The sequence below is a fragment of the Amblyraja radiata genome, chromosome 21, assembly GCF_010909765.2.
Source record: "Amblyraja radiata isolate CabotCenter1 chromosome 21, sAmbRad1.1.pri, whole genome shotgun sequence".
Lineage (NCBI taxonomy): Eukaryota > Metazoa > Chordata > Chondrichthyes > Rajiformes > Rajidae > Amblyraja > Amblyraja radiata.
In genome coordinates, this window is record NC_045976.1 from 22,435,032 (window position 1) to 22,507,120 (window position 72,089).

The following is a 72,089-nucleotide window of genomic DNA, read 5'->3' on the forward strand; positions in this document are numbered from 1 at the left end:
CCGTAGCCCCTTATCCCCTTGGCAGCTAAAAAACCATCTATTTTAGTCTTAAATATATTTAAAGTTTCTGCTTCCACTGCTCCCTGGGGCAGTGAATTCCATAAATTAACCACCCTCTGGGTGAAGAAGTTCTTCCTCATCTCAGTTTTAAAAGAGCCCCCCCTTATTCTGCAACTATGTCCCCTAGTTCTAGTTTCCCCGATCATTGGGAACATCCTCGGTGCATCCACCCGATCAAGGCCCCTCACGATCTTATATGTTTCAATGAGATCGCCTCTCATTCTTCTAAACTCCAAAGAGTAGAGTTCCAGCCTACTTAACCTTTCCTCATATGTCAATCCCCTCATTGCAGGAATTAATCTTGTAAACCTTCGCTGCACTGCCTCCAGGGCTAGTACATCCTTTCTTAAGTATGGACCCCAGAACTGTACACAGTATTCCAAATGTGGTCTCACTAATACTGTGTACAGCTGCAGCAAGACCTCCGTGTTTTTATACTCAATCCCCCTAGCAATAAAGGCCAAAACTCCATTGGCCTTCCTGATTGCTTGCTGCACCTGCATACTAACTTTTAGTGATTCATGTACTAATACCCCTAGATCCCTTTGCGTTGCATTACAACGCAGCTCCTCCTCATTTAGAAAATAACTTGCCCTATCATTTTTTTTCCCAAAGTGAATGACTTCACATTTATTAGTATTAAATTTCATCTGCCAAGTTGTTGCCCACTCACCTAGCTTATCTATATCCTTTTGCAGACTCTTCCTATCCTCCTCATCCCCTACTTTTCCTCCCATTTTTGTATCGTCCGCAAATTTTGATATATTACACTTGGTTCCCTCCTCCAAATCATTTATATAAATTGTGAACAACTGGGGTCCCAGCACCGACCCTTGCGGAACCCCGCTAGTTACCGGTTGCCATCCCGAGTATGAACCATTTATCCCCACTCTCTGCTTCCTATTTGTTAGCCAATCCTCTACCCATGCTAATATATTACCCCCAATCCCATAATTTTTTATTTTTAGCAATAGTCTCTTATGTGGCACCTTGTCAAAAGCCTTTTGGAAGTCCAAGTATACCACATCCACCGGTTCCCCTTTATCCACCCGGGTTGTTACTTCCTCAAAGAATTCGAGCAGATTCGTTAAACAGGACTTCCCCTTCACAAAACCATGCTGGTTCTGTCCGATGAAGTCATGTTTATCCAAGTGCCCCGTTAGTGTTTCTTTAATAATTGTCTCTAACATTTTACCCACCACCGATGTTAGACTAACCGGTCTATAGTTACCCGCCTTCTGTTTACTTCCTTTTTTAAATATAGGTGTTACATTGGCCATTTTCCAATCCACTGGGACCGTTCCTGCCTCCAGGGAGTTTTGGAAAATTATCACCAATGCATCCACAATCCCCACCGCTATCTCCCTCAAGACCCTTGGATGTAATCCATCAGGCCCAGGGGATTTATCCTCCTTCAGTCTCATTAATTTCCCTAATACCACCTCCTTGGTGATCTTAATAGTATTTAGCTCCTCCATTCCTACCGCCCCCTGTTTATCCAGCGTTGGAATATTTTTTGTGTCTTCTATGGTGAAGACTGATACAAAATACTCGTTTAATGCCTTTGCCATTTCCATGTTCCCCACCAACAACTCTCCAGTCTCACCCTCCAATGGACCAACGTTCACCTTAGCCACCCTTTTTCTTTTTATATAGCTATAAAAACTCTTACTATTAGTTTTTATGTTGTTCGCTAAATTCCTTTCATAGTCTATTTTCCCCGTCTTAATTAATCTCTTAGTTATTTTTTGCTGACCTTTAAATGCTTCCCAATCCTCTACCCTCCCACTATCTCTGGCTACCTTATATGCCCTTGCCTTCAGCCGAATACTATCCTTTATAGTTTTACTGAGCCATGGCTGACTGTTCTTACCCTTACCCCTTTTTTTCTTCATAGGAATAAATTTTTCTTGAAGGTTATACAGTATACCCTTAAACGTACACCACTGCTCATGTACCGTCTTATTCTTGAGTCTGCTATCCCAGTCAACTTTGATCAGCTCAGTCCTCATACCTTCATAATCCCCCTTATTTAGACTAAGCACCCTAGCCTGAGTTTCAACCTGCTCCCCTTCTATTTGAATATGGAATTCGACCATATTGTGGTCACTTGTTCCCAACGAGTCCCTAACTATGACATTTTTAATTAATCCTGCTTCATTACACAGGACCAGATCCAAGATTGCCTCCCCCCTTGTCGGTTCGGTGACATACTGTTCTAGGAACCCGTCTCTAATACATTCTATAAACTCTTCCTCTAGTCTACCCTGCCCAGTTTGGTTTGCCCAATTAATATGAAAATTGAAGTCCCCCATGATTACAGCAGTTCCCTTTTTACATGCGTCAACTATTTGCAGATTTATGTTCTGACTAACAGCGTCACAGCTATTTGGAGGTCTATAAATTACACCCACTAGTGTTTTTTTCCCCTTATTATTCTCTATCTGTACCCAAGCTGTTTCACTATCCTGATCCTTCAACGCAATATCCTTCCTCTCTATTGCCGTTATTCCCTCCCTTATTAAAAGGGCCACCCCTCCTCCCTTTCTTTCCTGTCTATCTTTCCTAATTGTCGAGTACCCCTCTATATTTAACTCCCAGTCCTGATCTCCTTGCAGCCATGTCTCCGTAATGGCCACGATATCATAACTATATATACTTAATTGCACCGTTAATTCATTTATCTTATTACGAATACTCCGTGCATTTAGATAAAGCACTTTCAGATGATTTTTACTACCCTTCCTTTCCGTTTTTGCCCCTTTTACATCTAGATCTTTATCTTCACAAATTCTGTCTCCTGTCACATTTTGAATTTCCGCTTCCCCACTGATACCCTGCTCTATTTCCTCTACCCCTGCCGTTATTACCCCCCTTGATACCTCCCCCCCGCTACTTAGTTTAAAGACCTCTCTACTGCCCTAGTTATATGATTTGCCAGGACCCCAGTCCCAGCACCGTTCAGGTGAAGTCCGTCCTTACAGAACAGATCCCCCCTGTCCCAGTACTGGTGCCAGTGGCCCAAGAAACCAAACCCATTATTCCCACACCAGTCTTTGAGCCACGCATTTAGCTTTTTAATTTTACGTACCCTCGCCGATTTGGCCCGTGGCTCAGGTAGCAATCCGGAGATCAGTACCCTCGAGGTTCTGCTTTTTAATTTATTCCCTAACTGCTCAAACTCCTTCAGCAGATCCTCCTTCCTCGTCCTTCCTATGTCATTGGTCCCCACATGGACCACGACCACTGGATCCTCCCCCTCCCTCTGCAAATTTCTCTCCAGCATCGCAGAGATATCCTTAACCCTAGCACCGGGTAGGCAACACAGCCTTCGGGACATGTTCTGCTGGCCGCAGAGAACCTTATCTACCCCCCGAATAATACTATCCCCTATCACTACGGCATTTCTTCTAACTCCCCCCTCTTGAATGGCCTCCTGATCCACGGTGCTGCAGCCAGGTTGCTCATCCCTCCCACAGCCCCTGATCCCGTCCTTACATTGAGTAAGAGCCTCGGTCATGCTCGTCAGGGACAAGGGCTGTGGCTCCTGCCGCATCTCCTCCTGGTTCCCCCTACCTGCCTCGCTTATGGCCACACCTTCCTTTCCTTGCTCACTGCCTACTGAATTAGTTAAACTGGTCGGTGTGACCATCCCCTGGCACAAAACATCCAGGTAATACTCCCCCTCCCTGATGTACCGCAGCGTATGAAGTTGGGTCTCCAGCTCATCAATGCGGAGCTGGAGTTCCTCTAGCCTCAAACACTTACTGCAGCTGTAGGGATCTTCTACATCAATGGTGTCGACAAATTCCCACATCTCGCAGTATTGGTACAGGGAGATGTACAGGGACAGGGACAAGAATGGCATGCTTGCCATCCACTGCCCCTGCTTCCTCTTCACCCTTGCTCTTCCCCTTCTGCCTTTCTTAAAAGGCTGCTGAAGCAAAAGGGCTACTGCAAACAGCAGTAGTTGTATTTTTACTAACATCCTCCAAACTAGTTCCTTCCTTGCTTGCATGGTTCAGAATGATTTAAAAAAACCTGGGTGGCATTTTTTAGTGAGAAAAAAATGCAACATGTCATCATTTTATCAGGTAATCATTTGAGTTGTAGACACTTGTCACTGGTCGTTGTTGGTATTCGGTGTGGTCCTCTGAGGTGGAAGGGGGTCGTGCTCATTCACGGACCAATTTGCCAGAGACCATCCTCGAGTAAAACGCACATGGTTGAAGCTAGTCTTCAACATAGTCGAAGGAGGTCGAAGGAGGACTTCTTCATTGTCGAGGGAGGTCTTCAACATAGTCCTAGGAGGTCGTACACATAGTCGTGAAATGTCGTAGGAAGTCGTAGGTCACCGTGACCTTGATTTTAAAAAAAAAGTCGCTTAAGGTCACCAGAGGTCGTGGTGGAGGTCTCCTAAGTGGGACGTTAACTAAACAGACGAGTGAGCCTTTTCCTGCTCTACTTGTCAGATCCTTGAACCTGTTTCCCTTGTAACAGGGTGATCCAACATTTCCAGTTGCCTTTTCCTTTAATTTATCGTTCTATTCCCATTTGGCCTCTCCGGCCTTGATCTCCCACATTGTTTCAATGAAGTTGAGAGGAAGTTCAAGGAACAGCAACGTCCCACTACTGGACAAATCTTCCATATTCAACAACAAATGCTCCGATTCCAGATAATCAGCAATTCCAAACCTGACATTGTGGCTATGCCTGATGAATATCTTTGATGTTTAATGGGGTGTTCAAAGAGGCAGCCAGGAGAATGTCAATTAATGTCATTAATCTGTATTTTTAAGAGATTTGAATAAGAGATTTGAATAAGAGGACTCATAAGATCAAGTTTAGGTCAAGAAATTAATGGTCAGTTACTTCTGAGAGTGTGGGGGACAGAGACCATCGATGTCCCAGAGGATTCTGTGTTGGGCCCTCACTTATTCACTGTACTTATTGATAGCCCAAATTATATGACATTTTCCCAAGTTTGCTATTGGCAGTGCAGATAGAAGTATAAAATTACAGAGAGATATCAATAGATTTTCCCCTCAGCTCCAGACACCAGCGTTTGATTAGGGTGAATATTACAGAGGTACTTGGAGAGGATATTCCTGGGGATCATCCACTGAGGCTACATGAGAGCAATTGTGAAATAAGAAGTGGCGATCACTTTGATGAGATTATACTAGAGGTCCCCCAATAGTCAGTGGGAGTTAGAGGAGGAAAAATGGAGGGAGATCACAGATAGCTGAAAGAATACTAAAACTGTATTAATGAGGTATTTTAACTTCCCAAATATTGACGGGCAGTGCCAGTGTGCGAGGGGTTGGATGGGATGGAATTTTTTAAGTGTGTTTAGGAAATCTTTCTCAATCACTATGTAGGTAGACACATTTGAAGTACTGTGTTCAGTTCTGGTTGTCCTACTATAGAAAGGATGTCATTAGACTGGAAAAGGTGCAAGCAATATTCATGATGATATTACCAGATACAGAGTGATTGAGGTATGTGGAAAGGCTGATAGGTTAGGTCTTTTTTTCCTGCAGTGTAGAAAGCTGTGGGGTGACCTTATAGAGATGTATAAACCCATGAGGGACATATATAAGAAGACAAGCCAGTCTTTTCTCCAAGAGAGGAAATCAAAAACTAGTGGGGATCAATTTAAATTGAGAGGTGAAAGATTCAGATACAACCTGAGGGGCAACATTTCTTACAGAGACTACAGAGACTGGAGTATATATGGAATGATCTGCAAAATGAAGTGGTAGAGGCAGATACAATTCAGCATTTAAAAGACACTTGAACAGGTACATGGTTAGGAAAGGTTTGGAGGGATATAGGCCAGGTACAGGCAGGCGGGACTAGTTTGGTTAAGCCAATTCACCAACATGGATGTGGTGGACCAAATAGCCTGTTTCCATGCTCTATGACTAAATGACCACAGGTTAGGAAAAAACAACTGTTCATAGAAGGAGAGGAGAAAACATTTATTGGAACAATGTCTGGTCTGAAAGAGATAAAATATGTGATACCTACACTGGAATATAGAAATTTAAGTGGTGATTTGATCAAAACGTTTGAGATATTAAAGGACACAATTTGAGATTGCTATAGACCTATATTGCTATAAACCTGCTGAGAACTCTTAGCTAAGTAAAAGGCTATACAGGAGAATGTTGGAAATCTCTTCTGGGTCAATTGATCTGGGCCATTTGTTACTTTAAAACAAAAGTTGATACATTTTTTGTTAATTGAAAATATTTAGTCATGTTTTGTTTTGTCCAATATTGTCTGCAACGTTGTGCAATTGTGCTTGAAAGCTACATTTTTCAACTCCTACCCACAGTGATCCTCGATGAGTGCTTTGAATCTTATTAAAGAGAAAAAAACAGGAGTAATTTTTTAAGTTGAGAAAACATTTGTTCACCTGATGCTAAATAATTGAAAAACAAAGTAAACAATTGATTTTGAATAACTTTTAACAAACTGAACATCCAATCCAGCATGGCTTTCTGTGTGTTGAAAATTCAAATTTTACAAATCATTTTGTTATGGTTTAGTGGGTTTGCTTATTTAATTCTTAAATATTGTAATTATTTGCTATGATAAGATATTTTAATTAAAATTGTATGCATATTAATGGAGTTCATTTTTATAAGGAGAAGGGTTGAAATTAAAATGTTATGCATTGTTTAAATAGATATATTTTATATCTGAAATGTCTATTTGCTTCAATTTAAAAGCAATGTTTTTTTTAACAATGGTTTATTTAGCTAGAGCTGCTTTGCATAGAATTACAAAGAATTTACAGTACAGGAACATAAGGCATGAATATTCTTACTTGTCATTCAATAATGTTTAAATTATAATATCTTGGTGTTGGAGCAAATAAAAAACTACAGATGCTTGGAACCAAGACAAAACAGAAAATGCTGGAAGCACGCAACAGGACAAGCAGCACTCATGTTGAGGGAAACAGAGTTAAAACCTGATGAATGGTCCTGATATGTTGGATTCTTTCTCCACACAGATACGGTTTATTCTGCTGACTGCTCTCACCATTTCCATTCTTCTGTTTTTTGGTGTTGTGCCTGGAGTACATTTTCATGTTCATAGATATGCACACTAATCACTTGCAGAACTTGCAAGTAAAATGACAGCACGTGAGTTGCTATTGTGGTATGGACATATTAAACGAGAACACTAAAATCAAGTTCACAATATAATCATGGAACCAGTTCAATGTATTGTGTGTCGTTAAACAGTAAGAGTGCTAAGAATACTATAATTTCATGTGATACTTTAATTTTATAATATTCATCATTTTCCCCTCAGCCCATACACCAGAGTTCGATTCTGACCTCAGGTGCTGTCTGTGAGAGTGTGCACGTTCTCCCTGTGACCATGTGGGTTTCCTCTGGGTGTTTCAGTTTCTTCCCACACTCCAAAGACATGAGGGTCTGTAACTTAATTGGCTCCTGTACATTGTCCTAGTGTGAAAATGGGACAACATAGAAGTAGTGTGAACGGGTGATTGAAAGTCAGTGTGGACAATGGGGCAAAGGGCTTGCTTCCATGCTACATCTCTAAAACCAAATTGATTGATTTATCAAAAGGACAAATATGCAAAACAAAGACTTTTTCTGAGTAAAGCTCGCTGTCTCTAAGGTGCATAGAGAATTGTATCTCCTCATGGTGTCATGTGCAAACTGAAAATAAAATGTGCAAAATCTTGACCTGAATGGCAGTATTAAAACTTAAAATGCATTTTCACAAATTTGGAAGAATTTACGCTTTCTATGTAAAATAATTCCTGATTCTGCAAAGGATTCAGCGAAGATCTCACATAACTAACCCTATTTTAAATAGTCACAGCTGACATTTCTAAGGCTGAGCATAAGCAAGTCTTTCATTTAATTAGGACACTAAAGTCAGAGCTATTCTTTTATCAGCGAAATTGATCTTTAGACTTTTTTTGCCAGCTTCCAAATTGCAATCTAAGCACACATTTGTTCACGTTTACTGTGCAGACAAATAAAGCAGAGACAAATGCAAAAGGTTGTACTTCATTTATCATGTGGGAAGAGGTCATTGTTTGCAAATTTCCATACACATAACTGAGCTGCTCCCAATAAGTCTCCATGAATCTTACAATGACAGTATACTTCAGTAAGGGAAAATGGGACTCCAGGAATCTAAGCATCTGACAGAAGCAATGGGGAAATTAAACAGAAAATGAAATATAGCAAAGCCTGCACGTCAGTAAACTTCATTGCAAACCTAATTTTCTGTTGATATTGTTAAGAACGCAAGCTAAGGGCCTTGTTAAAATTAAATTAATAACATTAAAGAAAAAACATTTGTGAAATTTAAAGATATTAGTCTGGCTAAAGGTAAAATAACATGAAAGTTAAAGAGTAGACACGAGGAAGTGCAGATGCTGGTTTACAAAAAAAAGACAGAAAGTATTGATGTAACTCAGTGGGTCAGGCAGCATCTTTGGAGTACAAAATAAAACACAAATTTCTAATACAAAAAATATCACAAAGGGCTGAAGAAGGGCTGAAGGCTCCTGACCCGACACGTCACCTATCCATGTTCCTCAGAGATGCTGACTGACCTGCTGAGCTACTCCAGCACTTTGTGTCTTTTTAATGAAAGTTAAAGATGCATGCAGTTAATTGTAATTAAAAATAATTAAAAACAAATAGGAATGTTATTGTGCAGTTTACCAGTATGGGCAGCAGTAAAACATGATATTTGGTTTAGAGCATATGTAACAAATGTAGTTTCAAAAATAATTTAATTGATGGTGCAAATCAACCAACTTTATTTTCACTGCAGCATTTCAAATGGGCTGTTCTGTTCACTTCAGTCTGCTCCATGTTTCCATGGCCTGAAACATATTCCCAATCTCTTAGCATCTTTCAATGCAAGCGATTGCCCATTTTCATTCCCTACTTCTCACCATGCAGGGACCCAATGACTCCTGCCAGGTAGAAAAAGCAAGTCGAAGGAACATCTTCCAACCTTGTATACTGTATTCATTGCTCACAATATCATCTCTGCAAGGAAAGATCACACGTGGATTGAGTGATCACTTTGTTAAATACCTCCATTCATTGCACGTGTGACTCTGTGCTTCCAGCCTTTGTAGCTTTATTATACTCTTGTCTCTTGTCTGTGATCTTTTGCACCATTCCACTGAAGCTCAATACAAGTGTAATAAATACTACTTCATCTCTTGATGAGGGACTTTATAAACTTCTGACTTCAAACTGAGTTTCACAATTTCCAATAATAACCACTGCTCCTTTTGTGTTAGGGAGCATTTGCTGATAATGGTCCTATTGTTGCCGGCTTCACCTCCTCTGAACCCACAGTTGTTGCTATATTGCTCTATTAGTGGCCACCCCACAACTGCCCCCTCTTTTCCTTTGAATCGTAATTTAGTTTGCAAGTTATTCATTCTTCTGTTTCATTGAAACTGAACTTCTCTTTTTCTTCATTCTTCAACACTCTACTCACACTATAGATCCTCGTCTCTTAACTTACCATTATTTTGTTAAATCTGCAATATCTTTCAGCTCAAATGAAAGGCCATCGAACTGAAACAATAACTTATTTTACCTTTACAGAAGATACTGCAAAATGTTCCCAGAAGTTATTTTTTCTGTTTGGTCCGGAAATCTCAATGTGAATTATTTAAGGATTAGTGTGAAATAGGAATGCATGACTTGATATACGAATAGCATGATATTCTGGAATTATGGACAAATACGTCTGGAGATTAATCTAACACTATCCACCTCAACAAAGTGGTCGTGAAAAAACATGTTTGGCTGCAAAATTGACCTGCAAGCAAGCAAAAATAGTTGAAGTGCAGAGCTTGGACAAATAGGAGCCTTGTGTATTAATATAGAGACTGATACAGCATGGAAATAGGACCTTCGGCACACCAAGTCCATGCAAACCATCGATCACCTATTCATCGTTCTATGTTATTCCACTTTCATAACCATGCTCTACATAACCAGTGCATAATCTCATCGACGGAGGTCAATTTAAAAACAAATCTAGCTACCTTAGGTGGCTTTTTTGTAATTTATCGCTTTTTTGATAAATTACATTCACTTTTTTTGTTTATTCACAATTATGTGTTGTACGACTTAACAATTTTTATGTACACTTTATTTTATGTTTTTCTCTTTCCCTTAATTATGTTTAATAGTGTCAGGAGATGTAGAACTACTGTAGAAACTATGAAGGACAACTCTCGATTCGGGATTCCGAGGTACTTGGCTGCATCACATGAATCATACAGTCTGGTAATAATAGCCAATGCAAGATAATAGTCGAATAAATATCGGAGGTCTCACCTTCTGTAGTTGGAACATCAGAGGTGAGAATGAGCCAATTAAGAGGGGTAAAATTCTGGCACAATTAAAATCATTAAATATGGATATTGCTTTCCTACAAGAGACACATCTGAAACAACAAACTCAGATCAGATTAAGGGCAAATTGGATAGGTCAAACCTATTACTCCTCATTCACCTCTAAAGCAAGAGGCACGGCTATTATAATTCGGAAGGGTATACCTTTTAAATTAAAGAAATCTATATCTGATAAAGAGGGAAGATATGTTATAGTCACGGGAGAAATTTACAATACACCATTAACTATGATAAATATTTACGCGCCTAATTTTGATAACCCACAATTTTTTAGGAAAATAATAGATTTAATCGCAGAGCATAATTATCAAAATATAATAATGGGGGGAGATTTTAACTGTGTTATAGATCCATACTTAGATAAATCAATAAAGCTAGGGAAGCGTCTTGTTAAAACTAAGACCTGTGAATTTTTAAATACTTATATAAAAAATAATAAAATAGCTGATATTTGGAGAATAGCAAATCCAAACGGTAGGGAATACTCAATTTATTCATCAGTTCACAAAACTTATTCGCGAATTTACTATTTTTTATTGGACACAAAATTAATCCCGTATACGAATAAACCATCATATCATAATAGTATTATTTCTGATCATTCACCATTGACTTTTATACTTAAAATTGAGGGAATGCCGAGTATAAAACCTTTTTGGAGATTCAATGTACATATATTAAATAACCCGCAGGGTTATGAGTATATAAAAGAACAAATAAAACGTTTTTTTCGAAATAAATGACACGCCGGGATATTTCTGCACCGCTATTATGGGAAACCTTCAAGGCATATATTCGCGGCGTCATAATTTCTTACCAAAGTTTTCAAAATAAGGAAAATAAAAGAGAACTTCAGCGGATAGAACAGAAAATAAAACTACTAGAACTGGACAATGCAACTGACCCAACCATAAATAAACATAATAAGATAACTTTATTGAAATATAAAGTTAATAGAATACTATCGGCTAGAGTAATAAGATTATTCCAAATTACAAAACAAGCACACTTCGAATTTGGGGATAAGCCACATAAACTACTTGCGAGGCAACTGAAGCAACGAGAAAAGGAAAAAACTATTACTAAAATTAAATCGAATAAGGGTGAGTTTTTAACACTGCCTAATGATATTAATAAGAGGTTTGCCCAATTTTATCACAATTTATATACATCTAAAATAAATACAGATGTAAGTAAAATTACAATTTTTTTAGATAATTGCAAGCTCCCAAAATTGGATAGTTTAGAACAAGAGCAATTAGGAGCACGGATTACTAGTGAAGAAATAAAACAAATAATAAACTCACTGAAAAATGGGAAGACCCCAGGACCAGACGGTTTTAGTAATGAATTTTATAAAAGATTTCAGGAGTCAATTATACCAAGATTATTCAATTTATACACGCAGGCTTATACCGAAAATAAACTACCAGAAACCCTAGCAGAAGCAACAATAACACTTATACCAAAAAAAGATAAAGATTTAGATGAACCGGGTTCTTATAGAGCTATTTCACTACTAAATACGGATCAGAAAGTTTTAGCAAAGATTCTAGCTAGAAGGCTAAATAATTATATTAACAATTTAATAAATACGGATCAAACGGGATTTATACCCAAAAGACAATCATTTAATAATTTGAGAAGGCTTTTCAATATAATGTACTCTCATAATGAGGACAATGAAGATATTTCAGTTGTCACGCTGGATGCAGAGAAGGCATTTGATCAAGTAGAATGGCAGTATTTATACAAGGTACTCCAAAAATTCAATATGGGAGAGAATTTTATTAGATGGGTTAAACTACTTTACGATAGACCTACGGCAAGAATATTAACTAACAATACGCTATCTCCAAAATTTTACTTATCAAGGGGTAATAGGCAAGGGTGTGCCTTATCACCATTGCTATTTGCCCTTATGATAGAACCGTTGGCCGAAAGGATTAGAAATCACCCGAATATTCACGGATATAACACTAAGGATTCAAAGAATAAAATTTCACTATATGCTGATGATATTCTTTTATATATTACTAATACACAAACGAGTATACCCACCTTATTAACACTAATTGAGGAATTCGGCTCTTTTTCAGGATATAGAATAAATTGGAATAAAAGCGAAATTATGTCTTTAAAACCACAGGATTCGAGACATTTACCAAAATTCCCCTTCAAAATTGCAACAGAAAAATTCAAGTATCTGGGTATTCAAATTACGAGAAGACACAAATCATTATTTAGTGCCAATTTTATACCACTATTAAATAAACTGAATGATATGATTAAATTTTGGAAAACACTTCCGCTCTCATTGATAGGTAGAATTAACGCTATAAAAATGACTTTCTTACCACAATTAATATATTTGTTTCAAGCGATCCCAATATATATTCCAAAATATTTTTTCAAAAAACTAGATTCCACTATCACTAATTTTAGATGGGATTACAGAACACATAGAATTCAACGAAAGCATTTGTGCAAATCTAAAGAAGTTGGGGGTTTATCATTACCTAACTTTATGTATTACTACTGGGCAGTGCATATTAAGAACATAATGTACTGGCTGGATAGTTCCACTCAGCAGTTGGAGTGGATAAGAATGGAGAAAGAGGAGTGCTATCCGCTCGATATAGGAACGATCCTGCTCTCACCGATAAAATTGAATAGTATAATATATAAGAAGAACCCAATTATTCACAATATAATAAGAATTTGAAAACAAATAAAAGAATCCTTGAAATTAAATAATTTATCAGTACTAACCCCACTATTGAACAACCCCGCATTCAAACCTTCTCTCATCGACAACACATATCAACAATGGGATAGACTGGGGATTAGGAAAGTAGGGGATATGTATGAATTGGGTAAACTGTTATCATTTCAACAATTAAAATTTAAATTTAAATTGAAGGATAATCAATATTTTAAATATATACAGGTATGTGACTTTATGAAGAAATATACACATAGATTTCAAACTATATTTTTAGACCCTTTAGAAGAAGCAATGAATATTAAGGCTGATTCACAAAAATTAATATCATACTTTTATAATAATATATTATATAGAGAATCACCCTCAACAGAAGCACTAAGGGAAGATTGGGAACATGAGCTAATGATAAAGATCTCGAAGGATAGATGGGAAAAGTATTTGATGAATACACATAACTGTTCTATTAATACAAGACATAATTTAATTCAATTCAAATTATTACATAGACTATATTATTCAAAAACGAGGTTGAATAAATTTTATCCAAACGTCTCTCCCAGATGCGATAAATGTTTGTTTCAAAACGCTAATATAACACATTCATTTGTAGGATGTACAAAGTTGAATACATTTTGGAGTGATATATTTGATATATTTACAAAGCTCTTCAAGTCAAGAATAGAACCCAAAATGGAATGGATTATATTTGGAATAATAGGAGAAGATACCAATTTAAATAAAGACCAAAATGTTTTTTTTTAATTATGGGTTAATAATTGGAAAGAAATTGATACTTAAATTTTGGGAAAAAAAAGCCATACCAACTGTTAAAATGTGGATTAGGAATATGATGGACATAGCACGCCTTGAAGAAATGAGACTCCGACTAATAGATAAATATGACCAATTCTTAAGGAGTTGGTCTCCTTTCATCGACTTTTTGGAATCATGTGATGCAGCGGTACCATAAGGATTGCTGATTTCAGTTCATGACGTGGATAGATCTACATCTCCGAATATAGATTTGAAAAATTCTCTTTTAGGGGCCTTCTCTTCTATTTCTACTTTCCACCTTTTATTTTTTATTTTATTTTTTTATTTTTATTTTTTATATACACACTTCACATTTTTCTACTTTCTACCATCTATTTTTCCACTCTTTCCCCTTTCTATTGTTTTCTTTTTCTTGTCTTGCTTACTTCCTTCTCATAACATAAAACTAGAGGTTGTACATAGAATGGATTATGGTATGACATAGTTGGCACCTAAAATTAGGTGCCACTGTATTGTTTTGTATTGTATTAACTTCTAATAAAATAAACAAATTAAAAAAAAAAAAAATTTAAAAAAAATAATAACATGCTCTACACGTTAGGGATAATTTACAGTGGCCAATTAACCTACAAACCCGCACGTCTTTGGGATGTGGGAGGAACCGGGAGGACCTGGAGGAACCCACATGGTCGTAGGAAACACATGCAAACTCCACACATAGAAACATAGAAACATAGAAAATAGGTGCAGGAGTAGGCCATTCGGCCCTTCGAGCCTGCACCGCCATTCAATATGATCATGGCTGATCATCCAACTCAGTATCCTGTACCTGCCTTCTCTCCATACCCCGATCCCTTTAGCCACAAGGGCCACATCTAACTCCCTCTTAAATATAGCCAATGAACTGGCCTCAACTACCTTCTGTGGCAGAGAATTCCAGAGACTCACCACTCACTATGTGAAAAAAAAAATTCTCATCTCGGTCCTAAAAGATTTCCCCCTTATCCTTAAACTGTGACCCCTTGTTCTGGACTTCCCCAACATCGGGAATAATCTTCCTGCATCTAGCCTGTCCAACCCCTTAAGAATTTTGTAAGTTTCTATAAGATCCCCCCCTCAATCTTCTAAATTCTAGCGAGTACTAGCCGAGTCTATCCAGTCTTTCTTCATATGAAAGTCCTGACATCCCAGGAAGGAATCAGTCTGGTGAACCTTCTCTGTACTCCCTCTATGGCAAGAATGTCTTTCCTCAGATTAGGAGACCAAAACTGTATGCAATACTCCAGGTGTGGTCTCACCAAGACCCTGTACAACTGCAGTAGAACCTCCCTGCTCCTATACTCAAATCCTTTTGCTATGAATGCTAACATACCATTCGCTTTCTTTACAGTGCTTGAGGTCAGGATTGAAGCCAGGTCTCTGGCACAGTGAGGCAGCAGTGCTCCAGTTGCACCACTGTGAACCAGGACTTGAATGATGGGGTGAAGCAGATGCAACTGGCCTCAAGAGGACATAGATTATCCTAAAACTTTCCTTGGACAATCAAAGCAACCCTTGTCTGAAATCCTTATTCTTTTATCATTAATCATTTCATAGGGTGATGGAAATGCCAGTATGGATTTCCCATTCTCATTGGTAATGTCTTCTTGAATCACATCAGTCATCGAGGTGAGGCCATAAGACACATGGGCAGAATTAGGTCATTCCATCTCAATCATAAAGAAAACCCATCAGTGCCTCTCTCTCCTGAGAACATTGAGGAGATGCGGTTTGTCAAAAAAGATGCTTGAATATGTAGAGGTGTAAGGTAGAGAGCATATTGACTTGTTACATCATAGTAACCTAGAAGCGAAGGAGATTCTAAAAAGTGGTGAACACGGCCCAATCCATCACGGGTACTGAACTCCCCACCTTTGAAGGGATCTACAGGAGGTGCTGCCTCAAAATTGCACAATACGTTTTTTAACATCTTGCTGTTTATTATGGTCCCTACCTTGGAAGTGCTGAGTCTGACCCATCTGTGTTACGTCAATATGTTGTGTAATGCCATGCTGCCATGCAGAGTCCTGCCACTGAGAGTGGTGCGATGGTTACTAACAAATCAATATGGGTGATTGGCAAATTATAACTCTTTACTTCATCCACAAATAATAAATTCTAGTCATCTGGCCATCTCATGTAGAGATTTACTTGAAATGACCATGAACATTTTCCTTTGTGTTAAGTCCATATAACTGCATGCAGTAGCGAGTTATCCATTTGAGCCCCAATGACTACCTTTACCAGTGCTCTACAATGTCATCCTTTTTTATGCCAAGCGCAGCCACTCTCTCTTAATCTCAGGATCTCAGCTCTTTTGTTCACGTTTGAACCATGGGTGTGATAAGGTCTGGAGTTAAAACAATGTCGAATCCAAGCTGGTGAGAAGATTAGTGATTAGAGATTAGAGAACACTGCTCGATCCCATCCATCACAAAGCTGCTGGTTGAGAGTAGATCAACCTGGTGATAATTCACCATCAAGGATTTGTCCTACGTTATGTGGACAGGACACACCCAGACACATTGCTACATGTTTGGATAGATGTCAGCACTGCACATCTACTGGGGCAGCTTGGCCAGAGGCACAGTTGATTCTCGAGTGCACACATTCAGCGCACCAGTCAGGATGTGCTCTTGTCCCAAAGCTTTTGCAATTTTCAATGTGTTTCGCTGTTTCTCAGCATACATGATGTGAATCGAACTGGCTGAATACTTTTTAAAATGTTTCAAGACTTGAGTTATAAATGCCAATGTTAACCCCCTTTGGTCTGTCATAATGTGGGTTTACTGTATGCATCCCTACCGGTCCCTGGCACCAATCTCCCAAGGAAGCAGTGGACGACGCTGAATAGATTCAGGACTGGACATGGCCCCTGCTTGGCCAGCCTTCACAAATGGGGCAGCAGCCCAACCCCACGGTGTGCTTGTGGAGAGCAGCAAACAATGCAACACATCATTGAAGCATGCCCTCAACAAAGACTCAAAGGAGGACGTCACCCTTCATACAGCAGATCAAGAGGCAACTGCTTGGCTAAAGGACTTTGCATTCGCTAAATAAATAAAATCCTATGACGCATCGGAGTTGACTATTTTCAGTGACTTTAAAACTATATTAACTCCAAATCATTAGCCTAATTTTTGTATTATTTGAAGTTCACATCTATTAAAGCAAAGCAGAGATGATGCCAATGCAAAGCGATCAAGTTGAAATATCAACTCTGCTTTCTCCACAGATATTATCTGATCCGTGGGGTGTTTCCTACATTTTCTTTATTTCAGCCATGATTCACGATTCATGAGCAAGAAAAAAAAACACACCTACAATAATAAATGTCAAACCACTATAACTGGACAATTTTAATAACTTCCATTTATCACTGGAACATCCATCTGAACAAATCCGTTTTATCACAGGTTCGGCGACTTGAGGTAATGATGAGCTCGGCTGTGCTCTTGTTAAATGCCAGAGCAGGCTCCAGGGGCTGAGTGCCCAGTAACATATGTACATAATGTGTCAGATATAATTACCATGGGTTTCATTGACCAGCGATATAAAAATGTACCTATCTAAAAGAATAAGTGATGCCCAGTGTTATCGACAGCCAAATTAACAGCTAGTAGCATGAATTAAATATAAGCTGTCATGGAGATGAGGGGTTGTCTCCTCGAAACTTTGAAATCCAACAGAGAGAGAGAAAAAAGAAAAGCAGAAAGTGAAAATGATGTGATAATGGTTGGGCCATTTGAAAACACCAAAATGGGACTTTGGAGAATTAAAAGAAGATAAATTCTTTGTATGTACCTTAAGGATTTAAAAGGCCCAGATATAAGGAGTTAGTCGAAGCTTACGTTTGAACATTTTTTATGATATTTAATAAAATAAACAGCAGGTTGAATAGATCTTAATGCAATATCTCAGTAGAATCATAAAATTGACAGCTGGCCTATTCGGAGGAATATAAAGATGACCAGAATAATATTTCAAGCTAACTTGAACAGACATTCGATATCAGACACAAGTTTGAAGCTGGATTGCCTGCGGTAATCCAAATGTAGATAGTTTTTGTTAATATTCATTTTATAAGTTGCTTCATCCTTGTATAGTCACACTTAACTAGGAGCTTTTATTGATCTAATAACAATATTGGCAGCAGAAGAATAAAAATGAACAAAATACATTGTATTTGTTTAATATAATTGATCCATTTTCAATAAATCTGACTTTGCATTTTGCAATAGATAGAGAAACATGGTTTGCTGTGGAAAGAGCTAGTATCCAACAACATGGTTCAGGCAAATAGTAAAGGAGAGTTTGGATAAGTAACAACAGTCAATGAGATTCCTAAACTCAGAATTGTGAGCAACAAAAGCTTTATTTTGGGGATTTTGGTTGTCCTTGATATGTGCGTTAAATCAGTTGATTAGTGTCTGAGCATATTTATTATTATTGTTGCATTTCATCTTTTTAAGAAGTAACTCATTGCTTCTTTGATTTCCTGTCACACACTGAGAGACCTAGCCATTTGTACGCCTCATAATTCCAGCCATATCACCTCCAGCCTATCACCTCAACCAAGAACCAGAGATCAATAAAGCAGATAGTTTCTGATCTGCATCCCACACCCAAAACAGCATTCTCTCTGGAGTTATCAACCATCAAGACTTGGTCTTGCTGAGACCTCATGAGATATATGGAGGGCCTGACATTGGAAACATGGAGCTTTGGGTCCTGTACCATTAAGCTACAGGATAATGAAAAAAGCAGCAAGGCAAGTCGTGTCTGAAAGCAAGGCAGAGGAAGGACAGTGTTTAATTCTTGAAGCACTTCTTTCCTCAAGGCTATTCAGCTGCCTTTTAAATTTGCTGACAATCTCGCCTTTCTTCCCAGTCTATTCAGCAGTTGTGTGACCATACTAGACCATACATCGCTCTACTGAGCGGGTGGTTAGTGCTCCTTGCTTACAGAATTTGTGCTAATGTTATATATTTACAATGATGGGATTTTCAAGGACAAAGGTCGTCTTCTTTATGATTGTAAACATTAGCTGCTGTAAACTGAGTGAGTCTGAGTTTTACAGCATTACATTCTTAATGATCATTTCCTTCGGAAGATAAGTAATTCAGGGAATGGGATCATACCACCAGTTCCCAGCCGTTATCAACTATGTTGAGACACTTGCCTGATAGGCTTGGTTTTCAAAGACAAAAAATATTGCAGTTAAAGTAATAACAGTGAATTTCAGAAAGAAATATCATGACAGGACAACACAGATTTTTTTTTCAAAAAGCAAGTATATTTACTCAAGGAACATAACGGAGAAAGATTAGAGGCAGAAACATTTAGACATGATAATAGAAGACTAATTAATACAAGTAGTAAACAAGAGGCCAGGATTCAGCGAAGGCAGTGGGCTTAAAGAAGGTGCGGAAATAATGTACAAGTTGGGAAAGATTTGGGGTTAGAATATTGATGGGACGAGGCCATAGAGGGATCAGAGAATAAACAAAATAAGGATTTTAAAGTCTTCCTTGCAGAGGTTGCCAATCCAGTTAGGTGAGCACAATAGTAATAAGTGAACAAAATTTGATGTAAAGTCAAGATATATTTAGTAAAGTTTTGGATGAGGCCAAATGTGTATGGGGCGGAAGTCATAATCATTTGAATAGTCCCACCTAGCGATAACCAAAGCTCAAAGGGTTTCAGACAAAAGCTATAAACTGTAGGAGTAACTTAGTGTGTCGGGCAGTGTGGAGAACATAGATAGGCAACATTTCAGGTCGGGATCTTTCTTTAGACTGACTGTAGTTGGGGGGGGGGAGTGGGTAGGGGGGGAAAAAGCTGGAATAGGGGTGGGGACGGGACAATGCATGGCAAGTGATAGGTGAATACAGGTGAGTGTGGTTTTGGTTGGCAGATGGTTGGACAAAGGCCAGAGATGAAAAGAAAAAAGGTGATGAGATAAGTAGATAAGGAGACAAGAGGCATGAAATTTGAAGGCAGATAAAGGAATATAGGTGAAAGGGGATGGAAGGAAGGGGAAAGGGAGAAATTGGTGCACATCCAGGTAGAGCACAAGGAAGAGAGGTGGAGAAAGGAGGGGGGAGACGTTGTTCGTAGATTAGTTACCTAAAATTGGAGAATTCAATGTTCATACCACTGGGTGGTAAACTACCCAAGATCTGAAAGATAGCTACAAAAAAAAAGCTGGAGTTACTCAGGTGGTCAAGCAGCATTTCAGGAGAAAATGGTAGGTGATGTTTCGGGTCAAGACCCTTCTTCAGACTGATTGCAGTGGGGCAGGGAGGAAGAAACTGGAAGCGAGAAAAAAAAAACAGGGCAAATCAGGGTCGGCAACAGATGACCTCAGGCCAGGAGGTTCCCTGTTACGCTGAATGTTGGCTAGATGATGTGATCCCAAGAGGGATACATCGCTGCAAATTGAAACGCTGTTCATAATATTATGTGTGACCAGTTGAAGATGAAATTAGGGCATCTTCATAATGCAGCAGAAATACTGTGTAGAATACAAATATAAATATTGCAATACAAAATAAAGCTTGCCGGAAAATGTAAGACATGTAAGAAATGTAAGGTCAATGGGGGTGGCATGGTGGTGCAGCGGTAGAGTTGCTGCCTTAAGGGCCTGTCCCACTTGGGCGACCTTATCCATGAGTCCAGAAGAGTGCCTTCGACCTTCAAGCTCGAGGGCACTCTCCTGGAAAGCCTCGAGCTGGATCGCCGGCCGCGTTGAAACTGCGAGCTGGATCGACCGAACCGCGAGCTGCATCAACCGACCGCGCACACACACACAAAAACATCGCGAAGGTGGGGGCCAGGGACAGCAGAGGAGCGCTGTCTGCGGGATGAAGAGGAAGGTAAACGGCTGCCACAGAGTACCGTTAAATCCTTTAGAGAGTAGGGGGGTGGGGGAGAAAAGGAGGGAGAAGGGGAGAGAGGGAGACAGAAGGGAGACAGAAGGGGAGGAGAAGGGGGAGAGAAGGTGGGGGGGGAGAAGGAGTGGAGACACTTTTAAGAAGTTTAATAAAGTTAGCAGACAGTTTACCTACCGGTAGGTCTTCCTAGGTCGTGACACTCCAATGAGCCAATCAAAATGGCCAGTCAACGAAGGAGATTGCCTACGTCTGCCCTCGAGTGCCTGTAAGTAAATAGCGACCCCACTCCACTGCACTACGAGTGAAAAAGACCCATGCCGACCAAATTTTACTAGCGGAAAATTTTTCAATATGCTGAAAAATTTTTTGCGACCTAGCTGAGGCAGGAACCTCTCGAGCATGAAGGAGAGTTCCAGCCACCTCATACGACCTGCTAGGACCTCGTGTCGACCATGCTGTGAGTTTGAGTCCAGGGCAAACTCTTCTAAACTTGCAGCTTAGGTCGCCCAAGTGGGACAGCCCCTTTGCAGCGCCAGAGAACCGGGTTTGATCCTGATCATGGGTGATTGTACGCCATTTGTATGGTCTCCCTGTGATCTGCGTGGATTTTCTCCAAGGTCGTCGGTTTCCTCCCACATTTCAAAGACGTACAGGTTTGTAGGTTGATTGGCTTGGTATAAGTGTAAAATTGACCCCAGTATGTGTGTAGGGTAGTGATAATGTGCGGGGATTGCTGGTCGGTGCTGACACGGTGGACCGAAGGGCCTGTTTCCATGCTGTTTCAATAAACTAAACTAAATAAATCAGACAGTGTGACAAATGTGAGATAATGGAGCAGTTTAGTGAGGTGGTGGTGGAGGGGAAGAGCTGAATGTCACAAATCTTCTTGGAGAACCTGATGTTTTTGTCTTCAAATGTCTTTGCCAATGTGCAGTGTGCAGAGGGGAAATAGGATGGTGTGGAATTCTCTGCCACAGTGGAATTCGCTGCCACAGAAGGCATGGAATCCAATTCACTGGGTGTTTTCAAGGGAGAGTTAGATTTAGTTCTTTGGGCTAAAGGAATCAAAGGATATGGGGAAAAAAGCAGGAACATGGTTCTGATTTTAGATGATCAGCCATGATCGTATTGAATAGCGATGCTGGCTCGAAGGGCTGAATGGCACACTCCTGCGCCTATTTCTTTTTCTATGGATGATGCATCCATGGGGATGCAGAGCTAATGGAACTTGATTGAGGGGAGATGATTTTGCCAATGATTACCTGGCTATGATTCAACAAATAAGAATGCAACCAATCAAAGGGAATGGATGATGGACACTTGAGGGGAATGAAGTGAGTATATTGGTTGAGGAGTGTGTAAAAGTATAATTGATTACAATCAAAGTTGCAAAGTAATGTGCTTTGACATTTATAAGAATCTGTGTTGGGATTGTAAACAAGATCGAATGGACTAAAATACAGGCCAAATAATGTTGGTATGACCCACAGTTTGCACTGGTGCTGCTCACCAGCATGCCTTATTACTGGATGCTGAGGCATTAATGACTTTCTCATTTGTGCCCTGTGATGTGGAGAGGCACCAAGGTTTGAATAAGCCTCAGGAGATATAAATATAGGCCTCGGCTCTAGGAGGCCTCGTAACCTTGGACAGCTCACCATCGTAATTGGCTCTGGATCCAGCTATAAATGTCTCTAATGATCAGGGAGACTGCTTCGCCATTCTATTTTCATGTGATGTCACTCTCTGGGAACTATGTACCTGTACGCCTAGATCCCTCTGCTCTGCAGCATTCCTCAGGGCTCTGCCATTCACTGTGAAGGCCCTGCCCTTGTTCTCCCCAAAATGAAACTTCTCACACATTATGAATTAAATTCCATTTGTAATTCTTCGGTCCACTTGCTCAGCTGATCAACATCGCACAATTTTTCCCCCCAGAATAGGGGAGTCTCAAACTGGAGGGCACATGTTTAAGGTGAGAAGGCACATATTAAAAGAGACCCGAGGGACAATTTTCGCAGGCAGAGGGGTGCATTAATGGAATAAAACTACCAGATTTATTCGGTGGGGGCATTGCGAGCTGGCTGTCCTGCAAGCAGCGTGTTCGCTATTTCGACTTTTTTGTTTTTTTTGGTGTGTCTAATGTTAGTTTAGGTGTCTCTTGATGTGTCTTGTGTGGGGGGTGGTGGGGAGGGGAAAGGGGGAAATCGTTTTTGGTCGCCTCCCTCGTGGCCTAACACCATGGATTGGAGCAGCCTTTCCCGGAGTGGGGCCCGGAGCATCTGCAGCAGGCGCAGCGTGGACTTTCCATCGTGGAGCGGGTGAACCCTTGCCGGGGGTTGCCAAAGAGGAGTGCTCCGATCGCTGGCCTGGTGACTTTGGCACCGTGGGGGCTGTGGTCTGCGGAGCTTCTAGCCGCGGGTGGGTCGTGGACTTACCATCCGGAGCCTGAGATCCCTCATCGGGGAATAAGCTCCGACCGCCAGCCCACGGCGTATAACGGTCTATAACATCCTGAAGCCGTGGGCTCCGGTAGGAAAGTGGCGATTCGGGACCTCCAAGCCGCGGAGTGTTTGACCGTCCCGACGTCAGAGTTTTGATCATCCCGTCGAGAGGGGCTGTACATCGGGCCATCCATAGCAGCAACTATGGAGGGTTTATAGCCCCGACCACGGGTGAACAAAGGAGGAGGACTGGCTGGACTTTGTTGCCATCCACCACAGTGAAGAATGCTGTGGTGAATGTTTGTGTTAAATTTTATTGTTTGTTGTGTGTTCTTTTTAAGTGTAGCGCTGCTGGCAAATTCATTTCACTGCACCTTCGGGTGCATGTGACAAATAAAATTGACTTTGACTTTGACTTTGACTTTGACTTTGAGATGATATGGTCGAGGCGGGCACAATTGTGACATTTAAAGGTCACTTGGATGGGTATGTTGATAATAAAGGTTTGAAGGGATATGGGCCAGCTGCAGGTGATTTAGACTGGCTCGATTAGGCAACTTGATTGGCTTGCCGATGTTGAGCCATTGGGCCTGTTTACAAGCTGGACAGCTCTATGACTCTAAACCTGCGCCAACCTAGGGGCAACAACCTCATACCTCATACAAAGTTGATCCAAATTAATTTGGAAGTTGAGAACATCCCCGGCGATGCTTCAATCTATTGCTCACCCTGATTGCCTGTGAACTGAGCACCTTGGTGGAGAGGGATGATAAATGGTAAAGCTCTTTCATGGATTTCACAGTTGACAACCGTATAGAAGTAAAAAAAAACTGAAGACAAATGATAAATCTATGTTCCTGCTCCCTGGAGCTGAGAGTATGAGGACCTCCAAACTATATAATGATGTAACTAAATATACTTGACACACACCTTACAGTTATGTTGACAGCATCAACAATGAATAGATATATTATCTCCATTGTATGAAGTTACAATATTCTTAACTACCCAGCAATATGTCATATCTTTCTTCTTTGTTAGGCCCTACAACCCGGCTCCAGAAGTGGGCTCATTGTGGATGATAATTACTCTGAGAAGCTGCCTTTGTAAGAACACCTAATACAACTAACTCCATGCACTTAACACAGAAAGGATTAAATCAACAATCTTTAAATTCAATGCCTTCTTTCCACAATGTACCGCTGTGCATGTTTATCCTAATTAGTTTGATTCTTTGCATGCCAGATTTTAAACAGTCAGTCTCTAAATTATGTCAATAAAATAGGAAGTATCAGCATCTTACAAATGAAGATTATTTTAACACTGAAAGTGTCCAACGCCTAACATCAGTACTGCAATCTTACTTTAGAGAATAAATGGTACAATTATATCTATAGACTTTCTGTTTGTGAAGAGAAATAACCGAGATAGAGCTTTCAACAGAACAATCTTAATTGATGGCGGTAAACTCTCAACTAATAGTAGTGTCCAGTGAAACAATGCATCACACGTCATACCACAAGACACACACAAGGGCCTATCCCAGTTGGGCGTCATTTGCGCGAAGATTTTGTGAATCCCAAAATCCTGGGGCGCCGCACACAACCGCGCGTCACTGCCTACGCCACCACGACTCACCACGCGCCAAGCACGCGTAATGCACGCCATGCGTGCATCACGTGCACTTAACATAGGAAGGATTAAATCAACAATCTTTAAATTCAATGCCTTCTTTCCACAATGTACAGCTGTGCATGTTTGTCCTAATTAGTTTGATTCTTTGCATGCCAGATTTTAAACATAAACACGTAAATTATGTCGCATAAATGACGCACAAATTACGTCCAAGTGGGACAGACCCTTTATTTCTTAAAGGTGCACCTACCATGACCTTCTGCTTCTAATAAAACAAGTAAGGATCCACACTAACCATCAACTGTTTACATGAAGATATTAATGCAATTGGTTAACTATTTGCATGAATAGACATCTGTAAATTCAACCAACTCTAAATACATTCAATCTCTTCATCTTTTCGTTCATTGCAATCTTCACTCCCAAATGTTTTTGTCTCTGGGCTATTCACACCAGCTGCTAGTAATTCCAATGGATTACATCACCAGGCAGAGATGCTACCTGGTCCCCTGAGTTACTCCAACACTTTGTGTCTATCACCAGGTGGATCTGTTGCAATTGTTACTTAAGCATAATTGCCTTGAGAATTCCTGATATTAGCTGTTTATACTAGACTGTCCACTTAAAATTTTAACAAAGGGATGAAAATATCTTATATACGTTGTGTTTTGGTGCATGAAGACACAATGAATTGCAGATGCTGGAATCTTGAGCAAAACACAAAGTGCTGGAGAAACTCAGCGGGACAGGCAGCATCTTTGGTGGGAATGGATAAGTGACATTTCGGCATGCAAATAATCAAACTAATTAGAATTTCTTTGTGAAAAAATAAACGCAGAATGAACCTCAGAACTGTTTGAGATGACTACAGGCGTTTTTCTTTTGCATACTTCTCATTCATAACTGCCTCAAAATCATCTATTCACCAGTTCAAATTTAGATCAAATTGTAAAGATAATATCAAGAATCAAGAGTGTTTTATTGTCATTTGTCCCAGCTAGAACAATGACATTCTTATTTGCAGCAGCACAACAGAATATGTAAACATAGTGCACTGTAAGCAATATGATAAATGAGAAAAAAAGTTCAGTGTGTATATAGACACATACCCACAAATATATACACATATAAATATATACATAAGCATACATATGATCCAAGCAAGTGGCTTGGATTATATTTCTGCTGAACATCTTAAGTATGCGAGTATGAGGATAGCTACTCTCCTTGCTATTTGTTTTACTGGCTTTATGATTCATGGCTTGTTACCAGACCCAATGTTGTCTGTCCTGTTAGTGCCAGTCATTAAGGACAAAGCTGGTAAAGTAGGCATCCTAAATAATTACAGGCCCATAGCTTTAGCCAGAATATTGTCAAAAGTCCTATAAAGAATTCTGCTGGATAGATTAAATGAGTTTGTTAACTCCACAGATAACCAGTTTGGTTTTAAAGCTAAACATGGCACTGACTTATGTATACATGCCCTAAAGGAGATTGTAAACTAATATAGAGGTAAAAACTCATCAATTCTTATGTGCTTCATGGATGCTTCCAAAGCCTTTGATCATGTTAATCATAGAAAGCTGTTTGTTAAATTGAGTCAAAGAGGGGTGCCTAAATACATTGTGAGAATTCTGGCTTACTGGTATGCCCACCGGACTATGCAAGTAAAATGGGGCAATAGGGTCTCAGCCCCATTTGGGGTTAGCAATGGTGTTAGACAAGGGAGAATTTTGTCCCCAGTCTTTTTTTAATCTTTGTATTGATGATCTGTCCAAGCAATTGAAAGCCTGTAACACTGGGTGCATGATTGATAATATTTTAGTGAACCATATTATGTATGCAGATGATCTTGTGGTCTTTAGTCCATCTAGCACTCGTCTCCAGCAGCTCCTTATTATATGTTCTGTGTATGGTGTAGAATATAATGCTGGTAAGAGTACTGTTATGATCTGTAGAACCAAAGAGGATAAATGTCTAAAATGTCCTGATTGTAAATTGTCTGACAATAATCTTAGTGTCTGAAATAAGGTAAAATATCTTGGACATTTTATTACAGAACAAATGACAGATGATGAGGATATTTATAGGCAACGATGTATGCTGTTTGTACCGGCGAATATTCTCTCACGTAGGTTTGGTGCATGTACAGATGTGGTGAAGTTGTCGCTGTTTAGAGTATACTGCACACCACTCTATACTGCACACCTGTGGTCAAACTACGAAAATACAAGTTTACAGAGACTAAAGGTGGCTTATAATGATGCCATGAGAACACTGCTAAGGAAACCTAGATGGTGTAGTGCTAGTGAAATTTGTGGCTGCAGGAGTCAGTACTTTAGAAGCTATTCTAAGAAATCATATGTATAAATTCATTTGCAGGATTAATGACTCTGAAAATGTAATTTTACTTCGGAGTCACGTGAGTGACTACGTGAAGGACCCCGCAAGGACGCATGCGTGTCATATCGCTACACGCATTGCAACAAGTCACAGCAAGGGGGAACGACGTTCCCCTAGCGGCAAAATTTGAAAGCCAGGAACAGCAGGTAAGGAGACTCTGCGTTCCAGAATTTGAAAGTCGGGAACAGCAGGTAAGAAGACTCTGCGTTCCTTCCACTTACCTTTTAGGTGGAGACATGGACCGGATCCATGAAGGCTGCGGGAGAGCTGGCGGGGGAGAACCGCGGAGTTGCGGGCAGCCGGCAGCAGCAGCCAAAGGCACGCTAATCTCCCGTAATGGGAACAGCTGTGCCCGACTTTCGCTCCCGACTCACTCCCGCACCGGGCCGGGCGGGAGAGGGAAGCAAAACTAATGTTCCCGCGCTGGTTTTTTCACAGGAGGGGAAGCTGGACAAAGTAGTGTCCACAAGTGATGCTAGGTGAAGCTGGCTGGGGAGGACCGCGGTGTTGCGGGCAGCCGGCAGCAGCAGCCAAAGGCACGCTAATCTCCGGTAATGGGAACAGCTGTGCCCGACTTCGCTCCCGCTACGGCAAAATCCACTTCTCGGCCGGGCGGGAAAGCGAAGAGAAAGACCCCACAAATGCCGGACTCAGATGAGTCGGACTTTGAGGAGCCGCGAGCGGCCAGTGCCCGTGAGCACCGGGGCCGGTTCGAGCGGACGGGGCAGTACGAGCAGCCGGGAGCGGCTAGTGCCCGAGAGCACTGGAGCCAGTTTGACCGGCTGCATGACGAGGAGCAGCCGCGAGCGGCCAGTGCCCGTGAGCACGGGGGCCGGTTATAGCGGTTGCTCCAGGAGATCCTCCAAAGTGGCAGACTCCGGGAGAGGGAGGCTAGCCACAGTGGGCACCCAATAAGCCCCACAGCGGTACCCCTTGCGGGGCTGCATAGTGTCTCCTCCTCGTCAGAGGAGAACACGGAGGATCTGTTCTGGGTAGACTCTGAACGGGTCACAGAACCACATACCCCCAGTAGCCCTGAGGTGAAATAAAGCATGCTGGATATGATGAACCAATTCTTCCAGCCAGACCTAACCGGGGAAGACCTGGAGCCCAAAATTGCACGTCAATAACGGCAGCAGACGGGGTGGAACGACGTTCACCCGTAGCAACAATTTTAACCTGGACCTGCAGGTAAGAGCTGCGGTCTTTTTATGTTTTTACCATGCTGATTGCAGGTGGAGAAACCAATGGGCTGCGACAGAGCTGGTGGGCTAGATGGGATCAGCTGTGCCCGATGTCGCCTCCACACCGGCCATATCCACTCCACGGGAGGGGCACTCGGATCACCGATAGTGGGATCTGCTGTGCCCGATGTCGCCTCCGCACCGGCCAGATCCACGCGGCCGGGCGGAAAGGCTAGACACAAAACAAACAAGGTCGTGGACTCAGAGGAGTCCGACTTTGAACAACCGCGGGCGGCCAGTGCCCGAGAGCGCTGGAGCCGGATGGAGCGGTGTATGGAGCTTTGCTCCAACGTGACAGACTCCGGGAGATGGAGTCGGGTCACTGTGGGCCCTATGATAAACCCACAGCAGTACCTCTTGAAGGGCTGCACAGTGCTTCTACCTCATCAGAGGGGAGCACTGCGGGTCAGTTCTGGGCTGACCTGGAAGAGGGGTCCGCAGAAGCAAAGACAAGTGTGCAGGGGGTGCAGGAACAAGAGAACCTGCGGGGACCTCCAATGCCAACCAAACCGAAAATCCAGACCTAGCGCGACAACAGCAGCGAAGAACCTACAAAAAGTAAACCTGCCACTGGTAACTATGGAGGTAGGTGGGTCTGGTTCCCTACAATATACAGGGAGCACGGAGATTGGGTGGAGATTACACTCTTTTCTGAATGCATGGAGCATGATAACAACCGATACTTACATCTAAAGCAGTATCCAGGGATATACAATAGAGTTTATACACAAGTACAGCCCTCCAGTTCAACATATACTGAACCGAATGTTCGTGCCTTCTGATAAAGGAAAATCAAAAGCGCAAGCTGAACTGAAGCGGCTTTACATAAAAGGTGTAATTGAGAAAACTCAACACGAACCATTAGAATTCGTGTCCAATATATTTATCAAAAACAAAAAAGATGATGGTTATCGCATCATCATAGATCTGACAAAATAGATACCTTTGTTACTGCTTAACAATTAATTTCCAAATGTTACTTCAATGGCCAGCATCGATTTAAAAGATGTTTACAATTCAGTGCCTATACGAGGTGACCACAGATGTTACTTAAAATTCAACTGGATGGGACAACTCTGACAGTATAAAGCACTGCCAAATGGGTTCTCATCAGCCCCAGGCTGTTTCACAAAAATGTTGAAACCAGCCCTAGCGTTTCTACGGAAACTGTACACACATGGTCATGGCATATTTAGATGACATACTCATTGTGGGCAAAACTTTGGAATTGGCCAAACAAACTGTCACAGCCACAAAAAAGTTATTTGGAAAACTGGATTCATTTTTCATCCAGTTAAATCTAAACTAACGCCTTCCACTACTATGGACTATCTGGGGTTTCACCATTGACTCAGTTCACATGTCAGTGACTCTGCCTAAGGGAAAGGCTAGATATTTAATAGAGGCTTGCAATAACCTCACTGACATCAACAAACCATCCATCAGGTTGGTAGCAAAAGTAATTGGCATAATGATGGCTGCCTTTCCAGCCACACAATTTGGACCTCTACATTACCAAAACTTACAGAGAGCAAAATACAAGCACTCTAAATTATGCAGGTCACTTTGTGAAACTACCAATCAAGCAAAAATGGAACTAAAATGGTGGATAGATAACATCTGGCTTTGTTCCAATCCAATCATTGTCAGTAACCCTTCCATGGTACTACAAACTGATGCCAGTGCACTTGGGTGGGGAGCCACCAATACCAATACCACCGTGGTAGCATACATTGACCACAGGGTGGAAACAAATCGACATCATGTGACAATCTGGCTATACAATTTGGCAATGGTGTATCCAGAGAGATATTTGGATATCAGCCACTTACCTACCAGGAAGACTAAATTCAGTGGCAGACACCAGGTCACGCAAATTTAATGAAAACACCAAATGGATGTTGAATAAAATAGTATTTGCTGATATCACAGCAAATATGGAACACCAGATATCGATTTCTTCGCATCCAGACTTAACCACCAGTTATCAAATTATGTTTCATGGGAACCAGACCCTGGGGCAGCGGCGACAGATGCATTTTCGCTGCATTGGGGTGGGGGGGAATTGTTTATTTACGCATTCCCTCCTTTTCCTGCCTCATCAGTCAGGTATTAAGGAAATACAACAAGACTCTGCATCTGGTATTGGTAGTACCCGATTGGCCTACACAACCATGGTTCCCAGTGGTATCAAACATGGTATCAGAGACATGAACATCCCGTCTGTTCTGGAATATCTGGCAGGCCTCCACTATGATGAGGGGCTCAGTTACAGTGCCATCAACTGCGCCAGAAGTGCCCTATCGACTTACCTATGGCAGGGGACAGAGCATTACACAGTTGGGACTCACCCACTGGTACAAAACTTATGAGGGGAATTTTTAATACTATCCCCAAGAACCAGATACTACCAAATATGGGATGTAAGAATAATCCTGAAGATGCTCAGGAATTGGTCTCCAGCAACAGTTCTGTCCCTACACAGACTGATATTAAAACAGTCATGCTAATGGTATTGGTCACGGCACAGAGGATACAGTCACTGCAAAAACTAGACTGGACAACATGACTTCCTCAACAGAAAATATTACGTTTCATATTTATGAGTTAGTAAGCAGAACAGAAAGGGATCAGCAGGCCTCAATATACATTTAGGTCATACCCAACAGATGACCGTCTGTGTATAGTAAGACATCTGTCGTTATACATGGAGAAAACGAATATCCTAAGAGGCAATGAAAAGGCACATTTTGGTCAGCAACTAGCAACCACACAAAGAGTGACGGTCCAGACCATCTCAAGATGGCTGAAACAGGTGCTAACACAGGCTGGGGTGGATACTAATATTTTAAAATCTCTTTCCACCAGGGCTGCAGCTACATCGGCAGCAATACAGTTGGATGTACCAATGGACCAAATCCTCAAGGCAGCAGGATGGTCTGGAGGGGAAAACATTCCAATTATTTTATAATAAACCAGTAATGAAACCTGGAACGTTTGCAGAAACAATTTTAAGTTCTGTAAATTAATTTAAACCCATGAAAAGGGGTTATAAATTTGTGTTAACAAATTTTATGATTTCAATGTCAAATTCATGTCCAAATTATGTTAACACAATTCCTCCCACAGTCAAGGCAGACGTGATGCATGGACTTGTTTCCACGGCATGAAATCACAGAGCTTTAAAATCTTCACGTAGTCACTCACGTGACTCCGAAGTAAAATAGTAAGATTAAACGAGAACTTACCAGTTTGAAGTTTGATCTTTATTTTATGAGGAGGAACGTTGAGGGAATACGTGCCCTCCGCTCCGACCCTTGATCATAGTCTGAACTGGTATCTGTTGTCTAATCTTACTATGTTTAGTCATTACAGTTATCTGTGATTTCACACCGCTGCTTTGAAGAATGACACGCATGCGTCCTGGCGGGGTTCTTCACATATTCCCTCAACGTTCCTTCCTCATAAAATAAAGATCAAACTTCAAACTGGTAAGTTCTCGTTTAATCTTACTATTATTGTGGTCTTATCAAACATAAGGTTTAGCACCTCCTGCTACCAATCCCAGTTGTGGAGACATTGGTATCGCTGTCTCGTTGTAGGACACTGATGTTTCTTTTTATTCTGGATTTTAAATCACGTATTGTGTTTTTGTAAATAATTTATGATGCTCTTATAAGTAATTTACTAAGGGGAAGGGGGAAACTACCTTTCAGGGTCCCTACCTGGTCGGAGAGGCAGCTTTTCTCCAGGCTGCAGCTTCGACCTGTCCTCGCGGCCTACCAGCGGGCCTGGAGCGGCGTTTCCTGTCGGGGGACCGCCCAGAACCTCGGCTTCGGCGGCGGCACAGCGCTGGAGCGCTATCGCGGAGCGGAGCGGGCGATGCCTTGCCCGGGTCGCCGCGCTGGAGCTCCGATGAGCTGAAGATCGCTGAGGAAAACATCATGGAGCTGCGGGACTGTGGAGCGACCAGATGCGGGCTGCGGCACTGACTTTACACCGGGAGCCTGGGATCTCTAGATGAGATCGCCAGTTGTGGAGCTCCAACCGGCGCGGCCTTGTTGGCTTTGGAAGCCGTGGCCTCCAGTACGGAAGCGGCCATTCCAGGGTTCCCAAGCCGCTGAGAGGACTCTCCCGACGCCGGAGCAACATCACCCGGCGAGAACGGCCTGGAACATCGGGCCTCCGTAGAGGCAACTGTGGAGGCCTCAATGGGCCCGACTATGGGTGAACTGAGGTTGGGGAATGGACTTTGTGCCTTCCCTCATAATGGGAACCATTGTGGGGGGATGTTCTTTATGTTTAAAACTCTTATTAATGTTATGTCTGTATTCCTTCTTTATGGGCTGCAAAATGGCAAGAAGCATTTCACTTCACTACACCTAGGTGTATGTGAATGTGACCAATAAAATACCTTTGATACCTTTGAAGCTTTTATATGTATTTTACGGTGTTTTTATATGCAATGTATTTTATGTAATGTTGTCTCTTGTCTGGACTTTGAGTCTGAATTAAAGTTTAATAATAATAATAATAATAATAATATATATGCATACACACACATATATATATATACACATGCACATACAGTGGCTTGCAAAAGTTTTCATACCCCTTGAACATTTCCACATTTTGTCACGTTACAACCACAAACGTAAATGTATTTCATTGGGATTTTATGTGATAGACCAACACAAGGTGATGCATAATTGTGATGTGGAAGGAAAATGATACATGGTTTTCACATTTTTTTACAAATAAAAAACTGAAAAGTGTGGCGTGCAAAAGTATTCAGCCCCCCTGAGTCAATACTTTGTAGAACCACCTTTCGCTGCAATTACAGCTGCAAGTCTTTTGGGGTATGTCTCTACCAGCTTTGCACATCTAGAGACTGACATTTTTGCCCATTCTTCTTTGTAAAATAGCTCAAGCTCAGTCAGATTGGATGGAGAGCGTCTGTGAACAGCAATTTTCAAGTCTTGCCAGAGATTCTCAATTGGATTTAGGTCTGGACTTTGACTGGGCCATTCTAACACATGAATATGCTTTGATCTAAACCATTCCATTGTAGCTCTGGCTGTATGTTTAGGGTCGTTGTCCTGCTGGAAGGTGAACCTCCACCCCAGTCTCAAGTCTTTTGCAGACTCTAACAGGTTTTCTTCCAAGATTGCCCTGTATTTGGCTCCATCCATCTTCCCATCAACTCTGACCAGCTTCCCTGTCCCTGCTGAAGAAAAGCATCCCCACAGCATGATGCTGCCACCACCATGTTTCACAGTGGGGATGGTGTGTTCAGGGTGATGTGCAGTGTTAGTTTTCCGCCACACATAGCGTTTTGCATTTAGGCCAAAACCTTCAATTTTGGTCTCATCTGACCAGAGCACCATTCCTCCACATGTTTGCTGTGTCCCCCACATGGCTTGTGGCAAACTGCAAACGGGACTTCTTATGGCTTTTTTTTCAACAATGGCTTTCTTCTTGCCACTCTTCCATAAAGGCCCGATTTGTGGAGTGCACGACTAATAGTTGTCCTGTGGACAGATTCTCCCACCTGAGCTGTGGATCTCTGCAGCTCCTCCAGAGTTACCATGGGCCTCTTGGCTGCTTCTCTGATCAATGCTCTCCTTGCCCGGCCTGTCAGTTTAGGTGGACGGCCATGTTTTTGTAGGTTTGCAGTTGTGCCATACTCTTTCCATTTTCGGATGATGGATTGAACAGTGCTCCGTGAGATGTTCAAAGCTTGGGATATTTTTTTTTTTTTTTTTAATATTTTTATTAGAAGTACGGTAAGTTACAATAATACACAACACATATGTCTTAATACATTTTTTTGTACCGCTTCATTTTTTAAGCTTTAAGAAAAAGATAGAAGTAAAGAAAGTAAGGAAAGTGCGCAAGAGTCGTGAAGGTGCAAGAGAGTGTTGAGAAAAGAAAGCCCCTTAGAAAAGAAGTTAGAGAAGGAAGTAAAGAAAGAAAGAAAGTAGACCCTAGAAAAGATGGAAAAAGAAAGGAGAAACAATCGCTCTATTATAACATTAAACTCCGCAGAAAGGGAACTACCAACCAAGTCTGTTTTTGTTGTTTTACCCCCCGTTGCCAGATCCTGGCACCATTTATTTATTTATTTATTTTTAAAATTACTATTGCACCTCATGCTTGTAATTGTTCCAAAAACGTACACCACGACTTTTGGAATTGGTCTGCTTTGCCTGCTAAGAGGAATCTCATCTCTTCCAGATGTAGTGTTTCAAACGTATCTGATATCCACATTTTTATTGTTGGTGTTGGTGCATTTTTCCAGAATTTAAGTATAAGCTTTTTTCCCATTATTAGCCCATAATTGAGTAAATTCTTCTGAAACACGTCTGAAACCTTCCGATATTCCAAAAATAATCCATTCTGGTTTTGGTAGCAGTTTTATTTTAATTAATTTTGTAAAGATGTCAAATATTTCATTCCAGAATTTTTGTATTTTTGTACAAAAAACGAAAGAATGCGCTATGGTAGCTTCTTGACACAGACATTTATCACAGATGGGTGAGACATTAGGGAAGAATTTATTTATTTTAGTTTTTGAATAATATAGTCTATATAATGTTTTGAATTGGATGAGAGTATGTCGTACGTTGATCGAACATTTATGCACCTGTAGTAAATGATTATCCCAGCTCTCTTTTGAAATTTTTATAGCTAATTCTTGTTCCCAGTCTCTTCTAATTCCATCAGTTGTGGGTATTTCTATGTTTAAGATGATGTTATATAAGTACGATATTAGATTCGCTGATTCCGCCTTTGTCGTCATTGCTTCATCCAGTAAGTCTGTAGGCATATTATGATAGTCTTTTGTGTATTTTTTCAGATAATCACGAATTTGAAGATATTTAAAATATTGATTATTTTTCAAATTATATTTCAGTTGTAGTTGTTGAAATGATAGTAATTTTCCCACTTCATACAGATCTCCGAGCGTTTTGATTCCCATTCTTTCCCATTGTATGAATGATTTGTCTATAATTGATGGTTTAAACGATGGATTATTAACTATTGGTATTAAAAGAGATAGGTTTCTTAATTTTAGGTTCTGTTTTATTTGTTTCCATGTTCTAATTGTGCTATGTATAATTGGATTTTTATTATAATTTTTGTTACTCAGATGTATTGGTGAGAGGAGAGTCGCTCCTATATTACACGGAGAGCAGTCCTCTCTTTCCATTACAATCCAGTCCACCTGCTGGGCAGAATTGTCCAGCAGGTGAATCATATTTTTAATATTTACTGCCCAATTATAATACATAGAGTTGGGGAGCGCTAGACCACCCAGCTCTTTTCGTTTATGAAGGTGTGCTCTTTGTATTCTATGGGATTTATAATCCCATATAAAATTTGTAATGTCTGAATCCAATTTTTTGAAAAACTTTTTTGGAGATATATAGGTATTGAGGGAGTTAGATGTGGCCCTTGTGGCTAAGGGGATCAGAGGGTATGGAGAGAAGGCAGGCACGGGATACTGAGTTGGATGATCAGCCATGATCATATTGAATGGCGGTGCAGGCTCGAAGGGCCGAATGGCCTACTCCTGCACCTAATTTCTATGTTTCTATGTTTCTATGATTGAAATAGGTATAGGATTTGTGGTAGAAAGATCATTTTTATAGCGTTTATTCTGCCTATTAGGGACATCGGAAGTGTTTTCCAGAATTTAATCAAATTATTTTGTTTCTTAAGTAAGGGATTATAATTGGCTTTAAACATATCATGGTAGTTTCTAGTAATTTCAATTCCCAAATATTTGAATTTTTCTGTGGCTATTTTAAAGGGGAATTTCCGGAGGTGTGTTGAGTCTTTTGGTTTTATCGACATAATTTCACTTTTGTTCCAGTTTATTCTATATCCTGAGAAGGATCCAAAGTCCTCAATTAAATGTAATATGTTTGGTATACTAATTTGTGGTTTTGTGATGTACAATAGTACATCATCGGCGTATAAAGATATTATGTTATTTGAGTGTTTTGTATTATAACCATAAATATCCGGGTGTGTTCTTATTTTTTCAGCAAGGGGTTCAATTACCAAAGCAAATAACAGCGGTGATAATGAACATCCTTGTCTATTACCCCTTGATAATTCAAATTTCGTGGATAGTATATTATTAGTTAGTATTCTAGCCGTGGGTTTGTTATATAATAATTTTATCCATGCGATGAAGTTGTCTCCCATTTGGAATTTTTGCAATACTTTAATCATATAATCCCATTCTACTTGATCAAACGCTTTTTCTGCGTCCAGTGAAATGATAGATAACTCTTGGTCATGTTAAGCAAGCGTCTCAAATTATTGAATGAGTGTCTCTTAGGTATAAATCCTGTTTGATCCTCATTTATTAATCTACTAACATACCTGCTTAGTCTTCTAGCTAGTGTTTTCGCTATTATTCTTTGATCCGTATTTAACAGGGCAATAGATCTATATGATCCTGGTTCTTCTATATTTTATCTTTTTTAAGTATTAGTGTGATCGTTGATTCTGCTAATGTTTCAGGTAATCTTTGCTCTTTAAAAGCATATGTATACATTTTCTGTAGGCGTGGAGTAACTATGTTACTATGTAACTGGCGCCGACCTGTAGGGGGTATGGCTGCCTAGCCTGCAGCTGTCTGTTTTTCATTTCTTTTTTCTTATTTTTAGTTAGTTTAGTGTTTTGTTTTTAAGGAGTTCTAGCTTTTTTATGTGTGGGGAAAGGGGGGTGAAGGGGGAAACTAACTTTCAGGGTCCCTACCTGGTCGGAGATGCAGCTTTTCTCCGGGCTGCACTTTCGACCCGTCCTCGCGGCCTACCAGCGGGCCTGGAGCGGCATTTCCTGAGGGGACCGCCCGGAGCCTCGGCATCGGCATCGGCGGCGGCTGCGGAGCTGCGGGTCCGAGGAGCGACGGGGCCGTCCGGAGCCTCGGCATCGGCGGCGGCATCGGCGGTGGCGGCCGCGGCATTGGCGGCGGCGGCGGCGGCATCGGCGGCGGAGCTGCGGGTCTGAGGAAAGGCGGTGCAGCGCTGGAGCGCCATTGCGGGGCGGGCGGTACCTTGCCTGGGTCGCCGCGCTGGAACTCCGGTGAGCTGGGACTGTTAAAAACATCGCGGAGCTGCGGGCGGCGGCGCTGAAACTTTACATCGGGAGCCTGGGATCTCGCGACGAGATCGCCAGTTGAGCTCCATTCGGCGCGGCCTTGTCGGCTCCGGAAGCCACGGTCTCGAGTAGGGAGGCGGCCGTTCCAGGGTTCCCAGGCCGCTGGGAGGACTCTCCCGACGCCGGAACATCATCATCCGGCGAGAACGGCCTGGAACATCGGGCCTCCGTAGAGGCAACTGTGGAGGCCTCAATAGGCCCGACTATGGATGGACATTGGGGATGGGACTGGACTTTGTGCCTTCCCCCATAATGGGAACCATTGTGGGGGGATGTTTTTTATGTTAAAGCTATTTATTATTGTTATGTTTGTATCCCTTTTTTAATGTGCTGCATTGGCAAAAAGAATTTCACTACATCTAGGTGTATGTGACAATAAATCAACCTTTGAACCTTTGAACCTTTGATGTCGTAAAAGGATTTATAGAATTTGTTACTGAATCCGTCTGGTCCTGGTGTTTTTCTATTCTTAAGTGTGTTTATTGTATCTTCTATCTCCTTAGAAGTAATTTGTGCTCCCAGTTCCTCTTGTTCCCTCAGTTCTAATTGAGGGAGATTACAATTATCCAGAAATTCTGAGACTTTATTATTGTCTATTGACGTTTTAGATGTATATAGATTCTGGTAAAATTGAGCGAATCTTTTATTGATATCCTTGGGTAGTGTTAATAATTCCCCTCTATCTGATTTAATCTTTAGTATTGCATTCTCTTTTTACCGTTTTTTCAATTGGCGTGCTAAAAGTTTGTGGGGTTTGTCCCCGAATTCAAAATGTTCTTGTTTAGTAATTTGAAATAGTGTTATAACTTTCTCTGACAACAATTTGTTTAGCTTGAATTTCAATAGTAGAATTTTATTATGTTTAACCATAGTTGGATCTTTAGCATTATCTGTATCTAATTGTTTCATTTGTTCTTCTAAATGTCTTTGTTCATTCTTATTCTTTTTATTTTGAAAAGCTTGAAATGAAATAATGACTCCTCTAATAAATGCTTTGAAGGATTCCCATAATAGCGTGGGGGATATATCTGGTGTATCATTTATCTCAAAAAATAGGTCCATCTGTTTTTTTAGATATATACTCCCTTGTGGGTCTTTTAAAATTTGCGAGTTAAACCCCCAGAACGATTTATTCATAAACATTCCTTCTAATTTTAAAACAAAAGTTAACGGAGAGTGGTCTGAGATCACATTGATGTGGTATTTAGGGTTCATAGTATGTGGAATTAATTTTGTATCCACTAGGAAATAGTCTATACGTGAGTATGTTTTATGTACCGTTGAATAAAACGAATAATCCCTTCCCGTCGGGTTTGCAATCCTCCAAACGTCTGCTATATTTGGGTTTTTTATATATGTATGTAAGAGTTCACTGGTTTTAGATTTCATGTTACCTCTTTGTTTTTGCATCGATTTATCTAGATACGGGTCTAAAACACAGTTGAAGTCTCCTCCAATTATAACATTTTGATAATTAAATTCTGCAATTATATTCAAAATGTTATTAAAAAATTGAGGATTATCAAAATTGGGCGCATAAATGTTTACCAGCGTAATTGGCGTAGTATTGATTTCTCCTGTTACTATAAGGTATCTCCCTTCCTTATCTGATATAATATTCTTTGATTTAAATGGTATTCCTTTACGAATAATGATTGCAGTGCCTCTAGATTTGGAAGTGAATGAAGAGTGAAATGTTTGGCCTATCCAGTTCGCCCTCAGTCTCGTCTGATCTTGGTGTTTAAGATGCGTTTCTTGTAGAAACGAAATGTCCGTGTTGTATGATTTCAACTGAGCTAGTATCTTGCCCCTTTTAATAGGTTCATTAATACTCCTTATATTCCAACTACATAGTGTGATTCCTCCCATTTTCTTTTGATTGTCGTCATGCATTTTTACCAATTTTAATGACCTTATTTATTGCGGTGCATCCATACCTCAGGACTCTGGTTTTTTGGGGGCGTTTATATTATAGACTTCTTTGGTAGCTCCCTTCCGCGATTTTCCTTGAAAAAAAAGCACACAGATGTGACCTATTGTGATAAAAAAAAAAATAAAACAAGTAAATTTACAGTGTCTGAGTATTCGACACTGTAGTGAGTGTCCCACTCGTCTGTGGGATTCGACATGCCGCTTCCGGTGTAGATGTTATGAAGTTAGCCCCGCTGCTTTTATTACCCTAAACCTAGGGGGTCGATACCATTTCCAAATTAGTTCTATTTCACCCAGTTACACTATATATATATGTTTCACTCCGACTCATCAAATCTAATCATATATTCAATTACCTATATTCCTCACTTTAACTATTTTCAATCGGTTTTAGCTTTGTTAATAGTGAGCTGTTCGCTGAAAGGGTTAACCAGAGTCAGGCTCCTGGAATTATGCCAGGTGTCTGAGTCTCCTCCCCTCCCCACTCAAGCTGCAAAACACATAAGATTACAGTTGTCTGCGTTATATATCAGGCAACGCATTTTTACAATTTTTACCATTATATACCTCAAGTTAGTTTCCATTACTATTTCTATATTAGTATTGTTAGTTATTAATTATTATTAATTCTCTATATTTTGTGAAACTATGTAAAATCGTAAAGCGACACTTGTCCTTGTAATGTTTTCCCCATTCAGCTCAGCAGATCGTCACTCCCATGTTTATCAGTCTTTCCCCGTTTGAACACAAAGTGCCTTGAATTGAATTCCACAATGTCCAAGGGGAGATAATAATGTCTAGACACTTCTCGTGGAAAAGCTGTTGCATTTAATAATTTTTAAAGATTGGTGTTATTTCTCTTTTCTTCTAATATTCTCTTTGAGGGAATAAGCAAGTTAGTTTGTTCATAACATACTGGTGCCGTGATTAATTTTCTTTTCCTATGCTGTGAGTTCTGCCACGATTTCTTGAGCATATTTAAGAGATGCTACCAAATTAGTAAATGTTTTTGAAACTCCCTTGTAAGTAATACGCATCCTGGCCGGATAATACACTCCGCATATGACTTCCTTGATACCGTAAAGAGCTTCTCTTGTCTGTGAGAACATTCTTCTCTTTTGCACAATCTCATAAGGGTAGTCCCGTAGGAGTTTGATAGAATCATTTCTATACATCATCTTCTCTCCGTGTTTAATTTTTTTCATCAGCTCTTCCACTGTTGAGATATCCCGAAGTTTGATTATGATCTGTCGTGGATAGGCTTGGTCTCCTTGTGATCTTGGTTTAAATCTGGGTAGTCGATGTGCTACTTCAATTACAAGTGCCTCAGGTAGCTTGAGTACGTGTTTGATTAGATTGGCAGTGAACTCACAGGCATTGTCCCCCTCAGCTCCCTCTGTTACTCCACGTATTCGTATATTTTGGCGTCTTGAGCGAGCTTCGAGGTTGACACATTTATCAGAGACTTTTGTTAGTTGACTCTTGAGGCTGTCTAATTCTAACTTCATCATCTGCATATCTCCGGTCATCTCTTCCACAACAGCTTCCATATCTTTCACCGCAGTTACATTTGCAGAAACAGTTTCATGCACAGCCTCAAACATCTTTGTGGTCGCTTCTGCCACCTTATTAATTTTCCCCGTTAATTCTTCTTGCACATCCTCAACTCTTTTTTATAGAGCGCCAATGCCCTCAAGGATTTTTTGATTACCGGCTTCCATGTTTTCCATCATTTTTAAATTTCCAGTTTCAATGTCCTTTCTCAAGTCTCTTACCGAGTTCTTTACCTCCTCCATTTCGTGTTTCTCTTTTGTGGTCATCTCAGTCTTAGATCGTGTATCCATTCCAGAGTCCACTCCAGAGGTCAGCTGTGCAGTTTCTTGAGGTTTCTGAGTCTTCAGCAGGTGTTTTGTAGCTTTCCTCTGTGGGCTCTGACCTGGAGACGTGTTTTTCATTTTAAATGAGTTTCCCTCCGTTAAATTCACGGCGCTTACTGATGATGTCATCAGCACAGTGACCCAGTGCTCCGGTAGGTTTTTAAAAACGGTCCCGACCTCCAGACCCGATTTTTACGCGAAAAATCGCGATTTTATCAGCGGAGCTAAAAGATTTGCGACTGCTAGCAGAGCATGACGCCACCGGCTGTATGTTTAGGGTCGTTGTCTTGCTGGAAAGCGAACCTCCGCCCCAGTCTCAAGTCTTTTGCAGACTCTAACAGGTTTTCTTCCAAGATTGCCCTGTATTTGGCTCCATCCATTTTCCCATCAACTCTGACCAGCTTCCCTGTCCCTGCTGAAGAAAAGCATCCCCACAGCATGATGCTGCCACCACCATGTTTCACAGTGGGGATGGTGTGTTCAGGGTGATGTGCAGTGTTAGTTTTCCGCCACACATAGCGTTTTGCATTTAGGCCAAAACCTTCAATTTTGGTCTCATCTGACCAGAGCACCTTCCTCCACATGTTTGCTGTGTCCCCACATGGCTTGTGGCAAACTGCAAACGGGACTTCTTATGGCGTTTTTTCAACAATGGCTTTCTTCTTGCCACTCTTCCATAAAGGCCCGATTTGTGGAGTGCACGACTAATAGTTGTCCTGTGGACAGATTCTCCCACCTGAGCTGTGAATCTCTGCAGCTCCTCCAGAGTTACCATGGGCCTCTTGGCTGCTTCTCTGATCAATGCTCTCCTTGCCCGGCCTGTCAGTTTAGGTGGACGGCCATGTTTTTGTAGGTTTGCAGTTGTGCCATACTCTTTCCATTTTCGGATGATGGATTGAACAGTGCTCCGTGAGATGTTCAAAGCTTGGGATATTTTTTTATAACCTAACCCTGCTTTAAACGTCTCCACAACTTTATCCCTGACCTGTCTGGTGTGTTCCTTGGGCTTTGTGATGCTGTTTGTTCACTAATGTTCTCTAACAATCCTCTGAGGCCTTCACAGAACAGCTGTATTTACACTGAGATTAGATTACACACAAGTGGACTCTATTTACTAATTAGGTGACTTCATAAGGCAATTGGTTGCACTCGATTTTATTTAGGGGTATCAGAGTAAAGGGGGCTGAATACTTTTGCACGCCACACTTTTCAGTTATTTATTTGTAAAAAAATTTGAAAACCATGTATCATTTCCCTTCCACTTCACAATTATGCGCCACTTTGTGTTGGTCTATCACATAAAATCCCAATAAAATATATTTACGTTTGTGATTGTAACGTGACAAAATGTGGAAATGTTCAAGGGGTATGGAATACTTTTGCAAGCCACTGTATATATACACATATACTCAAATTTAAGCTTAAACATATAATGAATTATAAAATGACAGAAACATTAAATGAGAAGTGAATAATGAGATGATCATAAAGTTTACCTTGTGTGCTGCAGGAACACACTGGTGTAAACATTATTTGGAAATATTTTAAATGCTATTCCAATACCACCATTAAAATTGAAGACAAAATAACATGATAAAAAGCATTGTGTTTGTGCGTGAATACCACTCACAACAGTCTTAAACATAAGAGCATTAACGCATAATCAATAATAGATTTTGACATGTTATGTAATGCTCATGCCCTCAAGTTTGAAGTCCCACATGGATTTTGGAGAATTTCAAATGACCTGAAAAAAGCCAGAGATGTGAGCTTCGTGGCTTGCAGTCAAACCCATCCACTTCCAGTCATGTCCTTCACATCAAACAACTGTTATTTAGAATAATGTCCCAGCCACTATCATGTCAAAGATGACAATCACGTGGAATTTATATTTGAATATTAGACTAATAGACAACTCCACCATTTACTTAACAGGATAAATGAACTATACCGAAGGAAAATACTGATTTAGAGCAGCTTCAGATCAACATGGTTGTGATTAATAATGCAGATAATATTTCTGGTTGTGCATTAAGGTTATACTTTGTCATTTAGGTATGAAGTGCCTGGAATACATCTGCATGAAACATAGTTTTTTATTATGTCTCTCGGCAGATCAAATACTAGGATAAAGCAATTTACAATATTGGATCCGTTCCAGCAAAATTACCCTTCTTATATGGTTCATTATTATGGTTAATGTCTAATAAATCAAAAACATTCAATGCACCTGCCATTGAAAAACTTAAAGTATCTTCAAGGTGCTTGAGTTTCTGAGAGCCAATTTTAAGCAAGGTATACTTGAATAAAAGTCAACATTTCATCATATTTGCTCAGATGCACCATTTAAGTGGTTGTAGGCAGCAAATACATTGAATATATTAAAACAAATGCCAAGTGTGAATTTGCTTTATTAAATATCATGGCACTTAATTTCTCATTAATAAATATAACAAAGTAGTTGAACTATAAGCAAACCACATTTTCTTCCTTGTCAATGAAGAAGCTGGTCATGGTCTGCTTTGTTTTACCTAACTTGCTCTTGCTGCTGTGAGAAAAAGGTGATCAAATAGACCACTCCCAATCACACTCCATGACAGAATAATTCACACTGATAAACACGGTGCTTAAGTAAAAGAATGCAGTCTGGTACAAGCTGTAACAATCCTAATGTGAATCAAGCTGTCAGCTCCAATGAACCACATTATTACATTTGCCAACAACAAACACAAATCCACCTGATATTGGAAGAGACAAATAGCAAGGTAAAAACAGATTTAAAAATTGGTGATCGTTGTAATGGAGAGTACTCTTCCTGTTTAAGCATTAGACCTTACATAATGATCCAATGACCCAGCCCTAATATAATTTCTCTTCTATAATTAGTAATTTACAGACTGTTAATTTAAAGGCAGGTGTGGAAAATAACATTTCAATACGGTATAATAATAATCAGATTTCAATTTTATTGGATTAAAATATGATTCAAAATATGAATATATTAATTAAATTTTAATGTAATGGTTTAATGATAAGTTGTTAGCAACAGTTCATACATTTAGAATTTGGTTAATCTTGTGCATCGGAATTGGAAATCAAGATGTTTCCATGAATTTTGGTGCTGGCATTTTCAAATCTTTAACACAGCTGAAGGAAGGTTTTCCCAAAATTATACACCAGTAAAACCCCTGTCTCACGGTGCGTGTCCACCCACGAGTGATCCTGAGTTTAAAACAAATCAAATTCGTGGTAATCACGTAGAATTAATGTAGCGGGAACGTCGAAACTCGTAACACTAACGGCAGGTACTCGGGAAACATGTTAACTTGTGAAAATCTTTCAACACGATGAAAGATTTCCAAGAGTCAAATTTACTCTTGTAATATATTTTTTTATTAAAGGTAATCAATTACAATGCTTCAAACAACTTTATATCAAATTAATTCAATTTGCATTAAGTAAAACACTAGTAATACTTATCTACTGTTTTTTTAGAAATAATGATAGAGAAAGAATAGAGGAAGAATAAATCATTAAGAGAGTGATTAAATAATAATTTGATTATATATAGGAAAGAAAAGAGAAACGAAAAAAAAAAAAAAAAAAAAAAAAAAACATTTTTAGTAACCACAATATGTATTATTAATAACACTACTACAAGTGATAGTATCAATAAAGACATATATGTAATTCCAATATATAAATGAATTATTCTCACCAAATCCCGCAGGGTGCACGTCGAGCTGTGTTGCCAAGAACAGCTACTTCTCTAAATACTGTATATATGGAGACCATATCTGTTCAAAAGAATTATACTTGTCCAATAGGACAAATCTAATTCTTTCCAGATGTAACGTCTCCATCATCTCTGTTGCCCACATTTTGGTTGTGGGGGATAATGTTCCCTTCCAAAATTTCAATATGATTTTTTTTCCAATTATTAAACAGTAATCAAAGAAATTTCTTTGATTTACTGTAAGTGATAGATGTAAATCCGGAATTCCAAATATTATTAGCTTTGGGTTAGGGTCCAATTTAACTTTGATGACTTCAGAAATAACTTTAAAGATTTCTGTCCAGTAATAATTCAATTTAGGACATGTAACGAAACTATGTATTAAATTTGCCTCTGCTTTCTTGCACTTATCACAAATAGCGGAGAGATTCGGAAAAATACTATTTAATTTAGTTTTCGAATAATGTAACCTATATAATACTTTAAATTGTATCAGTATATGTCTGGCGTTTAATGAACACCGGTGTATTCGTTGTAGACTTTCTTCCCAGTTTTCTTTTGTTATAGCCAATCCCATTTCATTTTCCCATGCTTGACGATATACTTCCGTTATTGGATTCTCCTTATCCAAAATGATGTTATATATATAGGCTATTAATTTTTCTGTATTTGGATATAAATTAAACAGTTCATCTAACAATCCTGCTTCTTTATTTTTATAATCTTGTGTATTGGATTTAATATAATCTCTAATTTGTAAATACCTAAACAAATGTTGTGGAGACAATCCATAAATATCTTGTAACTCCTGGAATAAAAGAAATTTTCCTTTTCTATACAGATGTTCTATCCTTGTAATTCCTAAATCATCCCATTGTTTAAACCCCCCATCTAATATAGCAGGTTTAAACGATGGATTATTCATAATTGGTAATCTAAATGAGAGATTATCCAAGTGTAGAGTCTTAACTATTTGTTTCCAAATACGTCTATTATTATATATTATTAGGTTGTCTTTATAATATTTTTTTTGTACTTCCGTTGGTGCAAAAATTATCGAACCTACATTGAAAGGTAGACAGTCCTCCTTTTCTATATTTAACCATGTCGGTTCATGATCCATATTTACCCACCAGAAATTCATATTCTTAATCTGAACAGCCCAAAAATAATATAAAAAGTTTGGAAGTGCTAATCCTCCATTTATCTTAGCTTTACATAGATGTTTTTTATTTATTCTGTGATTTTTATAATCCCAAATAAAGCTATTGACAATATTATCAATTTTTTTAAAAAAAGTTTTCGGAAGAAAAAAAGGAATAGCCTGAAACAAATATAACAACTGCGGTAGAAATACCATCTTTATGGCACTTATTCTACCAATCATGGATATAGGCAGTGTTTTCCAATATAAAATATTTTTTCTAAGTTTATCTAATAGTTGAGGATAGTTGGATTTTATTAATGCGTTATGAGTTTTAGTTACGTTAATCCCTAAATATTTAAGTTTGTCTGTAACTACTTTTAATGGGTATTGTTGTAATGTATTAAGATTTATTCCTGTTATTGGCATAATCTCGCTTTTATCCCAATTAATCCTATACCCAGAAAATGCACCAAACTTAGTTATAATGTTTAGCAGGTTGGGAATACTAATTTCCGGTTTTGTAATATAAATCAAAACATCATCTGCATATAAAGAAATTTTATTAATTGTTGTATCAGTATTATAGCCATATATTTCAGGTTCAGATCTAATTTTTTCCGCCAATGGTTCTATCACCAATGCGAACAATAAGGGTGATAACGGACATCCCTGTCTGCATCCCCTAGAGAGTTTGAATTTGGCTGATAAAATTTGGTTAGTCAAAATTCTTGCCATAGGATTCGAGTATAAAATTCTTACCCATTTACAAAATCTATCCCCCAATTGAAACTTTTCCATTATATTAAATAAATACATCCATTCCACCTGATCAAACGCTTTTTCTGCATCTAGTGATATAACCGCTAGTTCCGTATCTCGTATTCTTTTTGAATATATAATATTAAACAAACGTCTGAGATTATGGGATGAGTAACGTTTTGGGATAAAACCTGTTTGATCATAATGTATTAATTTAGAGATCACTAAACTTAATCTCCTAGATAAGACCTTAGTTAATATTTTTTGGTCTGTATTTAAAAGGGCAATCGCTCTATATGATCCAGGATCTTCCAAATCCTTATCTACTTTAGGGATGAGTGTAATTGTGGATTCATTTAAAGATTCTGGTAATTTTCCTTGGTCATATGCATATCTATACATTATTTGTAATCTTGGGGAAATCAGATCTTGAAATTTTTTATAAAATTCTGCACTCAGGCCATCTGGGCCCGCTGCTTTTCCGTTCTTAAGCGAACTAATTGATTCTATAATATCTTTTACTGTTATTTCAGCATTTAACAATTCTCTACCTTCCTGATCTAAGCTATTGATTTGACATTCTTGTAAAAATATTTCCATACTATCTGTTTGTCCTGTTAGTTTTGACGAATAAAGATTTTTATAATATTGTAAAAATCTATCATTAATATCTTTTGGAGTAATTAATATATTTCCATACTCAGATCTAATTCCGTGTATCATCTTCTCATCTTCTAATTTTCTAAGCTGTCGTGCTAGTAATTTTTGTGGCTTATCTCCAAATTCAAAATACACTTGCTTAGTTTGTTGAAAAAGTTTAATCACTTGATTAGAATATATTTTATTTAATCTATATTTTACTGATGCAATTTTATTACTTAACTCTTTGGAAGGCTGTTTTATATTTTCATTATCTAGACGTTTTATCTCATTTTCTAAATTTTGTTCTATTTTTCGATTTTCTTTATTGAGATGTGCTTGTGCGGATATTATTGCGCCACGCATGAATGCCTTAAATGTGTCCCAAAATAGTGATGGAGAAGTTTCAGGATTATCATTAGTTTCAAAAAATAATTTAATCTGATCCATCACATATTTACAACAGTCATTGTCCTTTAATATCTGAGGGTTAAATCTCCAGGTAGTAGTTTTATTAGATATATCTTTTAATTTTATCTTAAATGTTAATGGCGCATGATCTGAGATGATAATATTATGATATTTTGCATCATACGTAAAGGGAAGTAATTTAGAATCTATTAAAAAATAATCTATCCTCGAATAGGTTCCATGTACGGGCGAGAAAAAAGAATATTCTCGTCCGGATGGGTTATCTAACCTCCAGATGTCTTTAATATTAGATGTATTGATAAAAGCATTTATGAATTTACTTGATTTCGAGGCAGCTTTCCTTTTTGCGGATGATCTATCTAGATAATTATCTAAAGTACAATTTAAATCACCTCCAATTATTAAATTGTGTTGAGTGGATATAGGAATATTATTAAATATTTTCTTAAAAAATAATGGATTATCAAAATTAGGGGCATATATATTCATTAAAATTACCTTTTTTGAATATAATTCCCCTGTAATTATTACATATCTGCCTTCTTTATCCTCTATAATAGAACTTTGTATGAAAGGTATACCTTTGCGAATAATTATTGCAACTCCTCTAGATTTATGAATAAATGTAGAATGATACACCTTAGAAATCCATTTAGCTGTTAATCTATGTTGAGCATCTTTTTTAAGATGAGTCTCTTGAAGGAAAATGACATCTGTCTTCAATCTGTTCAACTGAGCTAATACCTTTCCCCTTTTAATTGGTTCATTAATGCCTTTTACATTCCAACTGCAGAAGGTTACTCCATCACCCCCAGTCTTCACCTTTATATCATGCATTTTACTATTAGGGCGGCTTTTTTTGGAGTAGCCTTCTTGACTCACCCAGCTCCCCGTTGCACCCGGACATCAATCCAATGAGAATTTCTTTCCACCTTAATCCACATCTATGTCTTCTTAAACTAAATACACAATATCCTTCACATCTACATTCAAATAATATATAATATAAGATCAATAAAAAACAAAAACAATAAGAAATATCAATAATAAAAAAAAAGTAAAGGGTGTTAATAGGGTGCTCAGAAAAAAAAGAAACTACACTTGTATAGTGTGTAGTATGTGAAGGTGAAAGCCACACTAACGTGGCCATTAATCTAAAGACTTCCGTTTTTTTAATAAAAAAAAGATGTTGATTATACCAGCTCCTATCTCAAATGCTATATATATTGGGGTGGGGTACTAACTTTATATACTTAGTACTTAGTAATTATTTCTATTATTCATATTACTATTTGCTAATTACTAATATCAATTGTATTTAATACTATAATATGTAATACTATTATCATGGAATAATTAAATATTTTCTAATAATTAATACAGAACTACTACTAAATGCCCATTATTCCACTTCCTTCTAAGTGAGTATTTCATAACCACAGGTCAAATTTACTCTTGAAATAAAAATTTTAAACTTTTAAACTCGTTGTAAGAACGTAGTAGCCCGTGTGTTTACCGTAGTGACTCGTGAGTCTACCATGGGAACTCGGCGGGACAGGCAGCATCTCTGGAGAGAAGGAATGGGTGACGGGATGACGTTTCCAAAATTCTGCTGTGTCTTTGTGTTACTCCAACACTGCGTGTTCACTTTTTGTCAATCAGCATCTGCCCTTTCTTGTGTATGACATTATTTCTATCCGTGGCAGTTGATTGTCGCTCCTTTCAGTTCCCCACGGGGTCGGGACGGGACTGGAGTTGGGAGGGAAAGGTGGAGGGGGGGGGGGGGGGGTTGGGGTGACTTAGTATGGGAGACAAGTGTAAGAGAGGTGTACTGACTGTGTGGGCAGACACTTTGTTAGTGATTGCCCATGTGGTTCACTGTCGAGGACTTCATAATGCAGAGAGCATTATATAACAGTGGAGCGATTAACCCTGGAAACCCTATGTAAACCCAAGAAACGGGTGGATTGGCTCTCCCCAACTTCTTATACTATTATTGGGCAACAAATATTATAAATGTAATTTACTGGCTGGATAACTCATGCCAGTCAACAGGTAGACTGGTTAATAATGGAGAGAGGATTGCTCGCCTTTCAATACAGGCGCGATTCTTCTCTCCCCAACAAATTTGAAGACAAAATCCGATTATTCACAGTACTCTACAAATCTGGAGACAAGTAAAATCAACTTTTAAGCTAAGAAATTTATCTCTTCTTTCACCAATAGCCAATAACCCTGTGTTCAAGCCATCTATTATAGATAAAACGTTTACTTATTGGGAAAGACTAGGAATCAAAAAACTTGGAGATCTCTACGAGATGGGAACTCTTCTCTCATTTCAGGAATTACAGTAGAAATATCACCTGAAAGGTAATCAATATTTCAGATATCTTCAAATTCGAGACTATCTGAAAACATATACTCATGACTACCAAACTCTGCTGCCAGATATACTAGACAAATATATGAATAGAAATTCAGAGTCAAACAACTTAACATCATATTTGTATAACATCCTTCTAAATATAGAAATGCCATCGTCAGAAGCAATTAGAAGAGACTGGGAAGAGGAACTAGGCCTAAACATTCTAAAAGACAGATGGGAAGAAAAGCTTTTATATATACACAATTGTTCGATTAACGTTATACATATTTTAATTCAATTAAAAAAACTGCACCGACTCTACTATTCAAAGACTAAACTGGATAAGATCTTTGCAAATGTATCTCCTATTTGAGACAAATGTCTCCTCAAGAAGCAACTATAACACATTTCTTCGCCTCTTGCATAAAACGACATAACTTTTGTAGAGGAATTTTTGAAATTTTCTCAAAAACAAAACTGGACCGACACGAAACTGATTATTCTAGGAACGTCAGAAGCCTGCTCTGCTATCAATATTTCAAAGACGTTTCCTCAATTATGGTCTGATAACGGCAAAAACACTAATACTCAAATTTTGGAAACATACATCTGCCCCTACTCTCAAAATGTGGATTACAAACATGTCTGAGACGCTACATCTTGAAAATATGAGACTTGTCTTAGCAGAAAAACCAGAGCATTTTTCGAAGACATGGACACCATTCATTGATTTATTACAAGGATAGTATGGTGCAACACAATTTTGGAGTTAAATTTAATTATGGGTTGGGTGATGGGTGGGGAGGGATACGAAGCAGGTATATCATCACCTTTTGTTTTTCTTTCTGTTTTTGTCTTTTTATTTATCTACGTCTTTCTTATTTCTTATACTTACTCACTCTTTGGCTACACCAATTTGGTAGTCTAGGGGTTCTATTCTTGCACATCCACTTTTTCTCTCTGTTGCTTTTACTCTCTTCTTTTCTCTCATCTTTAGCTAAAAATGCCGCTGTTTATATTTTTGTACACTGCTTCTAATAAATAAAATAAATTTAAAAATTAATTAAAAAAATAAAAATAAAATTAGCCTTTCTTCAATTTAGGACTTCAACCCCAAGGACCTATTCTATCGTCAACCTTAACTATCTTAAAACTAAGAGAATTATGGTCACTTGGACCAGAGTGCTCCCCCACTGGCACATTAACCACTCACTCAACCTCATCTCTCAAGAGGAGACCCTTCTCTAATTGGACAGTCTACATATTACTTCAGAAAACTTTCCTGAAGGGTGGATATCTAGATGGAAGTGGAGATGACTCAATTTTCTAGCACCTCTGGAATGACAATGGTTCTGAATTTTTCAGCTTTGTCTTTGGTAATTATGTATTTGTTTCCACTGTCGTGGAGGATGGTGACTTCTTTAAAGTTCCTCCTTCAGTCATGCATAATGAGATGTGGTAAGACAGCAGAGCTTGATCTGATTGCTTGCTTGCTTGTGATATCACTTTGAAGGAGTAAAGAACACGAGAAAGTGGGAGAGATGGAAAGTGGCGTAATAATAAAATAATAATAAAATTATAATAAAAATGATCTTAATGGAATGTGTATTAATAGCAAAAGTAAGATTGTCTGTGGATTTGCTACAGCCTGTTCAATATCCTTTCCCAAATCTGATTTAATCTATACAGTTCTTGGTCCAGTTTACATCAGAGTTTAATGTAACAGATGCAACTCTTTGTTATTTGTGTGTCACCTGAGGACAGATAGTTGTATCTAATCTTTGCAAATCTATTGCTGTTGATTTAGCCGTTTGCTGCATAATAAATCTCTTCTCCAATTTATAATCTAAGCCATGAAATTGCCTTCCAAGATGAAAAAGGATTACTTGATGGCACAACATATACTAGGGAAGTAGGAGTCAAAGGGCAGGCACAAAGGAGGGCAATAAAAGAACTTGCCAATGCCGCCGAATGGAGCAGTCACTGGCTGTGGCTGAAGAGGAACGTTGCTGTCTGGGCTGCCACGTGACCATCTAGAGGCTAACAATAAGACACACATCCAGGTCTGATCAACCTGCGGTGGACCTGCCTCGACTGAGGATGTCTTGTGATAAAAGTGACGTTGAGCTACACAACTGAAGATGTGTCTGATTGTTAGCAAATTCACCTAGTGTTCATACCCAAGAATGTCAATTGTAGTGAAATCTTAGGGATTGTAACACCTAGTCCTACTAATCAATCTGGCAAACTGAAATACAGTTACAAGGGGATCCGGTCATGCCTATTAATTATCTCCATATTTTGCTGAAAAAAAGTACCACTGACAGTGAAGTAGGACTCAACTACGGGACTAGTGTAAGTCACAGAGAAGCAGAGTCAGAAAGAATGAGAGTTGTAGAGCCTAGAAATAGCTCACTGAATCACCATGCCAGTGCTGGCTATCAAGTACCTGTCTAATCCCATTTCCAGCACTAAGGTCATGGTCATCCATCCCATGGTGTTATGAGTTTTTATCTAAATACTTCTTAGATGTTGTGATAGTAACTGTCTTCACCACCGCATCAAGGAGGGCACTTCAGGTTTCCATCAGCCTCATGGTTAAAAAATTGTCCAATATTCACAGTCCTCATGGTGAAGAAATCTCTCCTAATTTTCCAAATAACCTACTCTCATTTTGAAACCAATTCTCACAGTTCTAGACTTAAAGTTCATCAATTTGCAAAATGTTTTAAAGCATTGCAAATTGTGTTGGATTGTGCTGGGTTTTATGTTCAGTGATAAGTAAGTATGTTTGAACAGAAAATGGGAAGAATACATTTTACAAAAGTGCAGCAACAATGGGCACAATTTGCACTGGAATTGACAAATGCCTCCAAACATAACCCACAGTGATTGTAACAAAGTGATCAGTCAGTCTGCCTTTGGTTTCTTCGAACAGATTAGGGAAAACAGCTTTCTGCAACTGTATATATGTCAATGTATACAGCAGAGATCCCAGTGTAGAGCCCTGCAGAACTCCACTGGTCACCGACCTCCAACCAGAATATCTTATTTCAACCACAACCCTCTGTCATCTATGAATAAGCCAGTTCTGAATCCATGCGAACCATGGGCCCCCACCACCTGAACTTTACTGAACATCAATTATGTATAGGATGCAGCAGAGGAAGTGCACCAAGTCATCAGGCACGTTGTGTGGTCTCACTATGCACTCACTATGTATAAAGTTTGTCTGGTTTTCCAGGGAAACAGTAAGTGGTCTAATTGAAATGCCTGCTTGTGCTATGGTGGTAATGCCATCCGACTCAATCCTGTGAACCTGTTACATGAAAAATATATGTTTTTCTTTATTGGAGAGATCAAAACCACTAAGTGCTCTAGATGTGGCCATCCCCAAGATATGGATTTCTTCACATTTGTACTCCATTCCCTTTAGCTGGCTTATGTTTGCAATCATGGAAATTTGTACTTGCTTTTCTGGTGATTTAGCAAAACACTTGGCATGATCATTCATAGAAGAAACTGCTGGGTTGAGTGCTTAATTTGATACATTTGCTGATTTCAATACAAAATGTAGCTACAGTTGCACTAGTCAGTCATAGAGTCATAAAGTATGGAAACAGGTCCTTCAGCCCAACTCGTTCATGCCAAGCAAGTTGCCCCATCTAAGGCAGTTCCACTTTGCCCGCATTTGGTTTTTATGCCTCTGAACCTTTCCTATCCATGTACCTGTCCAAGTGTCTTTTAAATCTTGTACCGACCTCAAATACCTCCTCTGGCAGCTGATTCCATCTACTTACCACCCTCTGGGTGGAAAAGCTGCCTCTCAACTTAAATCTTTCCCCTCTCACCTTAAACCTATGTCCTCTGGTTCTTAATTCCCCCACCCTGGGTAAATGATGCTGTGCATTCACCCTATCAATTCCCTTCATGATTGTATATACCTTTATTATATCACCCCTTAGCCTCCTCCACTCCATGGAATAAAGTTCCAGCTTGCTCAATATCACCCTATATCCCAGATTCTCAAGTCATCATCGTTAACATCCTCATAAATTCTCTCTGCATTCAAATTTCACTGTACCTTAATTGGTACATGAGACAATAAACTGACCATGAAACCTTGAAAGTTAATGGTATCCTTCATATACTGCAGCTGGGTGACCAAAACTGAACATAACTCTCCAAATGCTACCTCACCACGTCTTTTACAAATGTTACATAACTCCCAACTTCTGTACTCAATACCCTGACTGATGAAGTCATGTACCAAAAGCCTTCTTGACCACCCTATCTACCTGTGATGCCACTTTAATGCAACTGTGCACCTGTACTCTTAGATCCCGCTACAACACTCCCAAGGGACCTGCCATTTGCTGTGAGGATTTTTTTTCAAAGTTAACGGTCAAACATATTTGAATTTTACTAGGCATAAAATGCACCGTAAACCAATATAACTGGCAGAGTTTTAATAAAATAAATGCCCTGAAGGGGGATATGGTTACGTTTTTGCTGAGGCTCACTTTGATACACTCTTCTCCAAACCAATGCAAAAAGTTGTGCAATTTCGTGTCACTTCAAACAAAAAAATTGCAGTGTTTTGCACTGGGTTCAATGCATTTGACAGCATACTAGTTAAAATTCATTAGAATCGAGTAGAGAAGCAGGACAATAAATAAGATTTTGACAATTTTCTTGAGGTTAGGAGATCAAAAGGGACGGGAGATTAAATCACTGATGAAATAAACTGATGCAATATCAATTAGTTCTCATTATAAATTTGTCAATACAATACTTTGTGCTGGTTGTACCTGCTGCGTTTAATTTCCTGCTCTGTGCTCACGGTGCTCACAATTAGATTTAGTAGGTTGCATTATATTCTCAATGATTTGTCATTGTAAAAGTGATATTTTTAACTTACACAAAACCTGCAGTCAGGTTATGCCACTGTTTGTAAAACTGCCACACTGTTCAACTCTCATCAATATCTTTTACACCCTTCCTCTAACGGCATTATCTTTGACACACTGTGGGATTAAATGATTTATTTGAAAACTATTAGGGACTGCATTGTGGCATCCCAACACATTTCCCGACTGTATTTGACTTTAAAAAAAGGGCGAATGTCATCTAATCATCCCAGGAATGATCTAAAAATTAAAATCCAAAGTCTTACTCTATTTATTATCAAGTCCAAAAAGGGCATATTGTTAATCGATGATTGGTCAAATTGTTGATCCTGTTAATCGATGATTGGTCAAATTGTTGTGCCTTGAAGAAATTGTTTGAATCTCAGGGCACATGTTTCAATGTTTATTCTTGTTTGCTTTGTTCTAGAACTTTTGTTCAAATACAATGTATTAGCTACTGTATTATCGGGTTAGGAAAATGTCTGTCATGTACGGGGTTAATCGATATCTGTCATTGGATTGTAAAAAGACCACCCCCATGTGGTTCGGCCCCTCGAGGTTCGGGGACCTATAAAAGTCTGCTACCACGAGGTCCTGTGTCGATCATCTGGGAGAACGCTTAGGATTGCGTGATCTTCTGGAGTGTCTCTGATTAAGCAATAACGCAATTATCAAAAAAGCTCATCAGCACCTCTACCTCCTGAGAAGATTACGGAGAGTCGGATTGTCAAGGAAGACTCTCTCTAACTTCTACAGGTGCGCAGTCGAGAGCATACTGACTGGTTGCATCGTGGCTTGGTTCGGCAATTTGAGCGCCCTGGAGAGGAAAAGACTACAAAAAGTAGTAAACATTGCCCAGTCCATCATCGGCTCTGACCTTCCTTCCATCGAGGGGATTTATCGCAGTCGCTGCCTCAAAAAGGCTGGCAGTATCATCAAAGACCCACACCATCCTGGCCACACACTCATCTCCCTGCTACCTTCAGGTAGAAGGTACAGGAGCCTGAAGACTGCAACAACCAGGTTCAGGAATAGCTACTTCCCCACAGCCATCAGGCTATTAAACCTGGCTCGGACAAAACTCTGATTATTAATAACCACTTTCTGTTATTTGCACTTTACCAGTTTATTTATTCATGTGTGTATATATTTATATCATGGTATATGGACACATTTATCTGTTTTATAGTAAATGCCTACTATTTTCTGTGTGCTTAAGCAAAGCAAGAATTTCATTGTCTTATACAGGGACACATGACAATAAACTCACTTGAACTTGAACTTGAAGCGAGGCTAAAGAGGGCTTGATCAGGCAGATACGAGGATCAAACCCATGGTGGTTAGGTACAGTAGTGGGAACTGTAATTGTGTTTTGTCAAAATAAAGTATAGGTGCGCAAGTGCTTGACTCAGTGATTTTTGACTGAAACTAGACTGGGGGAAGCTTAGAATGAGTAATTTACATTGGGGGATCTCAACGGACCCTCAAACACAAGTTTGCAAACAAGGGTGTTGAGCTGTTTCGATCGCAAGTGCAAAAATCGGGCCCACTGTGCAGTTTTCTCATTGATTTTCGGCACTTCGCTAGTAGGAGTGGATCGATCATTTGCGGGCTTGGGAAAGGGTCCAATGGAGATCATTAGAACAGAGTCTAGCAAGTACTGGGGGGTGGTTAGCACTCCTTTGGGTTAGGGGCCCATAAATCAGGATGTGAAGTGGCCCAAAACCTGACCGTAGTTGGCAGACTGCAGCTGCTTTAACGAGAGCCTAACGCACTTCAAGGGCGAGGGGTGGCCCATTGTCCAGATTTGGTATCTTTACCGGGAGCGCTGATTGGAAAGGTGCGTTCCAAAAATTGGCATCAACTGCCAGCGCGAAGAGGCTAGGTGCTGAACCCCCAGTGCCCAGCAGAGGGGGCTATCTGCATGAAGATATCTGAGTCCCCCCCTGGAGTGACGGACAAGGAATCTCGTAAAGGCACTGGGCTCGGTGGCTAGAGTATAAATTGGCTGGGAATACTCAAGTCTATTCGAGATTTCATTGGGCAATTTAGTTGAATTCGAGAAACCCGCGTATGTGGAGAGATACGCACTAAAACTAGGGGTCTGAGAACGAGTCTAGATTTGCAGAATCAAATATCCAAATACAGAATTTCACATTGAAGTTCTGCACGTATGGTAGAATTCAAATTCTGTGTAAATACAACTTCATAGTTTGTGCATGTTCGAGATCGAATACGAATAGCGGCTGATCAAAAGTGACTAGGAACCCTCTGCTCGATTGTTGATTAATACCTGATAGCGAAGAGTAACTGAGAGACGGGAACCTGGATTACTTGGTGAAAAATACCCGAATGCAAACGGTACCCCTAATTCTGTAGAACAGAGAGGAGGGATAGTGGTTCCCCTATAGAAGTCCAGTCTTAGCATGAGGATAGTAACATTCAGGAGGAAAAGTAGTCATTTAAGGAGTAGTACCCCTCAGCAAAGAGTACCCGAGGAAGAGGAAAATCTTCAGTATCGGAGAGGTTCACTGATTGATAACAGCGTGATGCGGCATTGAGATCGAATGTTTGTAAACTGTGCATCAACGCGTTAAATCATTATTGTAAATTGTAAAGATCTAGCATCGTCCTTTTTGTATAGTTATCAGATCTGAATTGTGTAAATATTTTGTGTATGTAAATAGATTTAGAGTGTATTAAGATTTAGAAAGTTAAGATTTAGAGTGCGTTAAGTCCACGCACCGCTATTTGTATTGCTGCTTGTGTGAGTGCCTAAGAATTTTTAGGTGTTAGATAATTGAAGTAAAAGGGTGTTTGAATTAAATATTTGTAATTGTTTCGATTGTAGTATTGTGAGAATCTGAGTCGTGGTGGTTCAATCAGGGTTTGTACTCGTTTGATCGCTGTGTCGGGGCGAAGACATTCCGCTGACCGATTGCACCACGAGGAGGATTTATTAGAGTGTGAATTACCATCATAATAAGTGGATGTTCGTGATTTATGCAGGAGTGTGGTTAGGTATACTTCTAATAAGTAGAATAATTTCTTTTTTGTGTTCAATTTTGCTGACGTGTTTGGAGTTCATTTGCATGTGTTTAGATTAAGGTCGTGGATAGGAAAGGGGCTGCAAGAACGTGTGTGATTGTGATTGATTGTTTCCTGGAGCATTTTGATTTGAATATTGTTTAAAACGACTTTCGTAACTTCGAAATTAGAAAGGGAAATTGTTAAGAGGTGCGAGTAGCTTGAGAGTCGGGACAAACGAGACCTTCATTACTGAGAATTCGTCCTGTTCTGAGAGGTGCTGTTCACTGGTACTGTGCGGGGCTCTGGATAGTGCTAAGTGCATGTCTTTACCTTTCTTGTAGATGATGTTGAAGTCAAAACGCTGCAGCTGCATCATCATCCATTGCAGCCGTGCTGGGGGCTGCGTGAATCGGCTTGTTCAAAATAGTGACCAAGGGCTGGTGGTCAGTCTCGATGATGATGGTCTTACCAAAAATGAAGTCCTTGAATTTCAAACATGCGAACGCAACTGCGAGCAGTTCCATTTCAACCTGGGCATATCGCTGTTCGGTATCAGTCAGGGTACGGGATGCATATGAGACTGGCTTGATCCCGCCATCGGTAGTGGTCTGTAGGCACTCTGCGCCTAGCCCGTACTGGGACGCATCGCAGGTGAGAGTAACTGGTAATTTTAGATCGAAATATGAAAGTGTTGGCGCGCTGGCCAGTTGTAGCTTGAGTGTCAAAAGCCCTTTGGTGCTGCGGGTATCAGGGCCATGCCATATCTTTGTGTGTCAGCTCGCACAGGGGGCCGATAACTCACTGAGGTTAGGAATAAATTTACCCAGGTAGTTGACCATGCCGAGGAAACGTTGCAAACTCATGACATCAGTGTGAACCGGCAGTTCGTTGATGGCTGTGGTTTTCAGTGGATCAGGCTCGAGGCCACTGCTGGTGAAAACATGTCCGATGTAGGTGAGCTCGGGAACTCGAAACCTACACTTTAATGGATTCAATTTGAGATTAATGTCTTTGTCATGGTTGAGCACTGTCTTCAGACTAACGTCATGTTCAGCCAGGTCGCGACCATGGACGAGGATATCATTACCAATGATAGCGCACGGGTACTCTGCAAATAGTTATTCCATGGTGCGCTGGAAAACTTCGCTGGCAGTGTTGATGCCGAAAGGCATCCTTAGAAATTCGAAAGGGTGTGCCAAAAGTAGTGAGGTTGGATGAGTCCGTGTCTAATGGAATCTGACAAAAGGAGCTTTTGGCATCCAGGTCTGAGAACTGCGTTTCCAATCTGTGCATCAACATCTTCTGTAGTTCTCATTGGGTCGTGGGGGTGCTTGATTGCAGTGTTCAGATCTCTGGGATTGATGCAGATACATATCTCCTCTTTGTTTTTCTTAGTTGCAACGACCATGGTGGAAACCCAGTCAGACGGGTCGGTAACTTCAGCAATGACCCCAATTGAGACCGTGCGTCAGAGTTCATTGTGTATTCTGTCGCACACGGCACGTGGAACGCGATGTGGTGCTCGGACTACAAGTGTGACTGTAGAGTCAACTGTGATTCGATACTTTACAGGCAACTTGCCAAGTCCATCATTAAACAGGTCTTTGTACTGGGAGAGCAGTTGTTGAGCTGGCTCATCCGTGAGGCATAGTTTGTGGACCGCACGTCCAAAATACACCAGGCCTAGGTCGTGGCGTCCATTGATACCAAGCAAAGTCTCTGAGTTTGATTTTACAATGTAAAACTGCAGGGTGCACGTCTGCTCGTCTAATGTGCACTTCAAATCAGCTTTTCCCAGTGGATGTAAGATCTCTCCCCAGTAAGATCAAAGCATTGAGCAGTCCTTAAGCATTCGTTCGGCATTTCGGATTTTGTTAAACTGCCTTATCGACATGACATTGACCTTTGCCCCCGTATCCACTTTGGCTAGTATGGGCCTGTTATTTATGAACACAGTCACTTCAGGGTCGAGTAGCTCGTTAAATGAAGGGAGGAGGGAGTGAATAGCAGAACTGTTATCAGCAGTGTCTCAGGATGTTTCAGGCTCTGGGGAGTCGGTATCGGAGAACTCGTGTTGAAGCAGGTGCAAGTTTGTCCTTGAAGGATTGGCAGTCCCACGAGTTGGCAGCATTTCAGAAAGTGGCTCTGCATTTTACAATAATTGTAGGTCTTTCTGTAAGCTATGCAGAATTGGCTACCCTTTGCATGAAAATAGTTACAATTCTGACATTGCGCAGCAGGCACATTAGGGGCATTGCAGGAGGAGTGGTCAGTAAAATTGACGTTGTGTTGCTGTTGTGGGTTGAAAAAGACAGGATCAGCATGGGGAGCAGTAATCTCTGAAATTCCACATGAATGAATCGCTTGGACAAGAGTTAGTTCAGTGTGGCGAAGGGTCATTCTGATGAACGATACGGATATAATGAGTGTAGTCACGTTAGAAGAGATGCCATCGCTCAGCGATGTCTGAATCAAAGATCAGAGGGCTCGGTCTGTGGCATGAATTAGCCATGACGGAGAGAAGAAAGTGAGAAAATAAAACTGTTAAAAATAAAAGAAATCTGGTAAACTTGGCGGAGTGAGTCTGAGTCACGATCAGACATCATGCAATTACAAGACTCAAATGCACGTAAAGATACAACACATCGTTATTAAACACTTACAGCATAGGATCTGTAATACATTACATCTCCGAGCTGCTACATCTACTGCCCTATGTAGGCGGATTCTTAATATTATAAAGTATGTATTAGGCGGGGCTACTACTAACACGCACTATGATTGGCTAGCATGCAATAGCCGAACTACAGATAGCATTGTGATTCTGATTAAATGCTTCCAAGTGAGTGGACTGATTGGACTGACGGGCAGCAGCATAGTTTACAAAGTAGCTGTTTATCCTCTTGTGGGATTTGATCCTGACTTCGGGAGCTGTCGGTATGGAGTTTGAAAGTTTTCCTTATGACTGCGTGTGTTTCCTCCAGGTGCTCCGGTTTTCTACCACATCCCAAGGATGTATGGTTTTGTAGGTTAATTGGCAACTGCAAAAAAGCTCTTAGTATGTAGGGATTGGGTGAGAAAGCGAGATAACATAGAATTAGTGTGAATGGATGATTGATGAAATTGGTGGGCCAATGGGCCAAACAGCCTGTTTTCATGCTGTATCTTTCAATCAATCAATCAAAAAATCAATCATTCTTTCAATTTACATTGCTGGGGCTATAAAATAGCCTCTGGTTTGAAAGAGGAAAATGTCTTAACTGATTTTCATGTTGCAAGTTGTTTTTTTCTGGTAATTTTTCTGGCAAGAGTCCATTCCACCTGAAATAAGGCACAAGGTGCGGGAGTAACTCAGCAGGTCAGGCAAATCTCTAAAGAACATGAACAGGCGACATGTTGTCTTGCAACCCTTCTTGTGGATAGCCAACACAAAATATTGACTGTCCATGTTTTCCAGAGATGCTGTCTGACCCGCTGAGTTACTCCAGCACTTTGTGTATTTCTTTTGTAAGCCAGCATCTGCAGTTCCTTGGGTTTCTATTCCATCTGACATCAAATTTAACTAATCAACTAACCTTTGTGCATTCATGGTTTGTTGTTTGTTATCAGTTGCATATGTGCTTCCAAATCAAAAATCTTACTTTTGCTTAATTAATGTTACTTTCAGGTTGCTTACTCTGAAAGGCAAAGTCCTTGTTGGTTTTCAGGTAAAGTCTTTGAGTGAGACTTCTGTAATTCTTCTTTGCTTTCCACCATGATTCAAGACATAATACTTTCTTCTGCTTTGATATGAAGTTATCATTGTGAATCTGAGTACTGCCCATGATTTAAGTGCAGAACAAAACGTCTTTGCCATATTGCAAATGTACTGTTGGAAATGTTATAAAACTCAGAAATTACTGGGAACACCCTACAGGCTATGCAGCATCAGTGGAAAGGGAAACTGTTAACGTTTCAGACCCAGAACCGTCTGGCTACCAGACATATATTATAAAAACAGGCAGTCCTGGACCAAGCCAAGATTGCTTTCAACACTCTGCTTCTTTGGAAATCGGTGTGTTAATGCTGGGGTGGTGGTGAGTAGCCATACATTTGGCAAATATTAGCCGTGCATCGGTGAATATAGAGAAAACAATACTTTTATTTTAATGTCAACATATGGTTTTCCATGCATGACTACCTTTAAGTTTGTTCCAAACTCAAAGAACAATTGTACCATTATTGTAGATCTGTGGATTAGCCATGTTCACCTCTAGAATATACCACAGTCACCTTAGGGAACTATAGCTGAGAATAGGTTACTTTAGATTCTGAATGCAATTTGCTGATGTAGTGCAGCTGCAATGGGACTTCTCATGTCGTCTCATGTGATGCGGAAAGAACATTTTCAATTGTTCTACTGCTGTATAATATTTTAAAGGCCATTTGTCATTCATTTTAATGGCAAACAAAAGCTCTCATGTGCATCTCAGGGCAGCAATAACTGGCACAAAAAAGTTATATAGACTTAATAAAATCAACATAAAAGCCTCTCAGCAATTTGGATGAAAATTTACTTTACTAAAGCTGTTGTATCTAAGTAAGCTAATCTTCATCGCTATTTATTACAATGGGAAAATGAGCAGAATTAATATTTATTTATGCAGACAGAGTTTGATTTGAGAAACATTCTAATTAGCATTAGCAAGCTTAATAATTAATGTCAACTCTGCACCGGAGAAAATAGAAATAAAATGAAAATGTTCCGAAAAGTAATATATGCACCTACAGGTCCACCACCGATTATTCGGTACTCTTGGTTCCACACCATTGCTGGAATATCCATTTTGCCAGGCCAACTGAGGCCATGGCTTCCAAGAGGAGTCGAATGGTGCCTGAACAGTTTGCCTAGGATGCCAGGGGGAGCCGAGATATGGGCCCACAAACCGACATCGAAAGTGGGCTATGGGAACAGATCTTTCAGCTCTGGCCGGGCCAGAGTTCCAAAGCCCCGGCTGCAAGGGGAAAATTCTACCTGCCAATCGAACACGGAAGTCTCGATGAGGTTAAATTTGGCCGCCTCACTCGGCCTAGGTGACACATTTTCGTGAGAACTTCCGGGGGAATGTTTTTTAAGGGAATTAAAGGAGGTGCTGGACCACCAGTTGCTGGAAAATCAGTGGATCTGTATTCTGCCGAATGACGCACATTTTATTGCGAGGAAATTAATCTATTATTAAAGAGTTTTCACCAATCAGTTTTTAACCAAAATTAAAGTTTCCTTTGGTTTCTTCAACATACTTAATTGCTATATTTTCGTAGCAAGGTATTTCAATAACATTTGGATGACCTCAGTTTCCATTTTCTTCCCAGAAATGCTTTTAAGCGATCATAATTTATACATGGTTTTCATCTACTGGTTTAACATAGTACAGAATTATAGGGGACATCCTCATTTGCTTTGCCTCTTATCTGTTGCCCAGCAAAAGCTTAAAATATTCCAAATATGTACAAGAAAAGATTTGTAAGTTCTGGTGAACTCAGCGTGCAATGATATAGAATAGAATAGAATAGAATAGAATAATAGAATAGAATAACGTGTATTGTCATTTGAACCTAAGTTCAAATGAAATTACATTTCTGCAGTCATACAAACACGAAAAAAAACCAAAGACACACAATTAACACAATTTACATAAACATCCGTCTCAGTGAATCTCTAAACACCTCCTCACTGTGATGGAAGGCAAAGTCTTGTCTCTCCCCTGTTCTTTATTCTTCTCCCGATGTTAAAGCCCCCGGCGGGCGATGGTAAGTCCCGCGTCCGTTAAGGCCACGCCGGGCGATGTAAGGCCCCGCTCCGGGTAATTTTTAATCCCGCGATTCAGGGAGGAGAAGTTGCCGGTGCGGGAGCTCCGAAAAGCGGTCTCCCACCAGGGACCCGCGAGCTCCCGGTGTTACCGTCCTGCTGCCGGAGCCTCCGAAGCCCCGAAGTCGGGTCGCAGCCGCGCGCCACCACAGCTCTCCACACACCGAAGTCGGCTAGCTCTGCGATGGTGAGTCTGCAGGCCCTGGGACTGGAGCCCCAGGTCGATTCCGGTTGGAGGCCGCTCCTCAGTGCTAGGCCCCAACGAAAACAGAGACCTGACAGGGAAAGGTTGGGTCCTCGTACAGGGAAGAGATTTAAAAGTTTCCCCCACACCCCACATATACACAGCTAAAAATAATATATAAACTACAACCAAAACATGCACCACTCCCGGGTATTAGTGCAAAGCCATGTTGGGAACTCTAGAAATGGTGCGATTCACTGAAACTGCTGGTAAATCTGCATATATTAACCACATCTATAATATTCATTGAAATCATTATACTTGATTTTATTCACAGACTGTTTTTTTTAAATATTTGCATATCAGGACTCCAGATTATGAATGAATTTAATTAAGCAAGGTTGGGAGATGCATTCCACACAAGACCTAGGTGCCTATTGTGCATTTGAATTTGTTGTGGCTCATAAATTCTACACTGGCAGATTCTACTATGTAAAATTTAAATTCGTATGCTATATCTGTTTAGAGCAACATTTAAATGATGAATATGGATACATACAAATTAGTGTATGTAATCATTAAAGCAAAGATATTTTTGAACAGCATTTGGTCCATGAAGATCATACATAACAACCAACCCATAGAAATGGCAGCAAAGTTTCTGCTAATTTCACTTTGTAATCAATCACTTAAATGGCTGTGAACAGCATGAATCGACTGCTTGTTTCTGTTTCTGTTGTTCCTCCTTGTTACTCAATACCTCAGCTGCATCTACATTAAATAAATATTAATTCAGCTAATTTTACTAATATAATAAATAAAGGTAATTAGTTTCCTCAGGTAGTGGCTTTGCCAATGTGTCTAATAAGAATGCCATCAGCTGCTGGTTTTGCTTTACTTACTTTCTGTTGTTTTATGTAGATACAACAGATTATATTCAATCAGGTATGTTGACATCTAAAAGCAGTCTGATAACCCTTACGTAACTCCCAACATGACTATATTATTTTGAAATTATTTAACCTTCACCATGATTAGAAAAAAAAAATATTGTGATATTGATAACCATGGCCGATTATGTGTGTGAGTGTGTGGTCCCACGCACGTGCACAGGAATATATATGCACACACACAGACACATGCACACATGCATGTGTGCATGCACACTCCAACATGCACACACACGCGCGAACATGTGCACATACACACACACACACATACCCACGTACCAAGAGCGGAACTCGCTATCAAAACATGGAGGGGACGGGGGACACAATTTTTTGGCGGCCACGCGTACATGTGCACACTCACAAACACGCGCGAGGCTTTGGAGGCTCAATCCAGCGCTAAAAACGGAGATTTTTACATCGGGATCACAAAAACCTGGGGGGGATGTCCCCCACATCTCAAAACATGGGGGAGGGACTCGTCCCCTCTGGACCCCCAGGTTTTCCGCCCCTGCCACATACACATGAGCATACACAGCTTATTTGAGGAAAAGATATTGGACGACCATGACCTTAAATCTAGTACAACGCTCATGGTCCACCTAACAGCATTAATCTTTTCCCCCTCCAACCTGCACCACCTATGACAGGTATGTCAAGGCACTGGAAGAATACTCATGTTGTTTCTGCAAAATACTCCAGATTCACTCGGAGGATTGCAGAACTAATGTCAGTATATTTTCCCAGGTCAATGTCACCCGCACAGATCTCGTTCGGTTCAATTGTCATTTACAGGTTTAACAGCAGATTTCCAAAACATTTACGCCTTTCTTAATTCTGTTAAAAAAAAACTTACCCCTGTATACCTCCTTTCAACTTTGCCCCTCTCACCTTAAAGCTATACCTTCCAGTCTTTGATCAGTTGGGAAAAAGACATAAATGTGCAAATACCAGATGAAATATGGAAAGCCTCAAACTTATACATAGGTGCTCATCATAATGCTAGACACTGCCTCGTACAGTTCAAAAGTATACATAGACTTCACTACTCCAAGGCAAAAATACACAGTATATATCCAAATGTTTCTCCTACTTGTGATGAATGTCACTACTCAGATGCTACTCTTTTTCATAACTTTGTATCGTGCCCTAAACTCACCTCTTTCTGGTCTGATATATTTAAGAATATCTCAGGCATTCTTAACATCCCATTAAACCCAGAGCCCTTATTAATCATCTTTGCGGTATCTGAAACATCAAGACAACTCACAACTGCTCAACGACAATTCCTCTCCTACTGTCTTATTACGGCAAAGAAACTACTGCTCATGTCATGGACAAAAACGACAGCTCCCAATTCCATAATGTGGCTTCATGACTTCACCAGTACATTACATTTAGAAAGAATAAGATATGATCTAAAGGATAAAATCTGGCAACCATTTATGTCATTTCTTGCACAGAAGAATATTGACATAACACAAACCTATCTACACTCTAAACCATCCATTTTAATGAAATTATGAGTAAGGGATAGAAAACAAGAGAGATAGAAGCTTTAAGGGCCTGTCCCATTTGGGCGTCATTCGCACGCCATTTACGTGACATAATTTACACATCACGACGCACGATGCATGTGTCATGATGAGCACGTGACGCGTGCATGGTGTGCATTATGCGCGCATGGCGCGTGGTGGCGTGGCAGTGACGCGTGGTCGCGCGCGGTGCCCCAGGATTTTGGGATCCACAAAATCTTCGTGCGCCACCTGCGGGATGCGCAAATGACCCCCAAGTGGGACAGGCCCTTTAGAAACAAGAGTCTTCACAAAGAATTATTGCACTGAACTGCTCTCTATGTACTGTAGTTACCTTCTGCACGTTACTTATGTATTTATTTATTTTTGTTTTTTATTATTTATTTTTTTTCTCCCTCATTATTTATTTATTTATGTATTTATTTTTAATGTTGTTTTTATAACATACAGCATTCTGGTAATCCTGTCCTGCACCCTCTCCAAAGCCTCTACATCCTTCCTGTAATGGGATGACCAGAACTACACACAATACTCCAAATAAAGAGATTACAAGGCAGACAGAGGAAAATAGATTTACGGGTGCATGCAAAGCTTTCTGAAGACCTGAATCCTGGCAACATTTGACCTTTTAAAATTTGGAAGGAGCATTTAGGATGTTATTGAGAGCCTTCAGTCCATGCAACATAACCTCACAGAGGCCTCCTATGGGCAGCAAACGGAACGCAGCACCTCACAAACTGCCCACCTGCCCAATTGGCCACCCTCTCACTCATCTGGGGAGGAGTCCAAAGCCCCAACCTTGACCTCAGTCACCACAGAACACACAAAACAGTAATGGAAGCAAGCTATCCTCAATCCAAGGGCACACCTGAGAGGAAGTAGGTGAAATAATATTGAGTAAACGAAAGAGAAAAAAAGAAAATTATGATCCTGTATTCGAAGGTTATATGTTTCTGAAATAATATGTGCCAATTAAACTCCAAAGCCTGTCAGGAAAACACGTGAAAGCCTTTTTTCCCCCCACAATTCTGGGTGTTCCCACTGTAATTTCAGAGGGAAAACCTTGCCCACATCCTTAAGTCCGCAGCTGGACAGATTTCCTTCTCGAAAAATAATTGTTCTTCACAGCCGGATTAATATGGATGTCCCTTAAATTTGCATACACGTGCCTGTTTCTAGCAGAATAAAATCTTGGAGGGAATGTTGCTGATTCTGCACATTGATTTGTAAAAACTTATTAATAGTTCTCAGAAATGGCAGTTTGCTCCAACACCAGGCTTTCAGTTCTCTATGTGTAAGAAGAAACTGCAGATGCTGGTTTATACCAAAGAAATACATAAAATGCTGGAGTAACTCAACGGGTCAGGCAGCATCTCTGGATAAAAGGAATAGGTGACGTTTCGGGTCTGAACTGTTCTTCAGACCCCTTACATTTGGCTCTGCTGATTTCAGTTGGTGTGCCTAGTTACTCGCATGCCCCGCACCAGACATTCTGTTCTGAGATCTGTTGGAGGAGAATGCCAGCAGGACAGAGAAAGAGATTTAATTAGGTGCTCAAAATTTTCTTGAATTTCCCAGAAATTTTCCATGAAAAAGGTCTAACAACCTCCAGACCCCAGGGAACCTCCAGCCCTTGATTGCTCAAAGTGGGGAAGGAACATGCAGGAAGGTGATGAGAAGCTCAGTAATGCATGGAAGCCCCGTGAAAGCAGTGGAAGGCATGGACAACCTTGCAAACTATCTGCTTCTCCACCCTCCTCCTGCCCTAAAGATGGAAGATTTGGCAGGTCCCATATTTGCCTCTTCAGTCACCCCAGAACCCACAAAACCAGAATAGAACTAAATTATTATGTTTTCTTCGGTCCTGAAATTTTGTGTGTTTGTGGGTGCACATGTCTTTGTTGTGTGTGCGCATGTGTGCACGTGCATGTGCGTGTGTCTGTGCGCGCATATATCATGTGCATTTGTCCCATTCATCTTGCATGGTTATCAGTCATTAAGTTAAGCAGCGATATTTCTAGAAACTAGTTTTCACTGCCCCTGTAGATGCTTATTTTATATTGTAAATCAAATATTTAAATATTCAATTTGAGTTACTGATTGCATCAATTTAGAAGTCGACAATAGTTGGAACTTCCTCCACAGCAGGTGTGGAAGATTAATTCCCTCAAGCATTTTAATTTTGGAAACATTGGGTCATGGAGAATCAAGTCCACATGCAACATCATCCACCCATTTTACACCAATCCGGCATGAATCCTATTTTATATCCTCCCCGCGTTCTATTCAGCTCCCCTGAATTCAACAATCACTTACACTGTAGGGGCAATTTACAGGAGCCAGTTAACCTGCTATATCACTTCTCTGTGGGATGAGAAAGGATAGCAGAGCACCTGGAAGGAACCACTGCATCACAATAACAACATATGCATTTCACACTGACAGCACAGGGAGTCAGGATTGAGCCCGTCTCTGCTACTCTGATGTATGGGCTCTCCCAGCTGCATTATTGTATGGCCCATTGATTTTGTTTATCTGTAATTAGGCACTAATGACATAGATCTCTCAAGTCTTCGAGATGTTGCAAAGATACAAGCCAATTTTTATGTAGCAATCAATTATTGATCATCTATTTTTTCTATAAATCAGATTTCTTTATTTCTTATTAATTAATTGATTTAAAAAACAGCCATTTTAGTTAATGTTTGTATATTCATTTAATCTATATAACCCTTATATAAATAAGTATTTATTCCTAAAATAGACACAAAAAGCTGGAGTAACTCAACAGGACAGACAGCATCTCTGGAGAGAAGGAATGGGTGATGTTTTGGGTCGGGACCCTTCTTCAGACTGGTTAGGGATTGTATTTATTCCTAGACTGGCTTCTAATTGTTTTCACCTTAAAATGTTAGCTCCAAATTTCTAGTCTCTTTTAAGCAATGTAAGATAAAGACAGTTGCAATCTTCTGTATTTCTTTTGTGACGTTGTCCGCTCCAATCTATACTTTGGAATTAATTCAGAATGGGGCACACAAAAATGACAGCCCAGAATTTGGTCGGTGCTTGTTAAGGAGTAGTTAATTCTCACTGCACAGAATGCCAACACGGATGCCTCACGGATTAGCTGCCATGAAATTCAATAATACACAAGGCCAAAATATCTTACGAAAAGAAGGACGTTCCCTTTTCAAATTCAATCCATTTGGAAAATTAATTATATCTGGTTTCGAACCACAGAGTTCATCTGGAAAGAGACCTAAGGTTTGGGAAAGCATTGGAAGTTGACATGGTGAATAGATGTTAGTAGGGGGTGTAGGCAAAGGTCAGCTACCAGGGAGGTATGTGGGGAGTGAACATTTCACAGTAGTGCTGGCAGTCAAGATTAAAGTATGCTTGGCAGATATGCTTGGGATCAGAACATTGGTGATTTTGGCTGATCTCTGCCTCTGATCCAGGAAGAAGAATAAATGAACACCTGCTATATAACCCTCCTTTGAATGTGCTCATGTGGACACTTGGGTTAAGTGTGGTTGCATTTTGAAGCCTTATATCTTGAAATATTTCCTCTATGAATGAATGAAGAATAATCTCTTGGACTTGAGACTTCAACTCCCCCTCCTATTCCGAATCTGACTTTTCTGTCCTGTGACTCCTCCATGGCCTGCTCCATGGCCTCCTCCATGGCCAGAGTGAGGACCACCATAAATTGGAGGAGCAGCACCTCATATTTTGCTTGGGCAGTTTGCACCCCAGCGGTATGAACATTGACTTCCCTAATTTCAGGTAGTCCCTACTTTCTCTTCCCCTTCTCAGCTCTCCCTCAACCCACTGGCTCCACCTCTTCCTTTCTTCTTCCCGCCCCCTACACTCTCACATCAGTCTGAAGAAGGGTTTCGACTCGAAACGTTGCCTATTTTCTTTGCTCCATAGATGCTGCCTCACCCGCTGAGTTTCTCCAGCATTTTTGTCTACCTTCGATTTTACAGCATCTGCAGTTCCTTCTTAAGCACACACACACACATATATATATATATATATCTATATATACTAGACTAAGTGGGACCCGTTGGGTCCCAGCTTCACATGGGAGGGCTGGTCCCCCAATGCAATATTCCATCTCTCCACCAATTCCAATATTGCTGGCCAGTGGGGGTGGGGTGGGCTTTCTGGAGTGCTAGTATGGGTGTTGTGGGTTGAAGAGACTGGTTTCCAGAGGGCTAGTATGGACATTGTGGGCTGAATGGATTCTTGGGCTGGCAGCTCAGTTACTCAGGCTTGACAGCTCAGTCACTGAGGCCTGGCAGCTCTGTCACTCAGGCCAGGTGGCTCTGTCACTCAGGCCAGGCAGCTCATTCACTCAGGCCAGGCAGCTTAGTCACTCAGGCCAGGGAGCTCAGTCACTCAGGCCAGGCAGCTCTGTCACTCAGGCCAAGCAGCTCAGTCACTCAGGCCATGGAGCTCAGTCACTCAGGCCAGGCAGCTCTGTCACTCAGGCCAGGCAGCTCTGTCACTCAGGCCAGGCAGCTCTGTCACTCAGGCCAGGTAGCTCAGTCACTCATGCCAGGCAGCTCAGTCTCTCAGACCTGGCAGCTCAGTCACTCTGGCATGGCAGGCTGACAGCTCAGTAACTCAGGCCTGATGGGCTGGCAGCTGAGAAACTGCCAGAAATTCTGCCGTAAACAGGTGACAGACTGTGTGAGAGAGAAGGGGGAGAGGGTGGACAACCAATTTTTAGAAATTTTCATCTTTTTTTACAGATCACAGCAATGAAGGAGGAAAGTCTATCCTTGTGTGGGGTGCTAGAATGGGTGTTGTGCGCTGAAGGGACTGGTTCCCAGAGGCTAGTATGGACATTGTGGACTGAATGGATTCTTGGACTTGCAGTTCAGTGA